Source organism: Triticum urartu, chromosome 1A (genome assembly GCF_056163025.1).
Source record: "Triticum urartu cultivar PI428250 chromosome 1A, HENAU_Tu73, whole genome shotgun sequence".
Lineage (NCBI taxonomy): Eukaryota > Viridiplantae > Streptophyta > Magnoliopsida > Poales > Poaceae > Triticum > Triticum urartu.
In genome coordinates, this window is record NC_141873.1 from 463,420,718 (window position 1) to 463,492,806 (window position 72,089).

At 44.8% G+C, this 72,089-nt stretch overlaps 3 protein-coding genes across 4 annotated transcripts; all 3 read right to left on the reverse strand.

Moving 5' to 3' along the window:
- Positions 1-19,503: 19,503 nt before the first annotated feature.
- Positions 19,504-30,210, reverse strand: LOC125518972 (cytochrome P450 71A1-like). 2 transcript variants are annotated; one of them, XM_087525558.1, is made up of 4 exons: positions 28,639-30,210; positions 28,005-28,118; positions 25,383-25,753; positions 19,504-25,317 (listed from the first exon to the last, which is right to left on the reverse strand). In XM_087525558.1, exons 1-4 carry the CDS (start codon positions 29,578-29,580, stop codon positions 25,056-25,058), a joined length of 1,689 nt encoding a protein of 562 aa, XP_087381684.1. In that variant the 5' UTR covers positions 29,581-30,210; the 3' UTR covers positions 19,504-25,055. The 2 variants fall into 2 exon arrangements, with proteins under 2 accessions (XP_087381684.1, XP_048539824.2); XM_048683867.2 differs by lacking the exon at positions 28,005-28,118.
- Positions 22,563-23,180, reverse strand: LOC147991708 (uncharacterized). Its single transcript, XM_087538774.1, has one exon. It carries the CDS (start codon positions 23,178-23,180, stop codon positions 22,563-22,565), a length of 618 nt encoding a protein of 205 aa, XP_087394900.1.
- Positions 30,211-30,350: 140 nt separating the features above from the next.
- Positions 30,351-34,409, reverse strand: LOC125518983 (putative magnesium transporter NIPA4). Its single transcript, XM_048683874.2, has 9 exons — positions 33,917-34,409; positions 33,116-33,172; positions 32,935-33,025; positions 32,675-32,835; positions 32,441-32,568; positions 32,188-32,325; positions 31,929-32,021; positions 30,958-31,063; positions 30,351-30,853 (listed from the first exon to the last, which is right to left on the reverse strand). The coding sequence occupies exons 1-9, from the start codon at positions 34,080-34,082 to the stop codon at positions 30,645-30,647; spliced, it is 1,149 nt and encodes a 382-aa protein (XP_048539831.1). The 5' UTR covers positions 34,083-34,409; the 3' UTR covers positions 30,351-30,644.
- Positions 34,410-72,089: the final 37,680 nt, after the last annotated feature.

The window sequence follows — 72,089 nt, forward strand, 5'->3', positions numbered from 1 at the left end:
AGACTCAATCCGATAAGATAACTTCAAAGGGGAAACTCAATTCATCACAAGAGAGTAGAGGGGGAGAAGAAAAATAAGATCCAACTACAATAGCAAAGCTCGGGATACATCAAGATCGTGCCATAGATGGAACACGAGAGACAGAGATCAAACACATAGCTACTGGTACATACCCTCAGCCCCGAGGGAGAACTACTCCCTCCTTGTCATGAAAAGCACCGGGATGATGAAGATGGCCACCGGAGAAGGATTGCCCCCTCCGGCAGGGTGCCGGAACGGGTCTAGATTGACTTTCGGTGGCTACGGAGGCTTCTGGCGGCGAAACACCCGATCTAATCTCTGTTTTGGAAGTTTTAGGGTACGACGGTATATATGGGTGAAAGGAGTACGTCGGTGGAGCTACGGGGGCCCCACGAGGCAGGGGGCGCGCCCGGGGGGAGGGCGCGCCCCCCACCCTCGTGAGCACCTCCCGTATCTTCTGACGTGGGGTCCAAGTCCATCAGGTGGGTTTCCTTCCAAAAATAACTTCTCCAGTTGATTTTGTTCCGTTTTGACTCCGTCTGATATTCCTTTTCCTCGAAACACTGAAATAGGCATAAAACAGCAAATCTGGGCTGGGTCTCCGGTTAATAGGTTAGTCCCAAAAATAATATAAAAGTGGAAAATAAAGCCCAATATTGCCTAAAACAGTAGATAATATAGCATGGGGCAATCAAAAAATGTAGATACGTTGGAGACGTATCAAGCATCCCCAAGCTTAATTCCTACTCGTCCTCGAGTAGGTAAATGATAAAAAATGATAATTTTTGATGTGGAATGCTAGTTGGCATAATTTCATTGCAATTCTTCTTACTTGTGATATGAATATTCAGATCCGAAAGATTCAAGACAAAAGTTCATATTGACATAAAAATAATAATACTTCAAGCATACTAACAAAGCAATCATGTCTTCTCAAAATAACATGGCCAAAGAAAGTTGTCCCTACAAAATCATATAGTCTGGCTATGCTCCATCTTCCCCACACAAAATATTTAAATCATGCACAACCCCGATGACAAGCCAAGCAATTGTTTCATACTTTAACATTTTCAAAACTTTTTCAATCTTCACGCAATACATGAGCGTGAGCCATGGATATAACACTATATGTGGAATAGAATGGTGGTTGTAGAGAAGACAAAAAGAGGGAAGATAGTCTCACATCAACTAGGCGTATCAACGGGCTATGAAGATGCCCATCAATAGATATCAATGTGAGTGAGTAGGGATTGACATGCAACGGATGCACTAGAGCTATAAGTATGTGAAAGCTCAACAAAAGAAACTAAGTGGGTGTGCATCCAACTCGCTTGCTCAAGAAGACCTAGGGCATTTTGAGGAAGCCCATCATTGGAATATACAAGCCAAGTTCTATAATAAAAAATTCCCACTAGTATATGAAAGTGACAAAATGAGAGACTCTCTATCATGAAGATCATGGTGCTACTTTGAAGCACAAGTGTGGTAAAAGGATAGTAGCATTGTCCCTTCTCTCTTTTTATCTCAATTTTTTTGTTTTTTTGTTTGGGCCTTTTCTCTCTTTTTTATGGCCTCTTTTTTTCTCTTTTTTTTTATTTTTCGTCCGGAGTCTCATCCCGACTTGTGGGGGAATCATGGTCTCCATCATCCTTTCCTCACTTGGGACAATGCTCTAATAATGATGATCATCACACTTTTATTTTTCTTACAACTCAACAATTACAACTCGATACTTAGAACAAAATATGACTCTATATGAATGCCTCCGGCGGTGTACTGGGATATGCAATGACTCATGAGTGACATGTATGAAAGAATTATGAACGGCGGCTTTGCCACAAATACAATGTCAACTACATGATCATGCTAAGCAATATGACAATGATGGAGCTTGTCATAATAAACAGAACGGTGGAAAGTTGCATGGCAATATATCTCGGAATGGCTATGGAAATGCCATGATAGGTAGGTATAGTGGCTGTTTTGAGGAAGGTATATGGTGGGTTTATGGTACCGGCGAAAGTTGCGCGGTACTAGAGAGGCTAGAAATGATGGAAGGGTGAGAGTGCGTATAATCCATGGACTCAACATTAGTCATAAAGAACTCACATACTTATTGCAAAAATCTATTAGTTATCGAAACAAAGTACTACGCGCATGCTCCTAGGGGGATAGATTGGTAGGAAAAGACCATCGCTCGTCCCCGACCGCCACTCATAAGGAAGGCAATCAATAAATAAATCATGCTCCGACTTCGTCACATAACGGTTCACCATACGTGCATGCTACGGGAATCACAAACTTCAACACAAGTATTTCTCAAATTCACAACTACTCAACTAGCATGACTCTAATATCACCATCTCCATATCTCAAAACAATTATCAAGTATCAAACTTCTCATAGTATTCAACACACTCATAAGAGAATTTTATTATTCTTGAATACCTAGCATATTAGGATTTTAAGCAAATTACCATGCTATTTAAGACTCTCAAAATAATATAAGTGAAGCATGAGAGTTCATCTAATTCTTAAAAATAAAACTACCACCATGCTCTAGATATAAGTGAAGCACTAGAGCAAATGACAAACTACTCCGAAAGATATAAGTGAAGATCAATGAGTAGTCGAATAATTATGCAACTATGTGAAGACTCTCTAACATTTAATAATTTCACATCTTGGCATTCTATTCAAACAGAAAGCAAAGCAAAAGAAAATTACATTCTAAGAATAGCAAACATCATGTGAAGAAGCAAAAACTTAGGATCAACCGAAACTAACCGATAGTTGTTGAAGAAGAAAGGTGGGATGCCAACCGGGGCATCCCCAAGCTTAGACGCTTGAGACTTCTTGAAATATTATCTTGGGGTGCCTCGGGCATCCCCAAGCTTGAGCTTTTGTGTCTCCTTAATTCCTCTCATATCACGGTCTCCCCAAATCTCAAAAGCTTCATCCACACAAAACTCAACAAGGACTCATGAGATAAGTTAGTATAAACCATTGCAAAAACCTTATCATACTCTACTGTAGCAAACCACTAAAATTATTATTCAACATTGCATACTAAATGCCTCTGCATATTTAATAGTCCTATCCTCAAATAGAATCATTAAAGAAGCAAACATATGCAAACAATGCAAACATAACAGCAATCTGCCTAAATAGGATAGTCTGTAAAGAATGCTGCAACATCCATACTTCCCTAGCTCCAAAAATTATGAAAGAAAATTCCCACTGTAGTAAATTTATCATATCTTAATATGCAAAAGGTTTCAACATTTTATCACATTCTGAATTTTCTAGGGAATTATTGCAACAATGGTAAACTTTCTGTTTTCAAACAGCAACACGTGGACTTCTAAAATAGGCATAGTAAAGGCTATCAATGCCACTTTCATTGAAATAAAAGATGCAAAACATTGTTCTAAATAACAGAAAGCAAATCTTAACAAAATAAATTAACGCTCCAAGCAAAACACATATCATGTGGCAAATAAAAATATAGCTCCAAGTAAAGTTACCGATGAACGAAGACGAAAGAGGGGATGCCTTCCAGGGCATCCCCAAGCTTAGGCTCTTGGTTGTCCTTGAATATTACCTTGGGGTGCCTTGGGCATCCCCAAGCTTAGGCTCTTTCCACTCCTTATTCCATAGTCCATCGAATCTTTGCCCAAAACTTGAAAACTTCACAACACAAAACTTAACAGAAAACTCGTAAGCTCCGTTAGTATAAGAAAATAAATCACCACTTCAAGGTACTGTAATGAACTCATTATTTATTTATATTGGTGTTAAACCTACTGTATTCCAACTTCTCTATGGTTTATAAACTATTTTACTAGCCATAGATTCATCAAAATAAGTAAACAACGCATGAAAAACAGAATCTATCAAAAACAGAACAGTCTGTAGTAATATGAATCAGACGTATACTTATGGAACTCATAAAATTCTCAAATAAATTGCTGGACCTGAGTAATTTATCTATTAATCATCTACAAAAATAATTAACTAAATAGCACTCTCCAAATAAAAATGGCAGCAATTCTCGTGAGCGCTAAAGTTTCTGTTTTTTACAGCATGATCAACAAGACTTCCCCCAAGTCTTCCCAAAGGTTCTACTTGGCACAAACACTAATTAAAAGCATAAAACCACATCCAAACAGAGGCTAGATGGATTATTTATTACTAAACAGGAGCAAAAAGCAAGGAACAAAAATAAAATTGGGTTGCCTCCCAACAAGCGCTATCGTTTAACGCCCCTAACTAGGCATGATGATTTCAATGATGCTCACATAAAGGATAAGAATTGAAACATAAAGAGAGCATCATAAAGAATATTACTAGCACATTTAAGTCTAACATACTTCCTATGCATAGGGATTTTGTGAGAAAACAACTTATGGGGACAAGAATCAACTTGCATAGGAAGGTAAAACAAGCATAACTTCAAAACTTTAAGCACATAGAGAGGAAACTTGATATTATTGCAACTCCTACAAGCATATATTCCTCCCTCATAATAATTTTCAGTAGCATCATGAATGAATTCAACAATATAACCAACACCTAAAGCATTCCTTTCATGATCTACAAGCATAGAAATTTTATTACTCTCCACATAAGCAAAATTCTTCTCATGAATAATAGTGGGAGAAAACTCAACAAAATAACTATCATGTGATTGAAAATTAAGATCAAGATGACAAGTTTCATGGTTATCGTTATTCTCTAAAGCATACGTGTCATCACAATAATCATCATAGATAGGAGGCATGCTTTCATCATAATAAATTTGCTCATCAAAACTTGGGGGACAAAAAATATCATCTTCATCAAACATAGCTTCCCCAAGCTTGTGGCTTTGCATATCATTAGCATCATGGATATTCAAGGAATTCATACTAACAACATTGCAATCATGCTCATCATTCAAATATTTAGTGCCAAACATTTTATAGATTTCTTCTTCTAGCACTTGAGCACAATTATCCTTTCCATCATACTCACGAAAGATATTAAAAAGGTGAAGCGTATGAGACAAACTCAATTCCATTTTTTTGTAATTTTCTTTTATAAACTAAACTAGTGATAAAACAAGAAACTAAAAGACTCGATTGCAAGATCTAAAGATATACCTTCAAGCACTCACCTCCCCGGCAACGGCGCCAGAAAAGAGCTTGATGTCTACTACACAACCTTCTTCTTGTAGACGTTGTTGGGCCTTCAAGTGCAGAGGTTTGTAGGACAGTAGCAAATTTCCCTCAAGTGGATGACCTAAGGTTTATCAATCCGTAGGAGGCGTAGGATAAAGATGGTCTCTCTCAAGCAACCCTGCAACCAAATAACAAAGAGTCTCTTGTGTCCCCAACACACCCAATACAATGGTAAATTGTATAGGTGCACTAGTTTGGCGGAGAGATAGTGATACAAGTGGTATATGGATAGTAGATAAAGGTATTTGTAATCTGAAATTATAAAAACAGCAAGGTAACTAATGATAAAAGTGAGCGTAAATGGTATTGCAATGATAGGAAATAAGGCCTAGGGTTCATACTTTCACTAGTGCAAGTTCTCTCAACAATAATAACATAGATAGATCATATAACGAGCCCTCAACATGCAACAAAGAGTCACTCCGAAGCCACTAATAGCGGAGAACAAACGTAGAGATTATGGTAGGGTACGAAACCACCTCAAAGTTATTCTTTCAAATCAATCCGTTGGGCTATTCCTGTAAGTGTCACAAACAACCCTGGAGTTTTTACTAGAATAACACCTTAAGATACAAATCAACCAAAACCCTAATGTCAGCTAGATACTCCATTGTCACCTCAAGTATCCGTGGGCATGATTATATGATATGCATCACACAATCTCATATTTATCCAACCAACATAAAAGTACTTCAAATAGTGCCCCGAAGTTTCTACCGGAGAATCAAGAACGTGTGCCAACCCCTATGCATAGGTTCATGGGCGGAACCCGCAAGTTGGTCACCAAAACATACATCAAGTGGCACGTGATATCCCATTGTCACCACAGATAAGCACGGCAAGACATACATCAAGTGTTCATAAAAGACTCAATCCGATAAGATAACTTCAAAGGGGAAACTCAATTCATCACAAGAGAGTAGAGGGGGAGAAGAAACATAAGATCCAACTACAATAGCAAAGCTCGAGATACATCAAGATCATGCCATAGATGGAACACGAGAGAGAACACGAGAGAGAGAGAGATCAAACACATAGCTACTGGTACATACCCTCAGCCCCGAGGGAGAACTACTCCCTCCTCGTCATGGAGAGCACCGGGATGATGAAGATGGCCACCGGAGAAGGATTGCCCCCTCTGACAGGGTGCCGGAATGGGTCTAGATTGGCTTTCGGTGGCTACGGAGGCTTCTGGCGGCGGAACTCCCGATCTAATCTCTGTTTTGGAAGTTTTAGGGTACGACGGTATATATGGGTGAAAGGAGTACGTCGGTGGAGCTACGAGGGCCCCACGAGGCAGGGGGCGCGCCCAGGGGGAGGGCGCGCCCCCCACCCTCGTGAGCACCTCCCGTATCTTCTGAGGTGGGTTCCAAGTCCATCAGGTGGGTTTCCTTCCAAAAATAACTTCTCCAGTTGATTTCGTTCCGTTTTGACTCCATCTGATATTCCTTTTCCTCGAAACACTAAAATAGGCATAAAACAGCAAATCTGGGCTGGGTCTCCGGTTAATAGGTTAGTCCCAAAAATAATATAAAAGTGGAAAATAGAGCCCAATATTGCCTAAAACAGTAGATAATATAGCATGGAGCAATCAAAAATTATAGATACGTTGGAGACGTATCAGGAGGCTACGCGCGAGTCCCTCGTACCTGCACAAAACAAATAAATCCTCGCAACCAACGCAAATAGGGGTTGTCAATCCCTATAAGGCCACTTACGAGAGTGAGATCTGATAGATATGATAAACATAATATTTTTGGTATTTTTATGATAAAGATGCAAAGTAAAATAAAGTCAAAGTAAATAGCAAAGGAAATAACTAAGTAGTAGGAGATTAATATGATAAAGATAGACCCGGGGGCCATAGGTTTCACTAGTGGCTTCTCTCACTAGTGCAGAACCGGGCAATAGCACCGGTTCGTAAAGCCCTTTAGTGCCGGTTTGGTAACCGGCGCTAAAATGTAGGCACTAAAGTCCCCCCCCCCTTTAGTACCGGTTTAGCACGAACTGGTGCTAAAGGGCAACCACGTGGCACGAGCCAGCTTCGGGGGCTGGGAGCCCTTTAGTACCGGTTGGTGTCACCAACCGGTATTAAAATGTTGGGGGGGTTTTGGGTTTATGATTTCTTTTTCATTTAATTTTGTGTTTTCCATTTAATTATTTTTCGTTTGCTGGTATTTTACGATACTACATATTATACACATTATGCATATATATAAATATAATTTCTAGTAGAACCGGTCATAATATATATATATATCATCGAATGTCTCACAACCACCATTAATTAATTCACACATATATACACACATGTATATATATATACAATTTCTCCTAATTGGTGCCTTCGGAGCCAGTGGCATTAGCCTAGCTAATTGGTGCCTTCGGAGCACGATAACAATTGGAAGTGGTTCATGGGGGCGGTAGCGGGTAATAGTATTCTCCTTTGGGATCTATGACCTGGTCGAGCAAAAATCCCGCTATTTCCTCTTGAATTGCTTCTATGCGGTCCTGTGCTAGGAGCTTGTCCCGCACCTCTTTGAACTGTTAAGAAGGAGATCAATATGCATGTGTATTAGTTGTGTGACTAGATATCGATAATGGTGTAAAAATTGTGAATAGTGTTCTGACAATCGATATCGTACCCACTCCTGTCTTTGAGATTTGCTCCTTTCGGATGCCATCATGCGAATGTTCTCGCAAACGTAGTATGCACATAGATCATTCCCCGGCGCCTGCTTCAGGGCCTTTACGAGAATGGAATTTTGATTAGACAATAATTAATCAAACATGATAATTAAAGAGATGGCAGCTAGCTAGTACTACTTAATTACTTACCTTGGGTCGATACCATTTCAGACTTTGTTTCCATGGGCCTGGAGTGACCCTGATGAACTTTGCCCAAGCCCTGCCCGCCGACAAAGAAAATGAATAAATGGGTTATTAAATAGTTGTTATCAGGAAATGACGAACTAATTAAATAGGCCGAGATATAGTTAATAATGATTGAAATTACCTGCCGACTATCCCCTTCACGATGTTGTAGTCACTTGCTTTCTTAAGTAGCGAGTCTAGTACTTCAACTGTTCCTTCATCAACTTTAATGATTAACAAGATCCAGTGAAATCTACATGCACACACGTTTGCATGTCTTAATTAAGCGGGCATATATAAGTAAGCGAAAACATGTAGCTATAGCTAGTAGGGAAAAACAGAATTTGTAGTACAAGACAGTGTGACTCACTGGAAGTTGTAAGGAAGTAGTATATCTTCATTGTATTTGAATTCCTTGAAGAACTGTAGCATGCTTTCCTCTACACATTTTGTGTGATATGGATCTATTTTCCATGTGTATTCATTAATGGTATTTGGGTCAACGAACCCAATGCCATAGCGTCCACCTTTTTTCATTTCATAAATCTTCATCCTGCATAATACCACAGAAAAGAATATAGTGAGGATAATTACAGGTAATGATTGATCAAAATGATCAGCTAGCTTGAGACTTAAATTGCAGAAAGAAATCACTTACACACAATAGCAACTGACGATAGATTTGTCGAGCGCGTCTTTATTGTATAGCTGAAAAAGTTCTGAATACTCAACGGTCACAGCTTTCTTATGGTAGTAATGCTCCTCGTTGACATTCACCATGAGGGACTCTCGATTGGAAATCTTGGTAATGTCCATGTACCATTGATGCAATGCATACATTCTCGTTGGGAGCTTATTGACCTCCTCTGGCTCGACCAAAGGTTGGCCCCGGGCATATTTCCGTTTTATTTCCTCCTCTCTAGTCGGAGACATGGGCTCGATATCGAGGAGTTGTCCAACAGTGATCCCGATCGATTCAGCCTGCGCAATATGCTCCTCGGTTATTACCACATCGCCCAGCCCGGGAACGTTAACGGTTTGCCCACAATAATATTGGGCGCGCCTACTCTCATGTGTTGTTGGCACAACAAGCGGGGGGATTGATTGCGCCGCCTGTTCTCCCAGCTGGGGAACGGTTTTACCGCATTTTTTGCCAGCTGATTTGCTCGAGCTTGATCTCGCCTCTTTCTGTAGACGTGCTCGATTTAACTTCCTGAGGTGGCACTCATAGTCTGTGTCAACAGGCTTGGGAGCTGGTGGTCTAGCCATACGAATGAAGTGGTCAATCTTTTCCACAGGCACTTTCTCCCTTGGCGGCGGTGGCGGTTTCGGTGCAAAATGGGCTTCCACCTCGGCCTTCGATATGGCTACGTTTTCCTCCTCGGACTTGTCGTAAGGCCTCTGCGGAAGAGGCGCGAGGCTTGGACCATATTGAAATTGCTTGCCTCCGCCTGTACCTGCAGTACTACCTTGACTTGTACCGCTACGCACCATAGCTGAGGCGGCTCTCTTCCGTGATTGCTGAGGCGGCGAAGACGGCTGACGTGGCTGAGTTGGAGGAGGAGGAGTGGCCTGAAGCTGTGTCGGACTTGGAGGAGGAGTGGCCTGAAGCTGTGCTGGACTTGGAGGAGGAGTGGCCTGACGCTTTGCCGGACTTGGAGGAGGAGTGGCCTGAAGCTGTGCCGGACTTGGAGGACGAGTGGCCTGACGCGTTGGTGGACTTGGAGGAGCGGGAGTCTGCTGACTCGGTGGCGTACTGCGACGAGGAGTCGGATGACGCGGTGTCGGTGGCCTTCGAAAGATGATGCAATCCTTTCTCCATAGGATGATACGATGGTTGGCCTCTCCTAGTGTGTGCTCATCCTCACCTCCAGGAATGTCAAGCTCTAGCCCCGAATATTGGTCCACCACCTCATCAACCAAGACACGAACATAGCATGCTGGAATCGGGTTGCAATGGAAGGTTGCCTCGGGGGGATTTGTAAAAGCAAGGGCGTCCGCCACCTTCATGGATATGTTCTTCATTTTGAAGTGTAGCTCGCAGTTAGTGTTCTCCATGATGTCATCCACTGGGTAGCTATCCAGCAATGCGTCGCCCGGGGCGGAACCCACGCTGCTTCTCGGCATGGATGGGACGGTGCTATCCATTGGTCGATCATCCGCTAGCTGCTGAGACCCCCTTTGCTGGCTAAGTGAGTCGATTTGCTCCTGCTGCCGCTGGAATTTGATTGCCAAGTCCGCGTGCGCTGATTCTAGGCCTTGAAGGCGTTCATAGTCTAGCTTCCTCTGCTCCTCCTCCATCTTCCTCTTCTTCTCCGCAATCTTCTTTCTCGCACGGGTTCTGTAGTCGGCGTTCCAGTCCAAAAACCCCTCATACCACGGAATAGCACCCATGCCTCGTGTTCTTCCCGGGTGTTCAGGATTTCCCAGGGCACGTGTAAGCTCATCGTTCTCTCTGTTGGGCTCGAACAACCCGGATTGAGCCTCTTCTATTACAACAAGTAGCTTATCTTCGGCTCCGTCCATACATGCCTTCTTGAAAACTTTGCCTGTCTTCGGCTCCAACTCCCCCCCATGCGCATAGAACCAAGTCCTGCACCTGGGGGGCCAGCTCAATGTTTCTGGAGTGACACCTGCATCCAGCATCTCTTTCTCAGACTTATCCCACTTAGGCATTCCCACCGCATAGCCACCTGGCCCCAGCTTATGGAACTTATCCTTTTTTGTGGCATTGGCCTTGTTTATTCTCGACCGTTCCTTAGATAATTCCGAATCCTTGAATTTCACGAAATCGTCCCAATGAGCACTTTGGTTCTCTAGTGTTCCCTCGAATACTGGAGTCTTCCTTCCTCCGTTGACGTACTTGGCCCATTCACGAATCTTGTGGTTCTTGAATGCAAACGCCATCTTCCTAAGAGCAGCGTCCTTGACTTTCTCCACATCTGCATTTGTGAAATGATCTGGTAGGGTGAAATGTTCCATGAGCGTTTCCCAAAGCAACTGTTTTTGTCTATCATCGACAAAAGTAACTCCTGGACGTGGCTTTGATGGCTCTCTCCATTCTTGAAGGGAGATCGGGAGTTGGTCCTTCACAAGAACTCCGCACTGACGAACGAACTTGTCCGCAATCTTCTTAGGCGCAAATGGTTCGCCATTAGGTCTGATTGCCTCGATATTGTACTTTACGCCCTCCTTCAACTTTTTGTTCGGGCCTCGTTTCGTCCTGTTGCCTGGAGATTTGCTCGATCCGGATGGCTGAAAGAAGAAAGATCGATTCGTTAATATATCTTCAAGTCATTTAAAACATGTGATGATCACCAGATGCCTGCTTATATAAATATATATACCTCGCCGGTCTTTGTTGTTTCAAGATCAACATTTTCTTCGTCATGTTCATAGTTCACGACTTCATCAATTCGGTCGTCGTGATCGAATATCATATCACCCTCCCCGGTGTTGTTTAGATATTTGGAGCCGTCATAATCTTCTTCATTCTGATCATCATCTGGCCCGCGAGGATTGCGTATGATATTGAACAAGGCCTCTTCTCCCTCTCTGCCGGTATTGTCCGCCATAGGTTTTGTTTAACTAATCCAAAAGAAATATATTCAAATTACAATGCATGGATGCAATCAATTAATAAGGAAAAACTGAATCAATCATAGTACATAATAAGCATCATCTAATATAATCTCAAATACGTTGTCTCGAATAATAGATATAATCTCGAATACATTGTCTCGAATAATAGATATAATCTCGAATACATCGTCTCGAATAATAGATATAATCTCGAATACATCGTCTCGAATAATATATAATCTCGAATACATCGTCTCGAATATTATATATCGAGTACATCACTGGCTAGGTAGCTAATAAAGATCGAATACTACAGAAGAATCTAGGACACTCGCGGTTCCTGCGGCGCGGGCGGTGGACACCCAAAGAGAAGGAACCCTCACAGGATCATAGCTGAAGTGAGATCCCTGAAGAAACTGCCAGGTATTGGAGAACCTGCCGCCCTCTAACGCAACCATGTAGCGATGGACATGCTCGTCCTCCTCCCTGACACGGCGACGTACCACCTCCGGCGGGGCCGGCTCCCTCCGCACCGAAACTGGCCCACACGAACGCCACCAAACGAGATCAGGGTCGACGACGGGACCCGGGGCCGGGTTTCTCATCAAGCGGCGCGCCCCTCTAGGCAGCACCTCCCAGTGCCAGCCCGGCGGAGCCCAGTCCCGGACATGGGTCAGCCGGACGTCGTCGCGGACGGGTTGACGGCGAGGATGCGGGTCGGGCATCGTCGAGAACAAATACTAGCTATATGCCCACAAAAAGTAACATTTATTTAATGATTGGATTTTGATAACTAAAATTTCTAACATTTCTATATAACTAACATTCCTATAACATTTCTAACAATGCTATATAACTAACATTTCTATAACATTTCTAATATTTCTATAACTAAAAAACAGAAAAAAAAATTATAACATTTCTATATATATAACTAACATTTGTATAACATTTCTAATATTTCTATAACTAAAAAAAAGAAAATTTTCTAACTTTTTTATAACTATTTCTATAACTAAAAAACAGAAAAATTTCTAACAATTCTAACTATTTTATAACTATTTCTATAACTAAAAAACAGAAAAATTTCTAACAATTCTAACATTTCTATAACATTTCTAACAATGCTATATAACTAACTATTTCTATAACTAAAAAAAGAAAAATTTCTAACAATGCTATATGTGTGTGTGTGTGTGTGCTCACCGACGAGGCGAGAGGCGACGGGGGGCGGCGACGGGGACAGCGACGGGCGCGGCGACGACGGGGATGGCGACGACGGGGACAGGGACAGGGCGGCGACGACGGGGACGGGCCGGGGCGGCGACGACGGGGACGGGGCGGCGATGACGGGGACGGGGACGACGTGGGACGGGCCGGGACGACGTGGGACGGGCCGGGACGGCGCGGCGGTGACGACGGGGACGGGGACGACGGGGACGGGGGCGGCGACGAGGGTTATGGATACGGGGGCGGCGGGCGACGGGGCAGAGGAGAAGAATCAGAGGAGAAACTGGAATTTTTGAAGTGTTTAGTTATATAGGATGGACCTTTAGTACCGGTTGGAGCCACCAACCGATACTAAAGGCCTGTTTTGGCCAGGCCAAGCGGCGGGAACCGCACCCCCTTTAGTGTCGGGTGGTGGCTCCAACCGGTACTAAAGGCCCCCCCTTTAGTACCGGTTGGTGCTACCAGCCGGCACTAAAGGGGGTGCGCTGGCGCAGGTGCGGTGCGAAATGTTTAGTCCCACCTCGCTAGCCGAGGGGCGTCCGCACTGGTTTATAAGCCCCGGTGCGGTAGCTCCCTCGAGCTCCTCTCCAAAGCAGGCCTACTGGGCCTAAATGTTCTGTGCTGCCCTCTGAGCCTACTGGGCCTTTGCGGGCCTGCATCCTAGCCCAACAATAGGTTGGGTTTCTATTCATATGCAGGCCGCTGTGGCGCAGTAGGTGGGCTTTTTTTTCTTATTTATTTTGCTTTATTTATTTTTGTTTGAGTTGTTTTTTTGCTGTATTTAGAGTTTCTTTGTGAATATTTTTGCTTTAGGTACAAAAAAATGAAATGCCTTTTGTAACGGATGAGTTTTCGTCCGAAACCCTGATACTTCGAAAGAGATTGTCCATTTAGTACACGAAGTGCATCCAGTTTTTGCGGTCACCCTCTCTACTTTTTTGCACATGCTATGTGGGTGAAATTATGATACCATGCCAACTTTCAACCTTTTCTGAGTTCATTTGAAATGCTTTTCAATTTCAGGGTCATTTATCTTAAAAAATCAGTAAAGGCATGAAAGAATTTGTTTGCACATAAAATTTCTTCGCGTTTCAAATGTCAAAACACATAACGACCCTAACTATTATAGAGATGCCCTCCTGGGTGTGAAACACAGAAGAAAGTGATGATAGTGAAGCCGATCACATCCCAGATCTTTGGGTGTGAAACTTTTTCTTCGCGTGTGTCCCTTTGCGCCGTAACCATGGAAAATCTTCATCATTTAACGGGATGCTCAGGTCAATATTCACTGTGAATGGAGCAATTTCATCAAACTTTTCATAATCTTCTGACATGTCTGTCTTGTCATCCACTCCCACGATGTTTCTCTTCCCAGAAAGAACTATGTGCCGCTTTGGCTCATCGTACGATGCATTCGCTTTCTTATCTTTTCTTTTTCTTGGCTTGGTAGACATGTCCTTCACATAGAAAACATGTGCCACATCATTGGCTAGGACGAATGGTTCGTCTGCATACGCAAGATTGTTGAGACCCACTGTTGTCATTCCGTACTACGGGTCTTCCGTTACCCCGCCTCGTGTCATATTGACCCATTTGCACCGAAACAAAGGGACCTTCAAACCACGTCGATAGTCAAGTTCCCATATGTCCTGTATATAACCATAATATGTTTCCTTTCCTGTCTTGGTTTCTGCATCAAAGCGGACACCATTGTTTTGGTTGGTGCTCTTCTTATCTTGGGCGATCGTGTAAAATGTATTACCATTTATCTCGTACCCTTTGAAAGTCATTATATTCGAAGATGGTAACTGGGACAGCAAGTACAGGTCATCTTCAATAGAGGTGTCATGCATGGTACGTGTCTGCAACCAGCTGGCGAAACTCCTAGTTTGTTCACGTGTAATCCAGTCATCAGACTGCTCCGGGTGTTTGGAGCGTAGCAAATTCTTGTGTTCATCCATATACGGAGCCACCAAGGCGGAATTCTGTAGAACTGTGTAGTGTGCTTCAGTGAGAGAATGTCCGTCCATACATATTATTTGGTCCCCTCCTAGCGTGCCTTTTCCATCCAGTCTGCCCTTATGCCGCGATTCAGGAACACCAATCGGCTTAAGGTCAGGAATAAAGTCAATACAAAACTCAATGACCTCCTCATTTTCATGGCCCTTGGAGATGCTTCCTTCTGGCCTAGCACGGTTATGAACATATTTCTTTAAGACTCCCATGAACCTCTCAAAGGGGAACATATTGTGTAGAAATACAGGACCCAAAACGTTAATCTCTTCGCATAGGTGAACTAGGACGTGCGTCATGATGTTGAAGAAGGATGGTGGGAACACCAACTCGAAACTGACAAGACATTGCACCAAATCATTCTCTAACCTTGGTATGATTTCTGGATCGATTACCTTCTGAGAGATTGCATTGAGAAATGCACATAGCTTCACAATGGCTAATCGAACGTTTGCCGGTAGAAGCCCCCTCATGCAACCGGAAGCAGTTGCGTCATAATCACGTGGTAGTCATGAGACTTTAGGTTCTGGAACTTTTTCTCTTCCATGTTTATTATTCCCTTTATATTCGACGAGAAGCCAGACGGTACCTTAATACTAAGCAGGCATTCAAAGAAGATTTCCTTCTCTTCTTTGGTAAGAGCGTAGCTTGCATGACCCTGATGTATGCCGTCTTTTCCGTGTATACGTTGCTGGTCCTCCCGTGCCTCAGGTGTATCTTTTGTCTTCCCATACACGTCCAAGAAGCCAAGCAGGGTCACACAAAGATTATTCGTCACGTGCATCACGTCGATTGCGGAGCGGACCTCTAGGTATTTCCAGTAGGGCAGGTCCCAAAATATAGATTTCTTCTTCCACATGGGTGCGCGTCCGTCAGCGTCATTCGGAACAGGTTGTCCACCATGACCCTTTCCAAAGACCACCTTCAAATCCTTGACCATATCATGTACATCAGCACCAGTACGGTGGCGAGACTTCGTCCGGTGATCCGCCTCACCGGAGAAATGCTTGCCTTTCTTTCTTATGGGATGCCTGCTCGGAAGAAATAGACGATGTCCCAGGTACACATTCTTCTTACAATTAGCCAAATATATACTGTCGGTATCGTCCAAACAGTGCGTGCATGCGTGGTATCCCTTGTTTGTCTGTCCTGAAAGGTTACTGAGAGCAGGCCAATCATTGATGGTCACGAACAGCAATGCCTTTAGGTCAAATTCTTCCCCCATGTGCTCATCCCACGCACGTACACCTATTCCATTCCGCAGTTGTAAGAGTTCTTCAACTAATGGCCTTAGGTACACATCAATATCGTTGCCGGGTTGCTTAGGGCCTTGGATGAGCACTGGCATCATAATGAACTTCCGCTTCATGCACAACCAAGGAGGAAGGTTATACAAACATAGAGTCACAGGCCAGGTGCTATGGTTGCTGCTCTGCTCCCCAAAAGGATTAATGCCATCTGCGCTTAGACCAAACCATACGTTCCTTGCGTCATCTGCAAACTCCTTCCCATAATTTCTTTCGATTTTTCTCCACTGCGACCCATCAGCGGGTACTCTCAAATTTCCGTCTTTCTTACGGTCTTCTCTGTGCCATCGCATCGCCTTGGCATGCTCTTTGTTTTGGAACAAACGTTTCAACCATGGTATTATAGGAGCATACCACATCACCTTGGCAGGAATCTTCTTCCTGGGACGCTCTCCCTCGACATCACCAGGATCATCGCGGCTGATCTTATAGCGCAATGCACCGCATACCGGGCAAGCATTCAAATCCTCGTACTCACGGCAGTAGAGGATGCAATCATTAGGGCATGCATGTATCTTCTGCACCTCTAACCCTAGAGGGCAGACAGCCTTCTTTGCTTGGTACGTACTCTCGGGCAATTCGTTGTCCTTTGGAAGCATATCCTTTATCATTACCAGCAACTTTCCAAATCCCTTGTCAGATACACCATTCTCTGCCTTCCATTGCAGCAATTCCAGTGTGGTGCCCAGCTTTTTCTTGTCACCTTCGCAATTCGGGTACAACAATTTTTTGTGATCCTCTAACATGCGCTGCAACTTCTTCTTCTCCAAATCACTTGAGCAGTTTCTCTTTGCATCGGCAATGGCCCGACCTAGATCATCAACGGGCTCATCCGATGCCTCTTCTTCAGCTTCTTCCCGCATTGCCGGCTCAACTTCTTTCCACATTACCGGCTCAGCTTCTTCCCTCATTGTTGTATCATCGTATTCAGGGAACCCATGGCCAGGATAGCTGTCGTCGTCCTCTTCTTCTTCATTGTCTTCCATCATAACCCCTCTTTCTCCATGCTTGGTCCAAACATTATAGTGGGGCATGAAACCGGACTCAAACAGGTGGACGTGAATGGTTCTTGACGTAGAGTAATTGCGACCATTCTTACAGCCAGCACATGGACAATGCATAAAACCATCCGCTCGCTTGTTTGCCTCAGCCGCAAGCAGAAAAGTACGCACGCCATTAATGAACTCGGGAGAGCATCGGTCATCGTACATCCATTGCCGGCTCATCTTCAATACACAGCACCGAAAACATCAAATTAATACAATACATAAAGTTCATACATAAAGTTCATACATAAATAGCATACAACACTTCAATGCAACAAACAAATAACTCTCTAGCTAAAGAATTTCAATGCAACAACAAATGCGATCAAGATCACAACTAAGGTAACAATTGATCCAACAGCATAATGATACCAAGCCTCACTATGAATGGCATATTTTCTAATCTTTCTAATCTTCAAGCGCATTTTATCCATCTTAATCTTGTGATCATCGACGACATCGGCAACATGCAACTCCAATTCCATCTTCTCCCCCTCAATTCTTTTCAATTTTTCCTTCAAATCCTCGTTTTCTCTTTCAACTAAATTTAACCTCTCGACAATAGGGTCGGTTGGAATTTCGGGTTCAACTACCTCCTACATACAAATATCTATGTCAACTTGATGGGCATAATTTGTCATAAACACGAAATGCAATGAATAGTTTTAAAAGAGAATATACCACATCCGAATCATAACCCGGACGAGGGCCGACGGGGATGGATATCAAAACCATGGCACTATGCATAACAAACAACGTATGGGTAAGATAATTATACGAGTAACTATATATCCAAATCACACAAACATCATTTTTTATATAAAACTTCATGAACAAGAGGCTCACCACAAGGTGGTGCCGGCGACGGGACGTTGCGAGCGATCGACGGTGGTTACGACGGAGATTTAGAAGGTACTAAGTAAACCACACCTACATATGCAAAACTAAGTGTTATTTTTGACCTCAAATTGCATATAAATCAAATACTAGCACATATATATAATTCCTCCCAAATTACTAAACTCAAAAATCAATCACTATATAAAGCATTGCACGAGCTAATCTAGCAATGAGAGATGAAATGAGAGAGTTGCTAACCTTTGTGATCATTTGAATGGATGGGGGCCTTCAAATCTTGGGCAAAATGTGTGATGAGCTTGAGAGGAAGAGGGGAAAGCACAGAGAGGAGAGGGGAAAGGGGAAGAACAGAGCGAGCTCGGGTGGACGAAGGGTCTATGTAGGACGACCTTTAGTACCGGTTCGTGATACGACCCGGTACTAAAGGTGCTGGAGGGGCCCCGGACTGACAACATCCTGCCACCACTCACTTTAGTACCGGTTCGTGGCACGAACCGGTGCTAAAGGTTCGCCACGAACCGGTACTAATGAGAGCGGCCCGGCTAGCCGTTGGAACTGGCACTAATGTACACATTAGTGCCGGCTCAAATTCAAACCGGCACTAATGTGCTTCACGTTTGACCCTTTTTCTACTAGTGTCTCGAGAGCATAAGTATTCTACGGTGGGTGAACAAATTAATGTTGAGCAATTGACAGAATTGAGCATAGTTATGAGAATATCTAGGTATGATCATGTATATAGGCATCACGTCTGAGACAAGTAGACCGACTCCTGCCTCCATCTACTACTATTACTCCACTCATCGACCGCTATCCAGCATGCATCTAGAGTATTAAGTTAAAAACAAAGTAACGCCTTAAGCAAGATGACATGATGTAGAGGGATAGACTCATGCAATATGAAGAAAACCTCATCTTGTTATCCTCGATGGCAACAATACAATACGTGCCTTGCTGCCCCTACTGTCACTGGGAAAGGACACCGCAAGATTGAACCCAAAGCTAAGCACTTCTCCCATTGCAAGAAAGATCAATCTAGTAGGCCAAACCAAACTGATAATTCAAAGAGACTTGCAAAGATAACCAATCATACATAAAAGAATTCAGAGAAGATTCAAATATTATTCATAGATAGACTTGATCATAAACCCACAATTCATCGGTCTCAACAGACACACGCAAAAAGAAGATTACATCGAATAGTTATCCACAAGAGAGGGGGAGAACATTGTATTGAGATCCAAAAAGAGAGAAGAAGCCATCTAGCTACTAACTATGGACCTGTAGGTCTGAGATAAACTACTCACACTTCGTCGGAGGGCTATGGTGTTGATGTAGAAGCCCTCCGTGATCGATGCCCCCTCCGGCGGAGCCCCGAAACAGGCCCCAAGATGGGATCTCGTGGATACAGAAAGTTACGACGGTGGAATTAGGGTTTTGGCTTCGTATCTGATCGTTTGGGGGTACGTAGATATATATAGGAGGAAGGAGTACGTCGGTGGAGCAACAGGGGGCCCACGAGGGTGGAGGGCGCGCCTGGGGGGGTAGGCGCGCCCTCCTACCTCGTGGCCTCCTCTTTTCTTTCTTGACGTAGGGTCCAAGTCTCCCGGGTCTTGTTCGTTGAGAAAATCACGTTCCCGAAGGTTTCATTCCGTTTGGACTCCGTTTGATATTCCTTTTCTTCGAAACCCTAAAACAGGCAAAAAACAACAATTCTGGGCTGGGCCTCCGGTTAATAGGTTAGTCCCAAAAATAATATAAAAGTGAATAATAAAGCCCAATAATGTCCAAAACAGTAGATAATATAGCATGGAGCAATCAAAAATTATAGATACGTTGGAGACGTATCAGAGGCCGGATCCATCTAACCCAGCTTCTAGGAACAACCACCGGGCGGGTCATCTCCTTTGGTTTGCAATCTGCCAGTTCTCTGAGATATTTGGTGACAAACATGTGTGTGGCCATTGGACTCTGGAATATATTTTCATGGAGTGCTTGCCGTCGCGCAAACCAGATAGCCCGTAGTGTGACCAAAACTTGAGTGAATACCTCAGCTGGGAGAGCCTCACTCAAAGTGAAAATGCACCTCTTGGCATCCGGTTCCGTTGTCTCTTCCTAGACTTGGAACGTCTCCATAGGTTGAAGCGCCCAAACGGACCTGGCAGCATTGCAGTGGAGCAGTGAGTGCTGCCATGAATCAGCGGCTCCGCAGATACCACAAGTGTCCACCGTTGACATATTCCACTGGTGGAGGAGATCGGCTGTAGGGATGGACTGTTGTGCTAGTCGCCATAGGAAGATTTTAACCTTCGAAGGGACAACAATCTTCCAAAGCTTTGTCCATAGTTTCTGTTCTGCTTCCGAGTTGGAAGTATCTGCTCTTCCTTCCAACCATGCTTCCCGGCTATGTTTCGTCGTGACCAACATTCTGTATGCCGAGTGAACCGAGAAAATCCCGTTTGTCTCGTGTGTCCATGACCAAAAGTCCTCTATATGCCTGGTGCACAAAGGTATGGAGAGGATGGCCGCAGCATCAACTGGTAAGAACACCTCCTGGATAGTAGTCCGATCCCAGCTAGCATCCGGTAAGATCAACTCCCCTACAAGATGTGGAGGGTTTGGGATTCTTCTTGTGATCGGGCGCATGTTGTGAGGCCGAGGGAGCCAGTTGTGTTGCCAAATTTGTGTCGTTTGGCCATCACCAATGCGATGAACCAGGCCCTGTGTCATAGTGTCGCGCCCTTCGAGGATAGCTCGCCACACCTGCGAGGGTGCCGATCCAAGTTCAGCATGCAAAAAGTCACTCGAAGGGAAGTATTTGGCTCGCAGGATCCGTGCACTGAGCGACGTAGAGTCTGTCAAAATTCCCCATGCTTGCCGAGCAAGTAAGGCTAGGTTGAAGAGCTCAATATCGCGAAACCCTAGTCTTCCACAAGCCTTGGGTCTGGTCATGGTGCTCCAAGACACCCAGCTTGGGTTTCTTTTTCCTTCCTTACTCCCCCACCAAAACTTGCGAATCAACGAGTTTAGGTGCTCACAAAGGCCACGAGGAAGCTTGAAACAAGACATGGAGAACACTAGTACTGCTTGTGCAACCGATTTTATAAGTATTTCCTTCCCTCCGACAGACAATATTTTCTCCATCCACCCCTTGATTTTATTCATCACACGGTCTTTGAGGAACTTGAAGGCGCCATTCTTACTGTTACCTACATCAGAGGGCAAACCCAGGTACCGCTCCGATAAGGATTCGTTAGTGATGTTCAAGGCACCCTTCACCTCCTGCTTCAAATTGTTAGGACACCCTTTGCTAAAAAATACTAAGGATTTAGACAAATTCACACGTTGCCCTGATGCCATGCAGTAGCGATCAAGCAAGGATGACAACTCATTTGCTCCATCAACATTGGCCTTAACAAACAGCAGGCTATTATCGGCAAAAAGCAAGTGGCTTACCGGCGGGGCCGTTGGAGCTACTTGTATTCCTCTGAGGTGCGATGATTCATTTGTAATTTTTAAGAGGCACGAAAGGCCCTCCGCTGCTATCAAGAACAAATATGGAGAAATGGGGTCCCCCTGACGGATCCCTCTTGAAGGCATGAATTCCTCAAGCTTTGTACCATTAAAAAGGACAGAAAACTTTACCGAGCTCACCATTCTCATGACCAAAGCTACCCACGTTGGTGCAAACCCCAGCTTGAGCATTATAGCTTCCAAATATTCCCACTCAACTCTGTCATATGCTTTCATCATGTCAAGCTTGACTGCGCAGAATCTGTTCCTTTGAGCCTTGTTTCTCTTCATGAAGTGCAAGCATTCATAAGCAGTAATAATATTAACTGTTATCAGCCTTCTCGGCACAAAAACTGACTGCTCCTCGGATATGATTTCTGGCAGTATAACTTTGAGTCTGTTGGACAGAACCTTGGAAGCAACCTTGTACAGCACATTACAGAGGCTAATTGGCCTGAATTGAGTAAGCTGGGTTGGATCCTTTACCTTGGGTATTAAGACAAGTATGGTTTAATCACCTCCGGGCTTTCCTCACCCCGTAATATGCGCAGCACCACATCCGTCACTTCGGTCCCACACAGAGCCCAGTGCCTTTGGAAAAAGTGTGTCGGGTATCCATCAGGGCCTGGAGCTTTAGTGGGGTACATTTGGAATAATGTGGTTTTCACCTCCTCGGCCGTGTACGGTGCTAGCAGACCCTCATTCATATCTGGAGTCACCTTGGACGGGACAGACTAAAGTACTTCTTCAACCCCAGATGTGCCTTCCGCCGTAAACAGACTCTTATAAAAAGAGTTTGTCAGGCCCGCCATCTCAGAGAGATCATGCATTGTTGATCCATCTCCCCTCGTCAGCATTTTGATTTGGTTCTTTCGGCGTCTCATACTTGCTCTGCGCTAGAAGTACTTGGTGTTTTTGTCCCCGTCCTTGAGCCAGTCGACTCTCGATCTCTGTCGGTGTAAAATTTCCTCCATGTGATACAACTCCACAAGCTTATCAGAAATTTTGACCTCTGCATGTGAAGGCGCCACTCCCTGGGGGTCATTCTGCAAATTTCCCAGGTCTCTTCGCAGCTTTTTGATTTCTTTAGTGACTTGACCGATCGTCGCCCCGCTCCACTGTGTCAAGGAGACCGACAGGTTCTGCAGCTTCTTATTTAAATCAGCGACCGTGCCAGCACCCGGCTCTCCTGTCCACAAATGATCAAGAGCCTCCTTGTACTCTGCATGCTTTTCCCAATACAACTCATATCTGAATATTTTCTTGTTGTTTTGCATGGTGGTCCGGGGCTCCAGCTGCAACCTGATCGACGCGTGATCCGATGTTGCTGCTGTCTCGTGGAAGAGCGTTGCATGGGGGAATAGTGCACTCCAGTCATTATTGGCCACAGCGCGATCGAGGCGAACCCGGCAGTAGGCCCCTCCTGACGTTTTCTTTTCAAAAGTCCAAGGTCTCCCCTGGTAACCCAGATCCTCAAGCGCACACACATCCAGCGCATCTATGAACCCGACCATCTGAGCTTGCCTTCTTTGTCCCGGTCCAACATGCTCATGTGCATATAACACTTCGTTAAAATCACCCAGACACAACCAAGGTAAGGAGCCAAGGATTTTAGAGTATCCCAGGTTTTGTATCTTTCTCCCACTTGAGCTTCGCCATACACACACGTGAGACGCCAATCTGGGCTATTAAGTGAACTAACAGTGGCATCGATGTGGTACTCTGAATAACCTGAAACATTTATTTTTATTGCATCATTCCAAAACAAACCAAGGCCACCACTACGGCCCGAGCTACCAACAGCATAAGAATGAGTGAACAATAATGTATCAGAAAGGTTCTCGACCCGTGCTTTAGAAATTTGAGTCTCCACTATGCATAGCACGGCTGGGGCAAATTGCTTCATTACGTCATGAAGCTCTCGAACTGTCGCGGCTTTGCCCACACCGCGACAGTTCCAGCATAAGATATTCATTGTGCCCAGCGATCCTCCTCGCGGGAGGTCGCCGATCTTGCATCGTTGGGTTTGTCGAGTGCTCCACCTTTCTTCATGGCAACTTTGTCAGAGTTCGTGCGATGTCTCTTCGGGTCTTGCTTTGGCGGAGGGCTTGCAGACACAGCCGAAGACGGAAGAGGAGGGGGGTCCTGCGAGGACTGCAACTGAACTGGCCTAGCATCGCCTTGGGGATCATCTGGAAGTCGTTTGCGATTGCCATCCGCTTCCTACAAAATCCAATCACGATCGTTCATGTCATCCGACTCTTGTGCCTTGTTGTTTTCCCTCTCACCGTGACCAGAGCGGCCTCCACGTCGTCCTCCACGACGGCCCCTTCCACGGCCCCCTCCTGGGCCAGTCCCGACATTCGTGCTCCAGGACGCCCTAAGGTCCTTGAAGTACAGAGCGGAAGGAGGACGGATGCCATCGCCATGCTCTTTGTACACATGCCCTAGGTGCCCGCAGACCGCGCACCAGTCGGGGAGGCGTTCGTATCTCACGCGGTATATCTGCCTTTTCCCGTCTCGGATCATGGACACATCATTTTTTAGGGGCTTGTGTACATTGATCTTTACCCACACACGGTAGAAGTTGCCAGCAAAATCTTGCGTGATTGGCTCCGAGAACAAGACTTCCCCAACCCTTGCTGCAAGTGGATTAACAAGATGTGCATACAGGTCCGGGACATCATGGATCTAAATCCATATATTGATGGTGTCTAGGGCGACTTCAGTGGGTTTTGTGATTCCATCATATGGCTCGATCACCACCGCATTACCTCTGAAATTCCACGGGCCATCCTGCATCACGCGTTCCCAGTCACCTAAACAGAAAAATTGCATAGTATAGAGGTTGTCCTCCAAAGGGCGAAACTTCACATCATGGGCCAAGTCCCAGGCAGCACGCATGTTCTTGAAGAATCAGTATTGACTGTACGGCTTGTCGATGTGAACCCTGGCCACCGCCATCCATCTCACAGCTGCTGGTGGCGCTTGCTTTTCATCAAAGACGACATCGTCGAGGTCCTCCTCACGAAGCCCTAACTCAGCCATCATCTTCTCCACCTCCGATGCGGTGTTTGACCCAGACGCCTTATCCGCCTTGGATCTCATCCCGCAGCCAATCTTGAACCCTAGTCCGAAAAACAGATCGGACCTTGCGAACCAACCCTAACTCTCCTCTCACCCCTAGGTGTCGATCAAGGCCGGGCAGCGATACCAGATCGCCCCGTGATCAGCCCGAACCAACAACCGAGGGGGATCGGAGGAGGGAAGCAAAGATCTCGACGGCGGCGATAAAATCGCCTCCGGGAGGAAAAACCCTAGTGAGAGGGTGTTCTTGATTCATTCATGAACTCTAGTTTTGCACGTTGCTTGCTGGGCCTAGTCCTGTTTCATGATCCCACTCGAACGGGCCTCGCGACGAGCCGGAGGCCCACCCGCCTTGGCGTGGTCAGCCCGGGCGCGTCCGACATGTCGAGCTCCTCCGGCGCCATGCCGTCCGGCAGCTCCCAGTCGAACAGGCGCACCAGGTTGGCGAGCGCGAGCTCCACGGTCGCCAGCCCGAACTGCATCCCGGGGCAGATCCTCCGCCCGGCCCCGAAGGGTATGAACTCGAAGTGCCCGCCCCTGAAGTCCACCTCGCTCTCCAAGAACCTGAACACACGGAACGGCTAAGAAAATTGACACTTCTGACGGAATACAGTGCCGAGGTTGCTCACCTTTCGGGGAGGAATTCTTCGGGCGCGTGCCAGGAGCCTGGGTCGCGGTTGATGGCCCAGGCGTTGACGAACACCCGCGTGCCCTCGGCGACGTGGTAGCCCAGCACGGCGGCGTCCTGCATGCACTCGCGGGGCAGGAGCAGCGGCACCGGCGGGTGGAGGCGGAGCGTCTCCTTCACGACCGCCTTCAGGTAGGGCGCCGTGGCCGCGCCGAGCGCGTCGGCCTTGGCGATGCCGCCGGCCGATGCGGCGGCGGCGGCGCTGCGCACCTCCTGCTGTACCCTCCGCATCGCCGCGGGGTTCCTCATCAGCTCCGACATGGCCCATTCCAGCGCGATGTATGTCGTTTCCGTTCCCGCCGCGAACATGTCCTGCAGCGCGTGAGCGAAATCCATAACCACATCGTAGATGATGTGTGGCACAACCATCCTGAATGTTCCCCACCGCTGGAATATGCAGCTCAGCGGCGTGAAATGCTGCTCTGGACCGGGCTCCGGGCAGCATGTGCTCAAGAGCTCCAAATTCAAGCCAAGGCTAAGGGTGTTTGTTTCCAGAGACTTATTGGTTTAGGGACTTAAAAAGGTCTTTATAAGTTTCATCTAAACCAAACAGGAGAAACTTATAGGGACTTAAAGTGGGTATTTGGAACTTATGAAATAAGACTATTAAGGAAGGACTTATAGTTGTAATATGGTCTTTTAGTTCATGTTAAGTCCAAGGAACCAAATAGATGCGGACTTTTTAGGGACTTGAGATTTATATGTTGGGACTGAAAAAGTGTTAGGACTTATGAACCAAACATGACCTAAATAAAGGTGTCTGAGTTCAGAGTTCTGTCATAGGTTCCAGTTTACCACGGGCTGAATATTTTTCGAAGAAATTGTTAGGGTGCAGGTAACTTTGCTGTTACTGTACTAATTATCAGTTACCTAAAATTTCTTTGGCCATCAGTCAAATATATGACCCTCCATGATCCATCCGTTGCTTTAGGATTCGGCAAGACGGCAACTGTTGCACGGCCTGCACAGGCCCGTCGCATACTGTTGCACGGCGAACACCTAGCATCAATGGTGGCATCTTCTGCTGCAAGAGGCAACCGTTGCCGATGCTTGCGGGTGGAGCTGCGACGAGTCTGTCTACTCGGTCGTCATTGCTGGAGGTGACCGCAACACGATTCATGTTGCAATGAATGACCAAAAGCTCATGTCGCACAAACCAGAGGTGACCACAACATGGCCCGTGTTGTAATGAGTGACCGCAACATGGATCCAGTTGCAACAGTGACCAACAGTCCATGCTGGAGATGATCACAACATGGTCCATGTTACAATAGACGACCGTGACATGGTCCATGTTGCAATGATCCGATAGGCTATACGGAACATATCAAATGGCTGGCGAGTGACACTTAGCGTCATTCTAAATGTAAAGTGCGGAAAGAAACTTACATCTAAGTCTAAATAAGATGAGGCGAAGGCAAATTGGATGAAATTATTGATGGAGCTTGTGAAATTGATCGTGCTAGTGAAACTGTTATGGAATTCCTCCTACACTTGTGAGAGCAAGACTACCATGGGCCTCTAGAATACGTGTGAGATGATCGTCATTACTGTTTTGTATTTGTGGTGGGAAAATGGTGCGGAAGGAGAAGATTCAAGATGCTACCCAAATTTTCATGGGCGCCGCTATGCATCGGCCGGCGAATGTATTGGAAACATCCGCCGCAAAGTGCTTCGTTCGATCAGCGCCCTGACAGCCGTCGGATCTGACCATCGTGCACGCGTGACCACCTCTTACTTCCTGCAACAACCCCTCTGTTTCGGAGACAGATTCCCCTGTCTGTCATCCTAACACAGCTTTGCCCAGCGCGACGCTTCTTTGACGTTTTCCTGCAACCGGAACTGTGTTTCTGAAACAAGCGTCATGTTGCAATGTTTGACCACTCCTTCTCTAACGTCGGGCGCTCCTACGGCGTTGCAACTCAGGCTATGTTACTGAAGCAAGACCCTTGTTACAGAAAAAAAAAACCTTCATGACCGAAACATTTCTTTTCTTTCTGAAATAAAAGACATGTTGCAGAAATCTTTTGAAACAAGTCCCCAGTTGCAGAAAAAAAAACCTTCACCACTGAATCATTTTTTCTTTCTTTCCAAAACTAGTCCCGTGTTGCAGAAATCTACTGAAACAAGACCTTGCAAGAAAAAGAAAAAGACTGGGCGCGCGGGCTCCTGCAACTTTAAGTTTATCATAAGCTATGAGCTTCAGAGAAAATCACAGGGAATCCTAGGGAAACTATGAGCTTCAGAGAAAATCACAGAGAATCCTAGGGAAACAATGAGCTCCGGAAATTCAGAAATAATACAAGGATCATGCAGCTTCAAGTCACTTTGCATGACATTACCAGTGCTGAAATTATGTAAAAAAAATCCTGCAACAGATCCAAATCCTGCAACCTAACTACACCGGCGACCACTCTCCAACAAACCAGCCATCTCCCTCCTAGTCGCACCGTTCTCGTCATCTCGGTGGTATGGATCTAGCCGCCCCGGGGAGAACCGCAATGAACACCTACAGAATCACTAGAAATGCGGGGGAAAGGGAGGGGAGATCTCAAATCCATACCTGCTGGAGTCGACGTCGGCCACCGCGCTGGATAGGCCCCGTCGCCCAACGCCCTGCGCCGCTAGCCCTACCGCCCTCCCAAATCCAGAAGCGTCGCCCTCCCAGTCGATGGAGCTGTTAGTTGCAAGAATGCTGGTTCTGGAACAAGGGTTCTGTTTCATAAAAACCGACGCGCATGACGCGGAAGCAGGGACGCTCTCGTCCAGCCGATCAACAGATGATCCAACGGACAGGGAAACGGCGGACGCGGCGCGCGTGATCGGTCGGGTGAATGTAAGCTTTTCCCAATTTTCATGGGGATTCTTGCTCTCACGGCTAATTATGTTTTTGCTTCCTCTCCAAATGCTTGCATTGGGGGCTAGCGGGTGGATTCGCACACCTTTGGGTTTTATGATGCTTAATTAATGTTGATGCATCTTTTGATCAGGACTTGCGTAAGTCTACCACTGGGGCTGTCTTCAGGGATGAAAAAGAAAATTTCATTGCACACGGAAACTAGAGAGTTTTTTTTTTTTTGAGGGAAGGAAACTAGAGAGTATATTGGTGTGCGGATGTTCTGATCTTTGGCGCTCAGATTCGCAATGTCCCTTGCGCAAAGTATGAGGTGCAGTCGACTCTGATAAGAACAACTTACCGCCAATAGCGACTTGATGATGTCCCTGCTCAGCTCGAACCCGTCCTGCCCGTGCCCGTGCCCGTCCTCCCGCAGTGCCAGCAGCACGTCCACGAAGTCCTCCTCCTCCTCCATGCCGGCACCGCTCCTCGCCCCCTCGTGTTCAACGACCACCTTTTCCAGCAGCTCGTCCCACCGCCTGAAGTTCCTCCACGCCCTCGCGCCGCCGCCGGACAGCAGCGCGTCCGCCCACGCCAGCGCCGGGAAGTAGTCGCCGACGCAGAACCCGCCCAGCAGCGACGTGTTCTCCTCGATCAGCTCCCTGAACAGCTCGCTCCTCCCTCCTCCTCCCTCCTCCTCTCTCGACAGCCTAGCCCCTGAGACCACCCGGCAGATCACGTCGTTCGCGAACCGGTACAGCGCCCCGCTCACGTCGACCACGGCGGCGGCGGAAGAAGAAGAAGAAGCGGCGCGGTCGGCGACGGCCTGGACGAGGGCGGCCACCTCCCGCTCTCGCATGGCGCTGTGGCGGCGCGACCGGGCGGCGCTGAGGACGTGCTCGGAGCAGAGCCGGCGGACGTGGCGCCAGTGCTCGCCGTGGGGCGCGAAGACGAGGTCCCGGAAGCCGTAGGTGAGGATCTCGGCGGTGCGGAAGTAGGGGCGCGTGGCGAAGGCGTGGTCGTGCGCCCGCATGAGCTCGGCGGCCGCGGTCGGGGAGGAGGCGACCAGCGCGGGGACCTGGCCAAGGCGGAGCCGCAGGAGGTCGGGCGCGCCGTGGGCGGCGGCGAGCGCGCGCAGGGCGCGGTGTGGGAGCGCGCCCACCTGGTGCAGGTTGCCGATGACGGGCAGGCCGCAAGGAGCCGGAGGGAGGCGCCGCGCATCGGCCCCGCCGTCCTTCTTCCCGAGGCAGAGGAGGCCGGCGAGGAGGAAGGGGAGGAGCAGGAGCAGCGCGGCGAGCTCCATGGATGGTGTTTGACCCTTTCGACGAGCTCTGGAAGCTGACTGTTAATGGCGGTGGCGGTGACGGGCCGGCGGCAGTCAACGTCGCCTTCGCTTGCTCCTAGTCCTAGGTTTGCAGTGACCTTGGATTGGAATCCCATTTGTATATGCGTCTTCTTTTGGAGCTCTGGCACAGAGGATAGACAATGGAGTATGGACATTGTCGCCATTCGGAGGTCACTGAGAGTGGACTGGCATCTACTGCTTTGTAATGGATTACAAAATGTGCCAGATTAATCGATTGTTTAACGTCAAGGTGCGTCATCTGATGATGATAGGCCGACTAGGTTGACGAGAACGAAAAGAAAAGCCGCCGGTAGGTCAAGTTCTGAGCATGTGCTCATGAGAAGTCCTTTGGAATTATTGTGGGTTACGTCAAGATCTAGCAATCCCATTTGGATCTGCAATGATGCAGCTGCATGGTTCTAGTTATATGTGCTCCCTCAGTCCCGAAATACTTGTTGGAGAAATGGATGTATCTAGATGAATTTTAGTTCTAGATACATCCATTTTATCTATTTCTACGTCAAATAATTCCAGATGAATTTTAGTTCGAGATACATTCATTTTATCCATTTCTGCGACAAGTAATTCCGGACGGAGGGAGTATTTTGCTCTTCCATTTAGTCATGTTTCTGAACGAACTACTGTATGTGAAAGAATACAGCAGTTCCAGAGAACGACCTCTGTGGCTCACTGCTTTATGTTCAAAAAAAGGAAAGAAGGAAAATGTATGTTCAAAACTTGGGTCCTTGGCCATTCTAATTATCTTGCCCAGAGACGTATATATAGTATTAACCGATGTAAGCCCCAAACTTCTTCTGTACCAAAGTCTCAACAATTACAAGGGGCGCCCAGCCGTTTTACCTTCCCAGTCCTACAGTCAAAACCTAAGGAATTCTATCCGACGAAAGAATGGAGATTCTTCCCTTCCCTTCCCAGGTATAAAGCATCGAGGCACCATGACTTGACCAATGTTGCCTTCAAGCGTCTCATGGGGCTTGAACCCAGCTGCAACCATCACCAGGTCATGATGTCGAGCGGAACGATTCTGCGCCCCTCGATGATGACCTGAGCGGAATGCCATCGGCGGCAGACCTGAGAGGAATTCCTTCGGCGCCCCGGGGTGACCTGAGAGGAATCCCATCAGCAGCAGACCTGAGAGGAATTCCTTCAGATTCATACGCATCCTCGTCCGCGTGTTTCGGAATTCGGATAGGTAAATTCTGTTGGAGACCTGTCATGCCAACAAGGGATAATGAGAAATTACACATAGGTGTCATTTCAAGTGAAAGAAGAGGATGCTTAAAAAGGTCAGAAAGGGAGGAAATGTAGTCATACCATCCACCATGTCTTTTGTCTTGTGAAGCAGAAACGTCCCAGAAAGGATAGTAACAAAACCACACATTTCCGTGACAATTTGAGTCGGATTTTGACGATCCCAGTCCTGCATGCAGTTATAGTGAAACTAATAAATGATCCCCAGCATTTTCAGTGGAATCAAATAAATGATCGACTGATGCACCACTTGACAATCAGCTTAGCGGATAGAAGATGTGAGGTGTTATTATAATTCAGAAAATCATCATCGTTTAATAGATATTTCTAAATCATGTTGTCAGACATTCATACTTTATCCTATTTTGTCCTGTTGACATAACCACCTCATCCTCACAATGAAGGCAGGATTCCATGAGCATTGCAACTATAGTCCTGGCTCTTGACAACATAAGCTTACTAATTTGAGAATTTTCAAACACAATGATAGGCCGTCTAACCCTTACTATGAGTGGATCTGGTTCAAAGCCCTTACTATAACTGAATTTGGATATCAATCAGCCAGGCAACACCACAGCTAACAGGTTTACTGTAAAACAATCAGCCAAGTAAACTTGAGTGATTGTTGTAGTGATGGCTGCAAGGTTTACTGTGACAAGGCCAAAACCTGAGTGTTCTACGAAACACAAAGATTGCAAGGTTATGGATAGAATATTTTGACACGTGGTACAAAGAATAACTCAGAATTACTTCAATGCATACTAGTGCTAGAAGCTAACTCACTAAAGTACAGATTGACATCTACTCCCTCTGTTCCTAAATATAATAAGTATGTTTTAGCATTTTTCTGATTCGCATGTATCTAGACCCATTTTAATGTGTATGTTCACCCACTACATTGAAATTATCTAAAACATTCCCAAAATAACTAAGATCCCTGGATCGATTTATTTAGTCAATATCGTTGTTTAAGACGGAGAGTAAATCAAAGCTTGCTGACAATTACATAAGTATATGGAGCTCCAAAGCATTACCTTGAACATTATTACACTAGCCAAAATGGTCAACGAAGTAAACATTGTATAATAAATGGGCGAAACAACTGCAGTATTGAATGTGTCAAGGGCCTGCAGAAGTAAACAATACCAAGCTGAACATAATGTATAACATAATACACACATATAAGATATCAAGTTATCAACATAGCAACAATGCTCTTCAGTCTATGCTACCTGTGGAAATTATTCTCTTAGAACACCCATAACTGCCAACGAACATAAACATCGATCATACCTTGTTCAGATAGTTCATCTGTGTTACTATGCATGCAACCACAACAAGTGTGAAGAACCATGTTTGTGGATAGACTAGCTGATTCATCCCTGAAAACGTCAGCTTCAAGGCTATCCCAAGAGCTTTGACACTCATGACCTGCCAAACCAAACAGAATAGACAGAAACATTAGAATCATGACGGAGTTTTTTTCTACCAACTATCTAAGGATTAAGTGAATACAAAACAAAAATTCATGAGGTGAAAAGCATACCGACAGAGACCCAAAAAGAGAACAGATACCAATATACACCATAATATGTGTCTGACCATACTGTGGGACAAAATGGAATATGAGCACGAAAGCTGCTGTGAGCACAATGGCTGCATAAAGTAGAAATCCTGCAACATAGAAGTTTAAGCCTTAGTATTGTTGATAAATAGTACTCCCTCCGATCCAAATAATGATTCACAGTACTATGCAAGCATATAGAATGCAGAATAAAACCTGGTTCGGTAGCAAGATCCCATACTTCTGCCACAGACTCAATTTCACGTTCCGCAGGGGCATGTAGCACAATTGTTGTCGAACCCACAACACAAAGAATACACCCGAGTACACCAAACATGTGCAGCTTCTCCCGCAAAATGATACGTGCAAGAACAGCACTGTAAGAGAACGTGCCAAAAGTATCAGAACTACTGAAATATAAGCAATACAAGATTTCAGTGTATCAAGTTGTAAATCATATCAAATTTAGTCCGTACCTAATAATTATGCTAAGTGCGCCAAGTGGAGTGACCAAGATAGCAGGGGCAAAAGCGTACGCAGCAAAGTTAGCGATTTCCCCAACAACCACTGGAAATTGTACATCGTTAGTACCACCACATACAGTAATGGAAGCAAAAGACTATAATGTCTCTCCACTGTTTCAAAGGAAATACCTACTTGTTATCAGTCCTATCCACCACAGTGGCTCAAGCAGGTAAGAGTAGCCACCAACACCTGTTCAAATCAACAAAGTAAGCATAGACACTGGAAAAGGTTGAAATGTAGCTGGATGACAGAAGCAACATTTTCAGCACGACATTTGCACGATACGCCACAGATGAAACAAGGAAAATTTAACCTAGGACAGGGCATATGATCATCAACATATGCTGAATTTTATCATTGTTATTTTTGAAGAGAAAAGATATACACTGAAGGTTTAAGGGATTCAAGCTAACAGAAGGGAGTCTATTGCACACATTTTCCCGTTGCTTGCAACAAATAACATGAGTGAGTGAGAATTCATCTCCCTTGTACAGTCAATGACTGTCATATTTCCGAGACACCGATGCTGAACGTGACATTAAAGGTGCAGGAGCAAGGAAGAAATGCAAGGTACATCAAGCCATCAGCCCATCACCACCGTGTCATCTGTTGTGCTAATCATTGATATTGGTGGAACAACATCAAGCAAAGCTCAGGAACCGTCTCAATCGGAGCTCAACAACCAGCCCGATCCCCAATGCGCCTACTGCCCCAAAGTCCTACCTATCCAGGGTCCAGCACAGGCCCCCACCGACAGCGAAAGCGAGATCCGAATCTCGCGCGGCTCCGCGCGGATCTAGGCTAGAGACCCGGCCGGCAGCGCGGCGAGGCGGCGGCGGCGGCACGGGGAAGGCACCGCGCTGCTCGCCAGGCAGCGTGAAAGGAGGCGGGAGCGTGCGGGGCGGAGAGAGAGGGGAGAGGGAAGAGGGGCACCTGCGCGGACGCCGGAGGCGCCGGCCTTCTTGAGGCCCTTCTTCTTGACGATGAAGCTGGCCCCGATGAAGAGGCTGGAGGAGACCGCGAGCAGCAGGCCCTTGATGTTGTCGGCCGACATCCCGGTGTAGGACACCACCCAGCTCCCCAGCCGCTCCCCGCGCATCTCGGAAACGCCGGCGACACCCTAGCCCGTCCTCCTCCTCCTCCCCCTCCTGCGGCGGCCGCGCATGCGAGATCTGGAGAGGCCGCTGCCCGGTCGGTGGGACTGGACTGGGATGGCTTGGCTTGGCTTTCCGCCGCTGTGCTGCTGCTCGGCTGCTTCTGGCCTATGTGAGCTCTACGCGGGGCGGGGGAGTGGGGAGGAGAGGGGAAGGTATCGCGCGCGGGCGGCAGAGGCCGCGGGACAAAAACCACCAAAAGACTGCGGCGACGACGTCGTCGAGAAGGAAGCGGGGGCGAGGGGGAGGGGAACGGGCGGGCGGTCAGTCAGCCAGTCCAGGAGGCGGGCGGGCGTGCGTGGCTCGTGCCGTGCGAGCGAGCTACTCGGTTTTTTGTCCGGAGCGTTGCTATACACACGATCCTTTTCAGCCGATGTTCGCACGATGTGGCAAATCCAACCATCCATGGGTATAACAAAGCAAAGCTTGCCCATCAGATTGTCCATCGTCTCAACGTCGGGCATTTAGTATCGTGCGTCCAGTAGTTCCGTTTTGTCCGCTGCGGGTGCTGCCGTGCTGTGCTGCGGTGTGGCTGGCAGCGGCCGACGGATGTGCGCCGCACGGCGTTTCTTGGGAGCCAAAACGCGACGGATTTCGCAGCTTCTGCTGCCCGGACGGACGGACGGACGGACACGCGGTCCAGTTCGCTGCACGATTGATTTGCAAAGTAGACGTAAGGTTGGTTTGTGACGGCCCTAATGCGATTTGCTTTTCCGAGGAAAACACTTTCTTTGGCGCAACGGCGTACCGCAAATAGTTTGGTCACACGCGCCCTGTCATCTTGATTTGATCTGACACGTGTGTTAGAGCACCACTACAGGGACAACGTTTTGGGCTAGTGATTTTTCTTTAAAAGACTAGTGTTCCACTGTCTTCTTCAATACTATGCGTACAAAAAAATGTTGCAGCACGCTTGCTCTTGCTCCTTTGAAACTGCGCCATGCATCTTGGTGACTAACTTCACTGATTTGATTTTCCAATTTATAGTACAACGGTTTGGCTCCATTGTTTAATCTTTTCACCTCCTGCCAATAGATCTTGGACTTTAATACATCCATTATAATTTCCTTTTATTTCCCTAATCGGCGCACACTTCTTTGCAGGTAAGTAAATCATCTTTACTGGAGATCAAGCTATTAGGCTATAGAGGAGAACAAATGTCATTCCCTCAAAAAAAAAAGAGAACAAATGTCATACATGCCATATTGTAACATCAAGTTTGTATAAGTTTGAAAAGTCAAAGTTCCTTTAAAAATTAAAGTATTTATGTGGTTTGTACATAAACAAGTCATTTTAACTAAAGACAATTTGGCAAAACGCGACTGGACACGATCTACAAGATGTAGTTTTTGTGCTCAGGATGAATCCATCAAACGCCTCTTTCTTGACTGCTCTTTGGCAAAAAAATTGTGGCGGACGGTTCACATAGCCTTTAATATTACTCATCCGAATACTATCAGCACGTTATTTGGGACGCTGCTTGACGAGATAGATTCTCAAACAACAAGACACATTCCTGTAGGAGTATGTGCTTTATTATGGCCAGTCTGGAACTGCAAAAATGATTTGGTGTTTAACAGAACAACAAACATTCATTTTTTGCAGGTTATTTTCCGAGCCACTGCGTTGATCCGTATGTGGTCGCTACTCACTCCGACGGAGGCCAGGGAGCGTATGGTTACTGGATCTATTTGATGGGAGATGGTAGCATGAGATATTTTCAATCGGTTTGTATGACGGTTATGTAATAGAATAGACAATTAATTTTCCTATCTTTCTTATGCCAGCCGGTTGTGGCTTTATTTTTCTTTCTCTGCTCTTTGTGAGCATTTTTCTTTCTTTTGTTTCAGACATGATGACTTGTGTTGAACCTTTTTGCTTATCAATAAGTATGGTTGATACGTCTCCAACGTATCTACTTTTTCAAATATTTTTGTCCTTGTTTCGGACTCTAACTTGCATGATTTGAATGAAACTAACCCGGACTGACGCTATTTTCAGCAGAATTGCCATGGTGTTATTTTTGTGCAGAAATAAAAAAAATTGGAATGACCTGAAAATCAACGAAGAATATTTTTGGAATATATAAAAAATACCGATGAAAGAATCAAGGCCAGGGGGCCACACCCTGTCCACGAGGGTGGGGGTGCGCCTACCCCCTGGGCGCGCCCCCTGCCTCATGGGCCCCCTGGTGCTCCACCGACCTTAACTCCAACTCTATATATTCACGTTCAGGGAGAAAAAAATCAGAGAGAAGGATTCATCGTGTTTTACGATACGGAGCCGCCGCCAAGCCCTAATCTCTCTCGGGAGGGCTGATCTGGAGTCCGTCCGGGCTCCAGAGAGGGGAATCCGTCGCCATCGTCACCATCAACCTTCATCCATCACCAATTTCATGATGCTCACCGTCGTGCGTGAGTAATATCATTGTAGGCTTGCTGGACGGTGATGGGTTGGATTAGATTTATCATGTAATCGAGTTAGTTTTGTTAGGATTTGATCCCTAGTATCTACTATGTTCTGAGATTGATGTTGCTATGACTTTGCTATGCTTAATGCTTGTCACTAGGGCCCGAGTAACATGATTTCAGATCTGAACCTATTATGCTTTCATGAATATATGTGAGTTCTTGATCCTATCTTGCAAGTCTATAGTCACCTATTATGTGTTATGATCCATTAACCCCGAAGTGACAATAATCGGGATACTTACCGGTGATGTCCGTAGTTTGAGGAGTTCATGTATTCACTAAGTGTTAATGCTTTGTTTCGGTACTCTATTAAAAGTAGGCCTTAATATCCCTTAGTTTCCGATAGGACCCTGCTGCCATGGGAGGGTAGGACAAAAGATGTCATGCGTGTTCTTTTTCATAAGCACGTATGACTATATTCGGAATACATGCCTACATTACATTGATGAACTGGAGCTAGTTCTGTGTCATCCTATGTTATAACCATTGCATGAGGAATCGCATCCGACATAATTATCCATCACTAATCCATTGCCTACGAGCTTTTCACATATTGATCTTTGCTTAATTAGTTTTCCATTGCCACTGTTACAATCACTACAAAACTATTACCGTTATTTTTGCCACTGTTACCGCTACTATCATATTACTTTGCTACTAAATACTTTGCTGCAGATATTAAGTCTTTCAGGTGCGGTTGAATTGACAACTCAACTGTTAATACTTGAGAATATTTTTTGGCTCCCCTTGTGTCGAATCAATAAATTTGGGTTGAATACTCTATCCTCGAAAACTGTTGCGATCCCCTATACTTGTGGGTTATCAAGACTATTTTCAAGCGCCGTTGCTGGGGAGCATAGCTCTATTCTTTGCGTCACTTGGGATTTATATCTGCTGATCATTATGAAGAACTTGAAAGACAAAAGAACCAAGATTTTTCCCTCAACTACGAGGGGAGGTAAGGAACTGGCATCTAGCTCCGCACTTGATTCACCTTCTGTTTTGAGTAAACTTGCGACACCTACTCCTGCTATTCATTCCGATATGTCGCATGTTATTGATGATGCCACTTCTGCTTTGCATGATACTTATGATGAAACTAGTTCTATGCTTGATAATACTGTGGCACTAGGTGAATTTCTTGATGAATAACTTGCTAGGGTTAGAGAGAATGAAATTATTGAAACTGATAATATTGATGAAAGTGATGATGAAGATTCTCCCCCTAGATATGAATTGCATGTTGTTCCTGAGGGTTATGTTATGGATGAAGAAACTGCTAAAGACTTCTTAGCTTGCAATGATAGATATGATCTTAAGAAATTATTAGCTAAGCTTAAAGAAAAGTCTTTGAATGCTAGAATGAAATATGACCCTGCTTTTGCTACTTCACCTATCTTTATTTCCGATAAGGATTATGATTTCTCTGTTGACCCTAAGTTAATTACTTTGATTGAATCTAATCCTTTTTATGGCTATGAGTCTGAAACTATTGTGGCACATCTTACTAAATTAAATGATATAGCCACCCTATTCACTAATGATGAGAAAACTCGCTCTTAATTTATCCTTAAGTTGTTTCCGTTCTCATTAAAGTGTGATGCTAAAACATGGTTTAATTCTCTTGATCCTGATTGTGTGCATAGTCCCCAGGATATGATTTATTACTTCTCTGCTAAATATTTCCCTGCTCATAAGAAACAAGCTGCCTTAAGGGAAATATATAATTTTGTGCAAATTGAAGAAGAGAGTCTCCCACAAGCTTGGGGGAGGCTTCTCCAGTTACTTAATGCTTTGCCTGATCATCTTCTCAAGAAAAATAAAATACTTGATATCTTTTATAATGGACTAACCGATGCTTCCAGAGACCACCTGGATAGTTTTGCTGGTTGTGTTTTCAGGGAAAGAATTGTTGATAAAGCTGAATTGCTATTGACTAATATGTTGAGTAATGAAATGATTGGACACTTCCTGAACCAACTCCGAAGAAAAGGGGTATTCTGTTTCTCAGTCCTGAAGATATGCAAGAGGCAAAGAAATCTATGAAAGAAAAAGGTATTAAAGCTGAATATGTTAAGAATTTACCACCCATTGAAGAAATACATGGTCTTGATAACCCGACACGGATAGTAAAGGTAAATTCTCTCTATAGATTTGATAAATGTGAAATCCCATCTACTAAGTTTGCTAGCCAATGCTTGGATGAGTTTGATAATTTTATGGTTAAATAAGAAGACTTCAATGCTTATGTTGGTAGACAATTGAAACGTAATGCTTATATGATTGAACACTTGAGTGATTATATGTCTAGAGTTAAAGGTGAACTTAAACTTATTAGTAAACATGCTTCTATGGTTACCACTCAAGTAGAACAAGTACTTAAAGCTCAGAATGATTTGCTCAATTAATTGAATAATAAGAAAAATGATAATGCTGTTAGAGTTATGACTAGAGGGGGTAAAATGACTCAGAAACCTTTGTATCCTGAGGGCCACCCTAAGAGAATTGAGCAAGATTCTCAAAGAACTAATGTTGATGCACCTAATTCTTCTAAGAAAAAGAAAAAGAAAAATGATAGAACCTTGCATGCTTCTAGTGAACCTGCTGTTGACACACCTGAGAATCCCAATGATATTTCTATTTCTGATGCCGAAACACAATCTGGCAATGAGACTAGGAGTACCAACTATACCATGCTCCATTAAAAGAAACTATGTTAAAACTGCCTTATGTGATCTTGGAGCCGGTGTTAGTGTTATACCTCTCTCTTTATATCGTAGACTTGATTTGAATAAGTTGACACCTACTGAAATATCTTTGCAAATGGCTGATAAATCGACTGCTATACCTGTCGGTATTTGTGAGGATGTGCCTGTTGTGGTTGCAAACATTACTATTTTAATAGACTTTGTTATTCATGATATTCCCGAGGACGATAATATGTCTATTATTCTTGGTAGACCCTTTTTAAATACTGCAGGGGCTGTTATTGATTGCAACAAAGGCAATGCCACTTTTCATGTTAATGGTAAAGAGCATGCGGTACACTTTCCAAGGAAACAACCTCAAGTCCACAGTATCAATTCTATTGGAAAAATTTCAACAATTACTATTGGAGGTTTTGAATTTCCTCTTCCTACTGTCAAGAAGAAAATATGATATTCTTATTGTTGGGGATGTGCATATTCCGTTGAGGTAACCTAGTGTTATTCGAAAATTCTCCGGTTTCATATTATTCGAAATGAGTTTGTTAACAAGACTTGATCAACCTTGTTAGTGGATTCCTTTTCATGAGCATGAGATGGATGAAGTTAGAAAGCACAACTCTCTGTACCCTCCATTTACTTTCTGTTATTTAGTTTAAATAAAGCAAAAATAGTATTTTCTGTCTATTTTCTGAATTATCCTTACAATAAAAAATACTCCGAAAATAAAAGTTCTCCAAATGTCCTGAAAATTTAATATGATTTTTTTTTGAAATATTTAAGAATTATTGGCACTGAGAACACACCAGGGGACCTCACCATGTGCCCACGAGGGTGGAGGGCGCGCCCTACCCCCCAGGGCGCGCCCCTGCCTCATGGACCCCACGTGGGCCCCCTCCACTTATTCTCGCACCCAAACACTTCGTCTTCCTCCAGAAAAAATCATCCACCAGCTCAAACCCGAGTTCTAGCTCATCTTGCTGCCATTTTCGATCTCCTTGCTTAAAGCTCCATTCACAAAACTTCTTTGGGGGATTGTTCTTCGGTATGTGACTCCTCCAATGATCCAATTAGTTTTTGTTCTAGTGCTTTATTTGCTGTAAATTTTTGCTGCTTAGGTGACCCTGTTCTTGAGCTTGCATGTCAAATTTATGTGGTCAAAAGCAGTTTTAATGCATGATATGGCCTCTAGGCACTTGTGGGAGTAGTTGCTATCAATTTTGTTGAGTTTGGTTCACTTTTATTTTGAGTCACTAAAAATCTTAGAAATTTTTTAGAGGAAGAAATATGTTTAGGAAAATGTACCAAGGTGGTTCCTCAAGGAAGCAAGGACCCAGGCCTGCGATACGTGAGCCGGACTAAGAACTACCAAGAGAAGCTCAAGTGCGGCCTTGTGAATGGTCGTCAGAAGATTTTATTGTCCAAGCAGGAATTAAGGAGGAATTTGACGCGTATGTGCGTAACGCTGAACATGAGGGCTTCGTGTCAGATAAGTGCCCCCAATATTATCACTTAACTGATTCTTTTGTGAGAAGATTTAAATTTACATTATCACGCAATTCTCACACTGTCCTATTTGATCTCTATGATAAATCTTATACCATGGACTTAGAAGATTTTAATACTACATGTAAACTCCCGCAGTGGGGTAGTGTTAGTGAACCTCACAAATTTGAATTTAAAGAATTTCTTGCTAGTATCATTATGGGGGAATCTAGAGAAATAACACAAGCTACCACAGGGAGCATTCATTTTCCTGCCATACATTATTTTGCTCTCTTCGTGAGAAGATGCATTAACGTTAAAGATGAGGCTTGCCACATGTGCGTTCCAGATCTTAGTGTCCTCAAGAGTGCGGTATTGGGTGATAGACAATACAACTTGGGGGCTATTGTTGCACGTAGGTTGCATCTTAATAGTTTAACTAGAGACTTTTTTGGCGGAATTTATGCAACTCGTGTAGCTAATTTTCTTGAGATGCCCATACATGAGAATGATATTGACACTACAAAAAAATACACTTCCGTGATGATACGTGTTTGTCACAGTAGGTCGCATTTTTTGTCATGCATGTACATTCAGGATAAATTTATGACAGAATCAAGATAGTCATACATGTGCTGTCATAGAAGTGTTTCATGACATTACCAAAATTATCATCACGGAAGTGTCCACTTCCATGACAATAAATCGCGTATCACAGAAGTGCTTTTGTCAAGGGTGACCGACACATGGCATCCACCGTAACGGAACGCCGTTAAGCTATCGGGGCGGGTTTTGGATCCGATAACCCGTTAACAGCCCCGACCAATGGGGATTTTCCACGTGTAAAATCATCATTGGCTGGAGGAAACACGTGTCGGCTCACCATTGGGACATATGTCATCCGCTCATTGGACCGAAGGCGCCTATGATACGGTGACACATGGCACGGCCCAACAGAGGCCCATTCATGTGAAAATGCCGGCCCGTTTAACTTGGTCAAAAGGTGGCGGGCGGCCCACGGAAAGCCTGTTAACGGCATGTTCGCATATAGCCCATTTACGACCCGCTAACCCAGGGCCCGTTACGCCCTTTCCAAATTAGGCCCAGTAGCGTCATTTGGGCCGTCCAATATGATTCAGCCCGTTTTAACTTCCGGCCCATGTGTGGCCCATGACTTCTTTCGGCCCATATGAGGACCTTTGTAACTCTTGGCCCATTACCGGCCCGTGGTGAAACTGGCCCGTAATGAACAGTGTATCACTTTATACCCATTAACGGCCCGTTATTCCATTGGGCCGTTTCCAGCCCAAGTTATCTTTCGGCCTTCTCAGGGCCCATTGATTCTTGGGCTCATTTGCAGCATTCGGTTACATACGGCCCGTTACTGTCATTTTCTGCTTGTGGGCCAAATTCAGCCCGTCGCTATAGTCGGCCCGTTTGCGGACCGTTAATACATTGGGCCGTTTTCATGTAAAAAAACCCGTTGGGCTGTTTTCATAGAGTTATCAAATACGGCCTATTAATGACCCGTTATGGTCCACGAATAGTACAACACATGATTGGCGAAATGATGATACGCCCCGTAGAAGGCCCATGGATCCTACGGCCCGTAGAAGGCCCATGGATCGTACGACCCGTAGAAGGCCCATGGACCCTATGGCCCGTAGAAGGCCCATGGACCCTAGGCCCGTATAGAAGGCCGATGGATCCTACGGCCGGACGAAGGCCCATGGATCATACGGCCTGTAGAAGGCCCATGATTATTTTGGCCTAGTTACCAAAAATAGGCTATTGTGGCCACTAGAAAAAAACAGAAAAAGAACTGCAGTGACTACAAGCAAACAACTAAACAAGACAATAAGGAAATAAATAAGCAAGCAATTAATGCTAGCCTATTACCGATACTACACATATTACATCCACTGGGCATCAAAGTTCGTCACCAGTGCAAATATAGGGAACAAAGCAGCACATTACATACACTAGCCGTCAAAATTGGCCACCAGTGCAAATAAACGCGGCAGCAAAACAAGAGCATAACTGAAACAACTTCAGAAGAGCTCAAGAAACGTTATCCTGGGTATCCACCATGCTGGCAATAAGCTTAGCAAGCTAATTAGCTTTGTCTTGTTTGGCGCTAAAATCCTCCAACGCTTGCTGTTGCACCAGAAAGTATGCATCTGAATGCTCCAGGGACTTCTGCAGTCCTTCCGCTTCTTGTCGCAGCACAACTGATCGATGTCTTTCAGCTTGTAGTTGAGACTCAAGAAACCGAACTGATTCAGACAGTGAGTTTGAATAGCTTGTGCAAGCGGTAGTGGCCAGTAACTTGAACACTAAACCAAAACAGGACTTTGGGGTTGTCTCGTTGTCTTCAAGATAGTCTTCCTTAGCTGTTTTATCAGCTTTGTTGGAGACCAACAAGGATGTGTCACTATCCTGAACCTTATCTGCATTACTTCCTTTACCATTGCTTAATAAGGCACTCTTCCCCAATATTCTGTCAGCATTCTAAAAGAAGAAACAAGCAGACATATGACAAGTTTAGCATGTACTAGTATATGAAACTCATTTCGACGAACCAGTTCATTAGTAAGGTGGACAGGATTAAACTATCAAGTCTTCTATTGCCAAGTACTAGTACATAATAAAAGCATCAAACAAACAATATCTATGTCCTATGGTCACTGCATTGTCTTGCCAAATCAAAATAGAGACACGGTTCAAATCATATCAGTTCAAGACAAAGCAGCAGTGAAAGAATACAAAGCGTGGGAAACTACACGGCACAACAAGATTTCAGATGGGTGCCACGGGTCTACATGTACAACAACACTATTGGCTCTATTGTGATACTAGTAATATGCATGATATGAAAGTCAACTGTATACACAATTGAAATTGAAATCAACAGAGCTATTGATAATAGCAAACCTGTTAAAGAGACATGCGTGAACATACCTGCTGTACCATTGGAGTTTCGATTGGATCCTTCAATTTAAAAATAAGTTTGTATGAGTAAATACAGTGATACAAGAGCAAAGCAATCATAGTTAAAAAAGGCGCGCATAAGCGAGCGCTTAAGCGCACCTAGGCTCTAGGCGTTGGCAAAACGCATTGCGCATAACTACGCATAATCTGTGCATAACTGCGCATAAGCATGCACTTTGGTCAGTAAAGCGCAATGTGGTGGCAAAACGCACAATTAACGCCTAGCGCTTTTTTGAACTATGATAGCAATGTAATCTTAAATTAGAATATTTTTTCTTCAGGTTTAGGCACTTGTTCTATATGAACAGAGTACAGTAAGACGGAAGAATATAATACTTAAAAATAGAAAATGAGCTCATAGACCTTACCACATTCTTGGTTCGGGACCAGTACAGAACAAGGCGTTCCCAGTCATCGTCCAGTAAATGTGTCTCAAGAGAACGTAAGGGAATTTGATGAGTTTGTTTGCTAGTGAAGTACGTTTTCTTCAGGTAATTCCGATACTGCCACCAAGCATTCTTGAAGATAGCAGAGGTATTAGCACAGGTTACCTCATCTTGAGTTTCCAAATTGGTCTTTCTCTATAGAGAAAAATGGGAAAATTTGCTGTATTATAACCATCATGGAGGTAGGATGTATGGGACGAAGCAAAGTAATTGCCATGAATAACATTACTTACACATAACTCCTGGACAAACACCTGCAACTGGCATGTTCCTTCATCTTCAGTATAATATTTCCAAGATGGGAAGATACGCACATACGATTTAACAACATCAAATGCGATAGATGCTAAACTACGACTAGCTGGTTGTGCTTCCTCCATAGAAATAGGCGTACTAACTGGTGGAGTTGGGGTTCGCCGTGATAGTACTGGCCCTTTGGGCACTGGAGTTGCCTTACTAACTGCTCTTGTTTGGGAGCTCTGTAGTGGAGATGGTGTTGTGTCAACAGAAACTGGGTTACTATCGGCTGGGGTTGGGGTTAGATTGGGTGAAGCTGGTTCTCTGTCCATCGCAGTAGGGGTACAATCTGCGAGAGTTTGGATATTGTGTGGTAGGGCTGGTTCTTGTGCATGTACAACCGGGGTGCTATCTCCACCAAGAGGTAGCACTGTTTTATTTGAAGACCGTGTTTTTAGTCCGCTAGATACTGGCATCACCCGCTCCAATTCAAATGGCCGATAAACAGGAAACATAGTTGAATGTACAAACATTGTATGAGAGACAGATGCAATAGATAGTGTGGAAAAAAGAGAGCATGAAATAGTTGACATGTATATTGTTTAACTAAAACGGATAGCATGACATAATTTCACATATATGATGTCTATCTAAACTGGATAGCATAGCATAACATAATTCAAAGATATGATGAATAACTAAACAGGATCGCATGACATAATTCACCTACATGTTATCTAAGTAATCAGGATCACATCATTTAATTCACATATGTGATTTATATGCTAAACAGAGAGCATTCGATATGATGTCTGAACTAAGAACATGGTGTTGAATATTGTGTATATGATGTCTAAACCATGCAATGCAAGACACTGTATGCATGATATGAGCAGTATAACCGTGCCAAGTTAGAGCATACACCTCAGTGGGGGAATATGACTGGTCATCTGTCTCTGAATCCATCTCTAAGGAGCTATCGGGACCCAACAAGAGATTTGCTTCGATAGGTAGCACTGTCTGCTCTGAAGGCCTTGTTTTCACTCCAGATTTTTCAATCTCCCACCCAAATGGCTGATTCACAGGAAGAGTAGTTTAATGTACAAACATTGTTGACAAATGGAAATGTAATGAAGAAAAGGATGGGCAAGATATCATTCAAATATATGATGCCTGGTTAAACAGGATGGCATTGCACATTTCACATATATTATGGCTGGCTAAAAGACATGAGACTGCATAATTCCCATATATGATATAGAAACTAAACAAGTGAGAACATGTCTAAACTAAGCAGATGACATATATGATGTCAAAAGTAGGCACTGCAAGGCAACATATGCATGATATGACTAACATCATCATGCCAAGGTAGAGCAAACACCTTGGGGATAAATAGGAGTGGTCAACGGCGTCTAAATCTACCTCAGAACAGATATCTTCCTCTGGATTACAATCTGGAGAGGGGTGGGGAGGGTTTGCCATTGAACCCACCATGGAGCGATGTCTGCATGACATTGTATTACTGCGCAAAACTCTTCTCTTTTTCTCTACATATTCAGCATGACTGTGTACAATATCTGACATGCATACGAAAAAAATATGGTGAGATTACGTAAGGAGAGCATGCAGAAATTTAGAGTGATGGTAACAACCAGTGGATCGACGTTTTTCCGTTGAACCAAAATAGCCCTAATGGATCAACGTGAATGTATAGTAATAAGTGATGCAACAAGTGTAGAACCTCTTTGCCGTAGCCGTGTCGACCTCAGCATCATTGGGTTGGTCGCTGAAGTAGTTGAGGCAGAGGTGGCTGTCGGAGGTGTGGAGGAAGATCTCAGGAATCTGTAGACGGCGTCCAGGGCACTGCTCTGTTGTGATGGATCATTCTGTCGTTGGAGCAGCTCCGGTGAGCCGTAAGACGTCAAGGCTAAAGCAGCACAAGACAGACATCGTCAATCTCAAGTGGGATTCTAATAGCATCTCCAATAGATGATGTAAAATGGATGTAAAATTAACATCACCAAAAACCACCTGACTACAATAGATGAGGTAAAAACCGTTGACTCTGAACTTAACTGTCGAAACTGAAATTTATTGTGGAATCTGAATGCTACTGTCGAAACTGAACGCAATGGTAGCAGAGAGGCACTTGACATGTAGTTTAGGGAGGGCCTGCAGTTCATCTTCAACCTGCACCCCCCTGAGCCGCCAGCCACCACCGGCCGAACCGCCGGCCCCAGCGCCGCCTCGCCGCCCCGAAACAACTTGCCACCGCCGCCCCGGCCAGCCCTCTAGGCCCCCCGCCCCCACCCTGAACCCTAAGATAGATAGTGGGGTAACTCTCCGGCGAGCCCCCGTCCCCGCTGCGGGTGGTTCTTCCTTAACTCCGACGAGCCCCCCCAACCACTGAAAATTGACTGACCCAAAAGTCGATTCAGTCGACTGAAGTGTGGTTTAATCGGAGCAAAGTAGCAGCACGAGCGAGGGGGAGAGCAGCAGCAGCAGCTGGGCGAGTGAGCGATCGAGCGAGAGCCGGAGCAGCAGCAGTAGCGCGAGCGAGCGAGCGAGAGCCGCAACAGCAGCAGATCCGGCTAGTATGGACACCACCGCCGAAGGGGCCTCGCACTGGGGGAGAGCCGCCATGGAGATGTCGCCCGCGGCGCCAGCTTCAAGGTAGCCGCTCCATGGGGGTGCGGGATGGAGCACTGTCGGCGCCGGGAGGTCGAGTTAAGGAGAAGGTGCGATGCGATGAGTGTACAACCTCTTTGGTGGCGCCGAGGAGGCCTCGGCTACATCCGAGGAGTTGGTGAGGATGCTGCGGTTCCGGTGGAGCAGGTTAAGGCGACGCTGTGGGGATGGAGCAGCCGCGATAGATGAGGCGATCGTCGGAGCAGCTCCTTGGAGGTGGAGGACGGGGCGGCTGAACCGGCGGGACGGCGAGATGGACGATGGATCCTCATCCGGGGAGGTGGACGAGGGACGTCGAGCTGTTGCGGTGGACGACGTCGTCGGGGAAGAGGCTCCAGCTAGGCAGCGGTGACGTGGCGGACGAAGGAGGGTGGGGTTTTGCGGCTGGAGCGGAGAGGTTATGGCGGCCTGGGATTTCGAATGGCGAAAAGGGGGCGATGGGAGGGGGTGAAGCATGACATAGGGACGCGCTTGTCCAAAATGTAGGGTGTGTTACAAAAGTACCCCACCGATTTAAACTAGCGGCCCTTTCGGCTCAGGGTTAGAAGGGGGATTTCGCGTGTCGGGATTTGGCAGCTGGAGGGAGTTTTCGCGCGTGTTGTAATTTCGGGATAGCAAGGCGCGGGTTGTGAAGGCGCCAGTTTTGGGAGCACGATATCTGAATTTTCGGGATATAACAAGACACGGGTTGAATTTTAGGGACAAGCCTAACGTGTAGTAATATTGTACTTGTATGTACCAAATCAATTCGCACTTCCCTCAACCAAAAAGAAAACGAAAAAAATAAAACTATTCACACCACACAAAGAGAGAGTGTTGCCCTGTTTTACTATACAAATGCTATTCAAAGCTACTCCCTCGTTCCATCTATATAGGGCCTAATGCGTTTTTTGATGCTAACTTTGACCAAATATTAGAGCAATGATATATGACATGCAACTTACACAAAACACACCGTTAAATTTATCTGTGAAATGTTCTTTCAATGATATAATTTTCACATTGTGCATGCCATGTACTATTAATCTTGTCAATAGTCAAAGGCGGTCTTAAAAATCTCATTATGCCCTATATAGATGGAAGGAGGGAGTATGAATCCATGTTATGTTCGATTAAATTTTTTCACTTGCTGTATAATGCATGTAACCTACTCATACCAACATTTCAGTGCATTCCAAATGTCTATACTACCACTGCAATTCGAACTAAATTTGAATTCGTTTCTCTATTTCCATAAGGGCCTCTTTGATTCGTAGGATTTCCAAAACGCGGGAATAGTAAAAATATGGGATTAGAGTGGAATGTCGTCTTTAATCCTACAAGATTGTACGAGTGTTTGATTGTTCATAGAAAAAACGTAGGATTCTTTCAAAAAGGTTTGAGTGGATGGAAAGTTTCCCATGAAATCTAGTGCAAATGAATCCTATGGAAAAATTCCTATGGTTTACAATCCTACGAATCAAACAACCAAAATAGGAAAAATTCCTAAGGATTAGAATCCTCCTAAATTCCTTTGAGAATCCTTTGAATCAAAGAAACCCTAAGAATCTACAATCATGATTGTTGCCAACTTTAACCATCGTAGTTTCCTTGCTACCCGCCAGATATAAATCGGACGGCCTATAATGCAGGATAGCAGGCACACCATCATCAACAACTCTGTTTTTATAAGAGTAGAGATAAAATATATTAAATGTAGTATAACATGTTCATAACCACACCATGTGTATCACCGTTATATATATTCACACATGCGTCAGTTTGAAACACTATGATAAATTCTTCAAATATCCGAATTCGCTTTTTATAATGAAGTATATATGATCTCTATTCGTCTTTTACGCCCACACAACCCTCTTATCTTTGTAGCTAGCGCTAACTTTCTCTTGTGCATGCACACACCTGCATCCCTCTCACCCTCCCTCAGCATTCTCTAGCTCCATCGCGCAAATTCGTCTTTTCACTTTAGGTCGTTCACCTACGGTGTGTGTAGGCCCCCCAGCTCCTTCTTTACGGCACACATCGATCGATATGCCTCTCTAGCCAGGTGTGCCTAGCACAAACACAAGCTTCCCCTCTTCTCTTGTCACCGTCCATGCCTCACTCCCACCACTCTATTCATCGTTCTCGTACTCGCACACTCCTCCCCCTCGATATAGTATGCCTCTCGTACCACCTCCTACATGCATCCCTCTCTCTCTCTATCCTTCTCCTCGTGCCTCATTTGCTTCTAACACACACATGCATGTATACCGACCGATCTCCCAACATATACCTAGATCGACTTTAACTACCCCCCCATCGATCGACGTACCTCACAAGTTATGTCTCTCCTTTCTCTAACAAAGGGCGATTGATCTTCCTATGTAGTTACGTCTGCTTACCACAGCCACATCGTCCCCCCTCATCATTCGTGCATGCCTCCTGACCCGTCTCTCACATGCACGTGCACAGACAACAAGCAACCATCTCCTCTCTTATTGATATTGTGGGCGTGCCCTCCGTTTGTCTAGCAAGCCTATCCCACCATTTGTTAGAAGCAACTCCACTACCACCCCCTCCAACACTCTAGCTCTGTCTCTCTCCCAACCTTATTCCTCTCCTGCACATATGAATGGATGCCGATCGATCTCCCTTAATACATGAGGCAGATCGATCTCCTTAATACATGAGGTAGGCCTCTCTCCTCCTCCACACATATACCAGCCATTGTACCTCTATAGTTAATTGGGTCTCCCTCTTCCCCCACCACACACCGATAGTCGAGCGCTGCAGGTAGGTATCCATGCCACAGAGACAAACTGCACATGTCCCATCTCATGTTCCAGTAGGCCAGCCACTCTATATCTTTGACGTGGGCACACACAAATTCGATGGCACTCTTTATCGATCGCGCGCGCGCACACACACACACATCATCCCTCTCTTCGATTCTATGGACACCTCAAGATGCATTTGTATGAGTAGTTTATCTTGTGAGAGAAAAGATTGAACGAGGGAAGGCCTTATTTGCGAACATGGAGAGATGTGTGGGTATATTTTTGCAAAATTGCCATAGTTTCTTTCCTATCCGTTAGATATAAATCCGACAGCCTATATTGCAGGATGGCACGCACACCATCATCACCAACTCTGTTTTCTACTCCATCCGTCCGAAAATAATTGTCATCAAAATGGATAAAAAGAGATGTATCTAAAACTAAAATACGTCTAGATACATTTCCTTTTATCCATTTTGATGACAAGTATTTCCGGACGGAGGGAGTATTTATCTTTTTAGAGATTTCAACAAGTGACTATGACCGGACCTTACCAACATACTCAAAAAAGTAGTCCATAATTTTGATGTTACCCTCTTTTCTTGGCGGTGCAGTGCCATCTGGATACCTCATAAATAAATAAAGTACTACATGATACTAATATATGATACATGGCGCAGGAGTACTAAGTATTATTAATACAGTTTTGCTAGAACTCATGTAGATGAGATATAATTTGGTCTCATTCATCTTTTATAGCCATTGGATGTGATGCTATATAAGATGCGTGTGTGCTGACATGGGTTGTATTTGTTCTTGTGCAACGAACTGACCACTGCATGTCATGTTTGATAGTCTCAAGTCATTAAAAGCATACAAGCCCCACATCTCTTCTTGGTTGATTCCTTTATTTATGTCAAAAAATAAGAAACAACGTGAGAGTTAATGCACCACGCCTATGTGTTTACTATTTGGTTTTCGTAAGATGACTTAATACTCACATAGACGGAGGGAGTATTCGATTTGATAGCGGGCGGCGCAGTTCCCGATGCGGCTTTAATGCAGACGAGGGAGGGAGTAGCGGTTCCTGATATGTTGAACGACCAATGCATCCACCTTCAATTAATGCATGAGGGAAGTAATGGGAGGAGGTCCGGGAAAAGAGGCTGCATGATGTGAATGCAACACAGTTTGCCCTCATTGCCCTCATATAAAGGCGCCCCTCCATTCCAATGCATCTACCACATCGTACGCACCTAAGCATTTGCCTAAGCACCTACACTAAGCGCAAAAGAGATCACTCCAGACCCATGGCGGCGATGCTCGTGAGAGGCCAGCGGCTGCGCCAGATGGTCCACGACGCCGGCCTGTGGCATGGCGCCGAGGATCGTCTCCAGACGGTGTTGGAGACCGGCTGGTGGATGGCCGCCTTCGACGCCAACTACGACTCTCAGTTGGACCAAATGATCGTTGCCACTAGCAACAAGTTCACCATCCTCAAGAAGCTTGCGGACGACATCGCCGTACTCCTCCAGCCCGCGCGCCCGGGCTCCTCATTGCCTGCCACCGTAATCAGCCTCCATGGCCGGAACCTCTTTCAAGCACTGGTGGCCCTGCGACTGCCCGCCGACGCCATGAAGAATGTCCACCTGGAGGTCACGCTTGCCGTGAGGCGCCTCGCCCTGCAAGAATTCGTCGACCTACACATCCACATGTACGAGGAAATCATGTACATAGGTATCTACACGGCCAGTGAGGACGCTACGCCGTTGGCCTTCCTCAACCGGTTGGAAGCCTTGGATGCCTTTGCTGAGAAGCACCTCAACCTCGCCACAAAAGCCGCCGCTCCTTAGCCGCCGGTTGGTGGCCCAGCGCACTAAGTTGAGGAGGAGGAGGTCGTACGTTCGTGGATCCATCTTTCTTCTTGCCTTCTGTAACCACCATTGTGATCGCATCATCGTGGCCTTAATTCTTATTGTGCTGTTCATTCTCGTTCCAGTCAATACCGACATGTGCGATCCCTTTGCTTAATTATATGCATCACTGTAACTAGTACTCCATCTGTCAATTTATAAGTTGCGCTTACCTTCTCCATCAACTTCGTGCAACGCACGGGCATCTTGCTAGAAACACTAGAATATGTCTATATAATCCGTATGTGATAGTCCATTTGAAATCTCAAAAAAGACAAATATTTAGGTACAGAGGGAGTAATATGTTAGGAGTATATGAAAACAATAGTGAATTCTTTCAAGTTTGTGAACAAATACTACTATTCTACTACTTTGGATCCGTCGCAACGCATGGGCACATTGCTGGTAAAAGGAAAAGGCATGTCGCGTTCGCGTCGCACCCCCACACGCCCTGGAATCGGGAGTACAACACGGCCCGTCCGGCACGACACATAGCTTAGGGAAGCGTGTTGCCTAGCATTTTCACTTTCATGTGGGACCGCCGTTGAGCAAACCGACACCTCGTTCACCGCCGGGTTGGAAAACAGAAACGAGGGGAAGATCTAGCTATAGCACGGAAGCCAAGAAATTTGGTGTCAGACGGGGCTCGTTGATAGAGTAGGAGCATTCCGTACTAGTACTACTCCTACTAGTACCAAGTTTGTACTCCTAATACTATATTACTAGTACTACCACTATACAACTAGTAGGTACGTGCACGGCACAACATCGTAGGAACAAAAAACGGGAAGATCTTGTTTTGGGTGATTTATCTTTTTTTCAATCAACGTAGTATGAATAATATGATGTGGGGGGCACCCATGAAGCTTATGTGGCTTGGTTGCATGGCTACAGAAGGTTAGAGAAAAATAAATAGATAATGTGTTTAGAGTGCACTCCACTAAATAGATATATATATACTTTGGATCCATTGCAATGGACCGGCACTCTATATCTATACCCCCTATATAGTGTGTGAAAAACATTGAAAGTTGGTCGTTGGATGAAGCCAATCCGACGGTACAAAGATGGTAAATCCGAGCACTACTGGCCGCTGGATATCATCCACCAGATTCCGCCACATGTATAATCTAGAAGACTCCATGGTTGAACTTAATTCATGAATAAGGGCCTCTTTGATTCATAGGATTGCAGAAACACAGGATTAGGAAAAAAGTAGGATTGGAATGGCATGTTCATTGGATCCCTATAGGATTTGAGTTTGTTTGATTGTGTCACATGAAAAACAAAGGATTTCTTTCAAGAGGTTGGAGTGCATGTTAGAATTCCTGTGAAACGTAGTACAAATGAATCCTCAGGAAAATATTCTGCATGATTCAACCCTACGAATCAAACGACCAACGTAGGAAAAATTCCTAAGGATTCTAATCCTTCAAAGATCCTATGAAAATCCTTTGAATCAAACATACCTTAACTTTGCCACAACTAAGCTTAGGCAAAGTTATTAGTTCTTCAAGACAAGAGAAACAAGTTGGCAAGCCTAAGGGAATCTTGCCACATTTTTTGTGTGTATGTCATGTGGGGCCTTTATGTGGCTTGCCTAAGGTGTGGCTTGAACCAAACACTCACCCAAGTTAATCAAACTTGCCTAACCTTACATTCCACTAGATTTTGCCACATGTTAGAATCCAGAAAGCTCCACATGTAGAAGCATAATGCACAAACCACCAGAATCTCATGCGTGCAATGCACGTGTACCTTACTAGTACTAGTAGTTGGTAGTAGTAAGAAACAAATTCCAGTTTTGGCACGAGCTCGTACTGCGGGAGCACCACAAGGCCTGCCGCAGGAGTTACATTTCCCTCTCGGGGCCCACGGGACTGAACTTCAGTGGCTTAGTGCCCGGCCTATGAGTCAATGACATGCGGACCTTAAATGTGGCTGGCCCACATGTCATTCTCATGGTGGTGGCGTGGTTCGTGACTCACTCGTTTGAGATGAACCGGCCGGTGGTGGCGTGGCCGTGGCGAGGGTGCCACAGCTGGGCGTAGGGGCGTTACGAGGCGTAGATGGCCACACCAGCGGGTACTAGCGGCATCGTGGGAATCGCGGGTGGCTGTGGTAGAAACTTGATGCTCGCCGCATTTTAGGTGGCCCACATGTCATGCACACAAGCTGTCATGTCTACGGACACATGCACCGCATACCGATCACTGGAAGGAGTAGTAGAGAAAGCTATATATCCGGATAAATAGTTCCTTATAGTCAAGCAGACCCACGCTACTACTCTATTCCAAAGACATGCACACCATCGAAATAGTCCATCTATATCAATATACACCGAGAGGGAATAATTTTTTTTACAAGAGAGGAAATATTTCATCCATCCATAATGCCCTCCTGCTGGTGCAGCCTCTTCTTCTTCTTCTTCTTCTTCTTCTCATTCTCTGTGGGAGACGGCTTCGCAACAAGCTCTTTGGACCTTGTAGCTATCTCGAAACTCACACGGGCATCGAGGGCAGCATATTTTATCCGCTCGTACGTCAAGGGATAATTCTCCCATCCAGACGACCTTAATGCCACCGTCTCGTCACCCTTCTGAAGATTTGTACTGAGCACAAAATTTGCTACGTCGAATAGGGATGGTGTCTGTTTATCACAATCTTCTACAGGAATTTTGATTCTGGTTTGTAGGTCAGTGATGCTTTTCAAATCAAGGTTGTACGGCTTCAGCTTCTGTTTGTCCCCTTCGATGGCTGCCCCACAGAAGTATACGTCCTCCTGAGACAAGAAATCGTGAAGCTCATGTGGTATGGAGGGCGAGTGTATGATGTGGTACACCAAAACATCATCTTCGTGGCACAGCTGAAGGATGGCGGCGCACTGGATCTTCCCAGGGGCACGCTCCATGTACTGTGCGTCGAGACCGATGACCCTCGTCTCTACCTTTTCGAGGGAGTTGGATACATTGTTGATCCACTGCCAAACAACCCTTGGGTGGACGGTGACGGTGGCAACTATGCGCATCGAGCCTTCGATGAGGACATGTTGGACGCTAAAAACCTGCATGTCGATCTCTTCCGCCATTTGGAACCGCTGGAACGGAGGGCTATGGTTTGGAGAATTAGGATTAGATGGCTAGTCTAACTGAAGTAGTATATGATTATTTAAAGAGGTTAAAACAATGTGAACGCAGTGGGGTTTGGATGTAAATGAAGACGAAGGGGAGGTGAAGAAGCCAGGAGAATCGGTTCCCGATGGAGAAGTAAATGGGAGAAGTGGCGTGCAGGCAGTTGATTAGACGGCTAGGTAGGCTAAACGAAAAGGCTATGCGGGTAGACTGATGAGTCGTACCTATTCGTGTACGTGCCCATCCTTCCTGATAGGTGGGACCTATGCATGCAAACATATAAAAAAATGTCCTGGATACATAACATGGGTAACACTGTATATTTAGTGTAGAATCTTTTTAGTACTTTGAATTTTGGCCACTACTTCTGCTGTTTAGTAACTTTTTTGAATTTTGGCCACTACTACAGTAAGTTCAAGTGAGTAACTATAGTAACTTCAAGTGAGTAACTCCATTTCTGATTTTTTTACATAACACTAACCATGATATTTGTTCCTCTGTTCTGGTCATAATTATAATCTAATTGTTGAACCCTTAATCATTCTCATAATGTTTACATGATGCACAATTATACTGCCGTCAAAACTACTCCATACACACACTGTCGAAACTGACAAGATGGTGGTGGAGGTGGGAATAAATGTTCAGTATTGGTGCATTTTCTATGCTTACAAAATTCAGATTGAATTTCACTACCAAAAGAAAAGAAGTGGAGATTAAATGTTGCTTTCCACTTACTTCACCTGTGTGTAACTCTTTTGGTGCATTTTCTGCAGAACCTATGTGTAGCTGCAGCATACAGGCCAGTTCATCAACTGCTCGAAGAATAAAAGGTGGCATTTCCTTGCCTTTAGCATACATGCCAGTTCACTTAATGTCCTCTGGTGCTATATTTTTGAGAACATCCAAGTTTTTACTTATCACTTTGCTAGCATTCACAAGTCTATTGAAGCGTGCATGTCTATGTGAATCTTGCTGTCTACTCCAAGTAGATAGTGTGTGGCCTGGCAAAGGATATTAGTACTTGGTGCATTCTAAGTTTAAAACCACTCTAGATTTACAAGTGTTTACTGAAGATGACAAGTGTTTATTGAGTTCTAAATTTGAAGTAACTAGTAGACGAACAATATTCATCTTTTTCTGTATATGAAGAAGAATAAACCTAGCTAATTCAAATAATTCCAATTTTAGGGACATGTTTTTATCAACTCTTAGTTAAGGGGTTGTGGCAGTTTTCAGTTTTCAGTTTTGTGCTGCTTGAATTGATTCTACATGAATATTTAGGGAAGAGTCATGGCTATGCTTAGCTCTCTGTAAAATGAATGACTGAAATTGGACAATTGGAAACTTTAGGTATGTTTGCAATTGGACAAATGGTGTATAAATCCAAATAAAGCAAATAAATTCAAATGATTCAAATAAATCCAAATAAACATGGTTGATCTTCATTTTGCATAAACCTGGTTGAGTATTACAGAGTAATTGACAACAAATTGACCTGGTTGGAATTCATACAGCAACAGTAACAGTTAACTGAACTTCTTTTGCGTGCATTTATCACTCCAGAAAACTTTCAGTAACAAGTGAGCAGCCTCTGCATTTTCTCAGTGAACTTTTGAGTGCATTTATCACTTGTTGAAGTATGCTACAACTTCTGCAAATCACAAACTCCTTTAGTTTACATCTAAATTTTAGCAAACACTACAGTTTCAGTAAAAGAGTCATAACTGAATTACAGGCACTGTAGTTTCTCTACAGTATTGGAACATTGAACATTTTCAGTTAACTGTAGCAAGAAAAACTTCCAAAAACTAGCAGATCTCCAAGAATGCCAAGATTATTACTCAATGAATTTGATGGCATCAAACTAAATTTTCACTATAATCTGTTCATCATTTAGCAGTAGTGTACATCCTTTGTCCTGGATTATTTCTCTAGCTTTGTATCCCCTGACTGAATTTTCTCCACCTGTACTGAGAACAGCAAATTCAGACTCACAACAACAAATTGAACAACATCAGTAGCAGAGGTGGGCGGGGCAGACTCACCAGCATAGGCAGGAGTGGCAGCAGAGGTGAGGCAGGGGAAAAGGCAAAAGCAGCATCAGGTCCACGGCACCGGCGTCGTCCACCAGTAGCATCATGAGAGGCGGGAGTGGCCGGAATTGTCCACGGCGCCGGCGGCCGAAGCGGATGAAATTGGAGGCACAGGTGGGCGGCAAAGGTGGGCGAACGTGGGCGGCGACCTTCAACGGGGCCGGCGGCGTAGCTCGAGGAGGGCGCCGGCGCAGGTCGCCTTCACGGCGGGCGGTGCAGGTGGTAAGCCGCGACACAGGTGCAAGCGGGCGGCGGCGCTGTTGTTGGTCACGGGCTGGGCCACAGTTCTGGTGTTGGTCGCGGCGCAGATCCAGGCGGGCGGCGGCACAGGTGGGTAGCCGACGATGGCTGCAAGGCACGGGCGACGGGGGAGGAGGAAGGAAGGAGATGGACTTCTTTGTGACGTGTTTAAAACTCTATGGGTTTTTTTGCAAAAAAATAAATACACTGCCCTGTGGACAACTTTTCCCGGATGGAGGGAGTACTAGTTAAATCCGAGCTATGGGTGTGAAGCACTGATATGCCAGTACATTTGATTGTGACCTGTTCTAATTTTGTACATGAACTTTTTTAGAAAGGGCTGTACGTCAACTTAATGTGCTAGCAAAACTTATTGTGTTGTCTGTCTGTTTCCTTTGCACAACATTCAAGATATTTCCTCGTCATTGATAAAAACTATGAACCGTTATGTACGACTTTGTTGGTTTCAACATAGCCCTTCCCGTAGCGATCCACTGCTTCCATCCTGATTGTGCCGCCTGGGTGAAATTTTTGTATGCAAGTTCAGTGTGCTATGATGTTCTATATGATTGTGTCAACTATATAAGTTTTTACTGAGCATCAGCAATGCATATGGCTGAAAGATGTATTTACGAGCATCGACCGATGGGTCTCTCTCTCTCTCTCTCACACACACACACACGCACACACACACACGCAGACGCACAAGTGGGACCCGTTGAATTATTTATTTGCTCGTGACAGCTTTTAATTAGGTTCCACTGTAATCTAACTTTTTTCTTAAGTTATTAATTGAGCTCACTGACTTCAAAAAGTTGTACATAAGCCTTTTTTGGGCCTTTCCAGCGTCGCTGAATGTGGGCTGAGTAACCATGTTAGGTTGTACTGTACTACACAAGCCTTTGTTTTTCAACATCAGCAATGCAACTGGGCCGACAGTTGTACACAATATCCGGGTCAACTTGTTATTCTCCGCCCCGCTGGGCTGCAAACTTTCCTAGGAGGTATGCATTAGGCTTAACAAGAAAATGGACTTTAAGAAATAATAAATGGGATGTAATTATAATAACTGGACAGTTACTATGCACCAAACACGTAATTAGTTTGAAAAATATATTATTTTTGGAATTTGAAAATTTTAATTTCATTACTTGTTGCACGCGCAATATTTCATTGGAAACGTAATACAACTTTATTTTGAAATTATATTTGACATGACTAGAAATTTCGGATAAAAATATTTCGGATCCCATCAAATTGTGGGAATTTTATTTGAATTCTGTTTTGAGCGGTTGTTTGAAATTATTAATCGTTATCCTAGCTAGAAGTTGGGCTGTACTTTTAACAAACTGTAAATGGGATATAGTAAATTCCATTAGAATTAAAAAAATGGGCTGTACATTCTTACAAATCGCAAATGGGCTATATGTTCTCTGCCAAATCCGAGCTGTGGGCCTACTAAGTTGACGCGTACCAAGGGCTTTGTCAACTTAGTCAATATAAACGATTCTAGCTGCAGTTATCGTACGATGTCCATCCAACGGCCGTAGTGCTTCTTCAACCTCTGGTCTTCTTGCTCCAGCTGCCCAAAGCAGCGCCGGTCGTGTCGCGTGCTCCTGCCTCCCGTGGCCGGCTGTGATGCCGCGGAGGCCTCACCGCCCCGTACTACTCCCACCGCTGGCCAGGCCATCCCTCTACTCACCCACACCCCCTGTTATTCTACGGCGACGGCAGCCTCACACCGCAGCCGAACCAGTGAACCCTCGTACTCCTCTCCGCGCGGGCTTCCACTGTTGTGTCTTCCCCGGCTCCGTGTCGTCCCCTTCCTAGGCCTCGCCGCCGTCCAGACCACCGCCCCAGTGCTCTCAGCGCGGCGTGGTCAACGTGGTCAACGACCGACTTCCATCGGAAGAGTACTGTACGTGGAGAGGCTGACAGCTGGGTCCAGGCGGCTGCAAGGAAGTGCCTCCTTATTACGCGCAAAATAATTATTCCTCCACCTGACAGCAGGGACCCACCGGACGGGCCACCTTATTTCGCAAAAAATATGTTTCCCCCCTAATTGCTGGGACCCACCGGACGGGCCAGCATATTTCGTGAAAAAACGTTGCCCCCGTTGTCAGCTTGGACCCACCGGAAGTGCCTCCTTATTACGCACAAAAAAATGAATACCCCCTGCTAGCTAGGACCCACCATGGTGGGAGGCTGACTTGTGGGCCTACTAAGTTGACTGGTACGGGGGCCTTTGTCAACTTTAGTCAATATGAATGATTCTAGCTCCAGTGACCGTAAAATGTCCATCCAACGGCCGTAGTGCTTCTTCAACCTCTGGTATTCTTGCTCTAGCCGCCCAAAGCAGCGCCGGTCGTGCCGCATGCTCCTGCCTCCCGTGGCCGGCTGTGCTGCCGCGGAGGCCTCACCACCCCTACTATTCCCACCGCTGGACAGGCCCTGCGATGACGGCAGCCTCAGTAAAAGGAAAACAATATTAAAGTGATGGAGATTGATATGATGAGAATAGACCCGGGGGCCATAGGTTTCACTAGTGGCTTCTCTCAAGAGCAGAAGTATTCTACGGTGGGTGAACAAATTACTGTTGAGCAATTGACAGAATTGAGCATAGTTATGAGAATATCTAGGCATGATCATGTATATAGGCATCACGTCCGTGACAAGTAGATCGAAATGATTCTGCATCTACTACTATTACTCCACTCATTGACCGCTATCCAACATGCATCTAGAGTATTAAGTTAAAAACAGAGTAACGTCTTAAGCAAGATGACATGATGTAGAGAGATAAATTCATGCAATATGAAATAAACCCCATCTTGTTATCCTCGATGGCAACGATACAATACGTGCCTTGCTGCCCCTTCTATCACTGGGTAAGGACGCCGCAAGATCGAACCCAAAGCTAAGCACTTCTCCCATGGCAAGAACTACCAATCTAGTTGGCCAAACCAAACGGATAATTCGAAGAGACTTGCAAAGATAACCAATCATACATAAAAGAATTCAGAGAAGATTCAAATATTATTCATAGATAGACTTGATCATAAACCCACAATTCATCGGTCTCAACAAACACACCGCAAAAAGAAGATTACATCGAATAGATCTCCACAAGAGAGGGGGAGAACTTTGTATTGAGATTCAAAGAGAGAGAAGAAGCCATCTAGCTACTAACTATGGACCCGAAGGTCTGAGGTAAACTACTCACACTTCATCGGAGGGGCTAGGATGATGTAGAAGCCCTCCGTGCTGACGGCCCTCTTCCGGCGGAGCTCCGGAACAGGCCCCAAGATGGGATCTCGTGGATACAGAAAGTTGCGGCGGTGGAATTAGGTTTTTGGCTCCTCTTCTGATCGTTTGGGGGTACGTGTGTATATATAGGAGGAAGAAGTACGTCGGAGGAGCAACGAGGGGCCCACGAGGCAGGGGGCGCGCCCTAGGGGGGGCGCCCCCCATCCTCATGACCGCCTCTTTTGTTCCTTGGAGCAGGGTCCAAGTCTCCTGGATCACGTTCGGTGAGAAAATCACATTCCCGAAGATTTTATTCCGTTTGGACTCCGTTTTATATTCCGTTTATCCGAAACACTGAAATAGGCAAAAAACAACAATTCTGGGCTGGGCCTCCGGTTAATAGGTTAGTCCCAAAAATAATATAAAAGTGGAAAATAAAGCCCAATATAGTCCAAAACAGTAGATAATATAGCATGGAGCAATAAAAAATTATAGATACGTTGGAGACGTATCACATCTTCGCAGGCAAGAAAGTGCTTGACAGTCGGGACCCACCTGGTCGAAGCGTACGTAGCGTTGTCATTCTGGTCGCGAATGTGTACATACATATATACTGGTGGATGTAGATGCGCGCACGTGTCGTAGTAGAGGCGCGTACGTGTCGTAGTAGAGGCGCGCACGTAGCATGTACACGTACGTACAACGGCCAGGGTGCAAGAAAGAAAATACGGCCACGTATGTGTACATACGGGCGGGGTCTCGAACGCCTACTCACGCATACGTACGGCCAGGGCTCATGTACATGGCTGGGTCGGAACGGAGAAACAACATCGTCGTCGTGTTCACAGGGAGGCAGCGTCATCGTCGTGTTCATGGGAGGCAACCAAATGCGTCGTGTTCATGGGAAGGCAACGGAATGCATCGTGTTCATCGGGAGGCAACGGAATGCGTCGTGTTCATCGGGAGGCAACGGAACGCGTGGGAGCCAACTGGCTGGGTCGGAACAGAATGCGTGGTCATGTTCATCAGGAGGGCTTGGACGGAACAGGCGATGGAAATGAGGCCTGAACGGGGTCCTGTTGATCGGGAGGGGTCCGGCATACCGCAAAACGGAGGAAACGGACTTCCTACGGTCGAAACGGGGGTCCTGTTGATCGGGAGGGGTGTGGCGTACCGCAAAACGGACGAAACAGACCTCCTATGCTCGAAACGGGGGTCCTGTTGATCGGGAGGGGTGTGGCGTACCGTAAAACGGACGAAACAGACCTCCTACGGTCAAAACGGGGGTCCTGTTCATCGGGAGGGGTGTGGTGTACCGCAAAAGGGGACTCCACGGGATACTGTTCATCTCCACCGTCGACCTCCTCCAGCCTCCACGGGCTACCGTCGACCTCCTCCAGCCTCCACGGGCTCCTGTTCATCCAACCTCCACGGCGCGCTACTCCACTGGCTACTGTTCAACCACCCCTCCACGGGCACCCCTCCACTGTCTACTGTTCATCCAGCCCTCCACACCACGGGGTCCTGTTCAACCGCCCCTCCACAGGCACCCCTCCACCGTCTACTGTTCATCCAGCCCTCCACCACACCATGGGGTACTGTTCATCCAGAGACAACGCCACCACTCACTGTTCACCCAAACCCCCCGCAACGCTCACTGTTCATCCCAGAGGCAGCATCGATCGGCTTCAGTTAGTAGCAGTAGCGAAGGAATCGCTCGATCAGGTTCAGTTAACATCCATCGATCGATCGCTCGGGTTCAGTAATGCGTAGCCTGCCGTGCAATCACTCGGGTTCAGTTAGGCAATGCCTTGCTCGGGTTCAGTTAGAGCCAACGCCTCACACATACGCGCGTACGTGTACGAGAGAAACGCGCATCGCTCGGCCCCCGACCTCCCACCGTAACCGGGAACTCCCCAAATTTTCCTCCCCCTCGCTTCTACCATGGTTTTTTTCCGTCATGGACGACCCAAAGAATGTCATGCAGCTACGTCTCCGGCCCGCCCAGGACGAAAAGCCCATTTTCTGTCATGATTTTTTGTCATAGAAGTAGGAGCCCGCCACATCTATGATGATACCAGGTTTTGTCACAATTATCGTCATAGAAGTGTCATATGTATGACAGAAAACTTTTTCGTTTGGCCCAAAATGTCACGGATGTGTCTTTTTTTGTAGTGTGAATTGCCTCCTACTTATCTAGATTATAATGCTATGGTTCGTCATCAGTTTGTTGAGAGGAACGATCAGTTCCTCCAGTACCAACTAATTTTTGATAGGCGTCGCACTGTCCATGTTGCTCTTCCTGCTCCTGCTTTCTTTGACTTTCAGACAAAAGGGAGATATGTTATAACCAGGGAGGAGGCGAACGAGTACGAGAGGAGGACGGAGGCAGCCCGCCTCCAAGCTGCAGCTCGTGAGGCAATAGCTGCTGCATCTCAGTATGACCCCAGTTACAACTTTGGATTTCCACCAGGCCATCTGTGGGCATAGACCAACTTAGGACAAAAGCCTAAGCTTGGGGGAGTACGTATTTCTCACCGACATTACATTCATGTTCACGCACTCATGCCAGTTGTCGGCGCTCATACTTTTTCATTGTAATATCCATGCTGGTTTATTTTCTTTTTAAGCTTTCTTCTTGTCTATTTGAAAACCCTTAATAAAAACCAAAAAAATCAGTTGTAGCTTTTAGCTAGTTTAGTTTCCATGCCTGTAGTAGTAGTAATTAAAAAGAAAACCCAAAAAGATTTCTCGTTCTTCTTTTGCTTGTTGGGAGCTTTCCTGTGTAAATAGTTTCATTTCTTTTTCTTTGGGGGTCGAGAGGAGAAGACTACGATGAAAATGTGGAGTGGCTCTCTTATGCATTATTGTTGATCTAACAAAGAGCCCATATTAACTTGTCTTCTCCCTTGAATTGAATGCTTGCAGATTCTAGCTTAGTCCAATGCACGTGCACTATTATTATTATCCACACTATTCGGTTGTGCAAGTGAAAGGCAATAATGACGATATATGATGGACTGATTGAGATGAGAGAAGCTGGTATGAACTCGACCTCTCTTGTTTTTGTAAATATGATTAGTTCATCGTTCCTGATTCAGCCTATTATGAATGAAACATGTTTGCAATGACAATTAGAGATTATAGTTGCTCATGCCATGCTTAATTTTCTAGGAGTTTATAATGGTTTACCTTGCGTGCCAACATGCTATTAAAATGGTTGTGATGTGGTATGATAGGGTGGTATCCTCCTTTGAACGATTCGAGTGGCTTGACTTGGCACATGTTCACGCATGTAGTTGAAACAAAATCAACATAGCCTCCACGATATTTATGTTCATGGTGAATTATATCCTACTCATGCTTGCATTCAGTGTTGATTAATTTTAATGCATGTTATGACTGTTGTCGCTCTCTAGCTGGTTGCTTCCTAGTCTCTTTCTAGCCTTCACTTGTACTAAGCGTGAATACTTCTTGTGCATCCAATTCCATAAACCCCAAAAGTTATTCCATATGAGTCCACCATACCTTCCTATATGCGCTATCTACCTGCCGTTCCAAGTAAATTTGTATGTGCCAAACTCTAAATCTTCAAATGAAATTCCATTTTGTATGCTCGAATAGCTCATGTATCAACTAGGGTTGTCTGTATCTTCCATGCTAGGCGGGTTATTCTCAAGAGGAGTGGACTCCGCTCCTCACTCACGAGAAAATGCCTGGTCACTCGGTTGTTATGTTGACAATGAAAGTATACCGCTCAAAATATTATTCATCTCTATTTCAAAACCGAGCTCTGGCACCTCTACAAATCCCTGCTTCCCTCTGCGAAGGTCCTATCTATTTACTTTTATGTTGAATCATCACCCTCTTATTAAAAAGCACCAGTTGGAGAGCACCGCTCTCATTTGCATGCATTACTATTAGTTTACATTGAGTATGACTGGATCTCTTTTACCATGAATTACAATTTCCAGTCAGCCCTTGATCTTCAGGGGTGCTCTGCATTTATGTTTTGCGGTCTCAGAAAGGGCTAGTGAGATACCATCTTGTTATATCATATTATGATTGTTTTGAGAAAGTGTTGTCATCCGAGATTTATTATTATTGCTCGCTAGTTGATTATGCCATTGATATGAGTAAACATGAGACCTAAATGTTATTGGGAATATGGTTAGTTCATAATCTTTGCCGAAAACTTGAATGCTGGCTTTACATATTTACAACAATAAGAGCAAACAGAGTTTGTAAAAGTTTTTCTTTATCACTTTTAGTTTGCAACTGAATTGCTTGAGGACAAGCAAAGGTTTAAGCTTGAGGGAGTTGATACGTCTCCAACTTATCTACTTTTCCAAACACTTTTGCCCTTGTTTTGGACTCTAACTTGCCTGATTTGAATGGAACTAACCCGGACTGATGTTGTTTTCAGCAGAATTGCCATGGTGTTATTTTTGTGCAGAAATAAAAGTTCTTGGAATGACCTGAAAATCAGCGGAGAATATTTTTGGAATATATAAAAAATACTGGTGAAAGAATCATGGCCAGGGGGCCCACACCTTGTCCACGAGGGTGGGGGTGCGCCCCTGCCTCGTGGGCCCCCTGATGCTCCACCGACCTCAACTCCAACTCTATATATTCACGTTCGGGGAGAAAAAAAATCAGAGAGAAGGATTCATCACGTTTTACGATACGGAGCCGCTGCCAAGCCCTAATCTCTCTCGGGAGGGTTGATCTGGAGTCCGTTCGGGCTCCAGAGGGGGGAATCCATCGCCATCGTCATCATCAACCTTCCTCCATCACCAATTTCATGATGCTCACTGTCGTGCGTGAGTAATTCCATCGTAGTCTTGCTGGACGATGATGGGTTGGATGAGATTTATCATTTAATCGAGTTAGTTTTGTTAGGGTTTGATCCCTAGTATCCACTATGTTCTGAGATTGATGTTGCTATGACTTTGCTATGCTTAATGCTTGTCACTAGGGCCCGAGTGCCATGATTTCAGATCTGAACCTGTTATGTTTTCATGAATATATGTGAGTTCTTGATCCTATCTTGCAAGTCTATAGTCACCTATTATGTGTTATGATCCGTTAACCCTGAAGTGACAATAATCGGGATACTTACCGGTGATGACCGTAGTTTGAGGAGTTCGTGTATTCACTAAGTGTTAATGCTTTGTTCTGGTACTCTATTAAAAGGAGGCCTTAATATCCCTTAGTTTCCGATAGGACCCCGCTGCCACGGGAGGGTAGGACAAAAGATGTCATGCGTGTTCTTTTTCATAAGCACATATGACTATATTCGGAATACATGCCTACATTACATTGATGAACTGGAGCTAGTTCTGTCTCATCCTATGTTATAACCATTGCATGAGGAATCGCATCCGACATAATTATCCATCACTGATCCATTGCCTATGAGCTTTTTACATATTGATCTTTGCTTAGTTACTTTTCCGTTGCCATTGTTACAATCACTACAAATCTGCTACCGTTACTTTTGCTATCGTTACCGCTACTATCATATTACTTTGCTACTAAATACTTTGCTGCAGATATTAAGTCTTTTAGGTGCGGTTGAATTGACAACTCAACTGTTAGTACTTGAGAATATTTTTTGGCTCCCCTTGTGTCGAATCAATAAATTTGGGTTGAATACTCTAGCCTCGAAAACTGTTGCGATCCCCTATACTTGTGGGTTATCAATGGCCTTATGCATTGTTCTGATGCAGAGGCCGGGGAGCTCCCCCTTTTCAATAAATAAATAAATTTTGTATAGGTTGGAGAACTAACTAAATGCTTCATTTGGTTTTGCATATTATTAAGTTGGGCTGTGCGGGTTTTTTCTCCCGTCGCAACGCACGGGCATGTTTGCTAGTCAGTTACAAAACTAAAATGGATTCTATTTTAATAATTATTATGATTTAATTGGGTTCATCGCTTTAAATAAGGAACTGAGCAAAGAATTAAATCGACAAGAAAAAAGATAATAAAAATGAATTAAGTAGATAAGCTGTAAAAATAAATTATATCCACTTTAATAATAATTGGGTTTGTAACTTTAAATAAGGAATTGAGCAACGAATTTCGACAAAGGCGCAACATGATTAAAATTTTGGTATCACTAATATCTCCTTTGATTTAGAAAATGTGTAATATATTTTTAATTAACTATAAAAATAATCTAGTGGATAAAAATGTGTACTTTGATTAACTTTGCACTATATATTTATCTCTAATTTTAATGTATATAATCAACATTATAATTTTATTAGGGTTTTTTTTACATCTGTGCCCTTGGTTCCTTAGCTCTACTCATTCATCCCCGCGCTATTAACTTTTGCTCAATTTTCCCCACTCCCTTGCCAGAAACCCTCATAACTGGTCACAACGGACATTGCCGTTGGGTCAAAGGCTTGACCGTTAACTCTGATGAGTGGAGCCGCACTAGACTATGTCATCCGTTGGACCTGACAAGTGGGGTCGCGTTGGGTGGAGTTGTTGTTCGACCGTTGGGCCGAGGTTTTGTTGGGTCGTCCCTTGTATTAAACGCCCGGGCATGCCGCCAGGAGAGAAACCTACTATGCATGCACCCAACAAAGCCTGCCTGCATGCATCGATCGAGCCTGCATGCACCGATGCCATGATGCCATGATGCGCCGACCAAGCCTGCATGCGCCGATGCGTCCGCCACGATAGACTGACCGAGCAACTTTCTAGCATGCCAGCCGCCACGGATGCAGCGACGGTCACAGCCGCTGGTTCCTCTCTTCTAGCTAGGTGGCTACATATTCATCCCTACTAACAAAGCTTGTGTAAAAAAAGAGCCACTCCCTTGCTTAGCTCTACTCATTCATCTCTACTAACAAAGCTTGCTTGCATGCACTAGGTGGTTACTAACAAGGCAACCCTACTAACAAACCGAGCTCTCTAAGAAAACAATCAACAAATATGTAGTCCCAATATGTAGATAGTGTTGGGGAATGTAATAATTTCAAAAAAAATCCTACGCACACAGAAGATCATGGTGATGCAAAACAACGAGAGGGGAGAGTATCGTCTACGTACCCTCGTAGACCGTAAGCGGAAGCGTTATGAGAACGCGGTTGATGTAGTCGAACGTCTTCACGATCCGACCGATCCAAGTACCGAATGCACGGCACCTCCGAGTTCAGCACACGTTCAGCTCAATGACGTCCCACGAACTCCGATCTAGCAGAGCTTCACGGGAGAGTTCCGTCAGCATGACGGTGTGATGACAGTGATGATGTTTCTACCGACGCAGGGCTTTGCCTAAGCACCGCTACTATATGATCGAGGTGGATTATGGTGGAGGGGGGCACTGCACACGGCTTGGAACAATCAACTTGTGTGTTCTAGGGTACCCTCCTGCCCCTGTATATAAAGGAGCAAGGGGGGAGGACGGCCGGCCCTTACAGGGCGCGCCAGGAGGAGGAGTCCTCCTCCTAGTAGGAGTAGGACTCATCTTTCCTACTCCTACTAGGAGGGGGAAAGGATGGAGGAGAGGGAGAAGGAAGGAGAGGAAGGAAAGGAGGAAAGGGGGGCTGCCCCCCTAGTCCAATTCGGTTTGGGATAGGGGGGCCGCGCGCCATGCCTCCTCTCTCCCACCACTTGGCCCATGAGGCCCAATACTTCTTCCCCGTATTCCAGTAACTCCCGGGTACTCCGAAAAATACCCGAATCACTCGGAACCTTTCCGATGTCCGAATATAGTCGTCCAATATATCAATATTTACGTCTCGACCATTTCGAGACTCCTCGTCATGTCCCCGATCTCATCCGGGACTCCGAACTACCTTCGGTACATCAAAATCACATAAACTCATAATACCGATCGTCACCGAACGTTAAGCGTGTGGACCCTACGGGTTCGAGAACTATGTATACATGACCGAGACACGTCTCCGGTCACTAAACAATAGCGGAACCTGGATGTTCATATTGGCTCCTACATATTCTATGAAGATCTTTATCGGTTAAACCGCATAACAACATACATTGTTCCCTTTGTCATCGGTATATTACTTGCCAGAGATTCGATCGTCGGTATCTCAATACCTAGTTCAATCTTGTTACTGGCAAGTCTCTTTACTCGTTTCCGTAATACATCATCCTGCAACTAACTCATAAGTTACAATGCTTGCAAGGCTTATAGTGATGTGCATTACCGAGAGGGCCCGGAGATACCTTTCCGACAATCGGAGTGACAAATCCTAATCTCGATCTATGCCAACTCAACAAGTACCATCGGAGACACATGTAGAGCACCTTTATAATCACCCAGTTATGTTGTGACGTTTGGTAGCACACAAAGTGTTCCTTCGGTAATCGGGAGTTGCATAATCTCATAGTCATAGGAACGTGTATAAGTCATGAAGAAAGCAATAGCAGTAAACTAAAACGATCAACTACTAAGCTAACGGAATGGGTCAAGTCAATCACAACATTCTATAATGATGTGATCCCGTTACTCAAATGACAACTCATGTCTATGGCTAGGAAACTTAACCATCTTTGATTCAATGAGCTAGTCAAGTAGAGGCATACTAGTGACACTTTGTTTGTCTATGTATTCACACATGTACTAAGTTTCCGGTTAATACAATTCTAGCATGAATAATAAACATTTATCATGATATAAGGAAATAAAGAATAACTTTATTATTGCCTCTAGGGCATATTTCCTTCAGTCTCCCACTTGCACTAGAGTCAATAATCTAGTTCACATCTTTATGTGATTAGTTCACATCTCCATGTGACTAATACCCAAAAGGTTTACTAGAGTCAATAATCTAGTTCACATCGCTATGTGATTAACACCCAAGGAGTGATCATGTTTTGCTTGTGAGAGAAATTTAGTCTACGGGTCTGCAACATTCAGATCCGTATGTATTTCACAAATTTCTATGTCTACAATGCTCTGCACGGAGCTACTCTAACTAATTGCCCCCACTTTCAATATGTATCCAGATCGAGACTTAGAGTCATCTAGATCGATGTAAAAAGCTTGCATCGACGTAACTCTTTACGACGAACTCTTTTATCACCTCCATAACCGAGAAATATTTCCTTAGTCCTCTAAGGATAATTTTGACCGTTGTCCAGTGATCTACTCCTAGATCACTATTGTACTCCCTTGCCAGAATCATGATAAGGTATACAATAGGACTGGTAAACAACATAGCATACTTTATAGCACCTATGACCGAGGCATAGGGAACGATTTTTCATTCTCTTTCTATTTTCTGCTGTGGTCGGGTTTTGAGTCTTTACTCAACTTCACACCTTGCAACACAGGCAAGAACTCCTTCTTTGACTATTCCATTTTGAACTACTTCAAAATCTTGTCAAGGTATGTACTCATTGAAAAAAATTATCAAGCATTTTGATCTATCTCTATAGATCTTGATGCTCAATGTGTAAGCAGCTTCATCGAGGTTTTTCTTTGAAAAAACTCTTTTCAAACACTCCTTTATGCTTTCCAGAAAATTCTACATTATTTCCGATGAACAATATGTCATTCACATATACTTATCAGAAATGTTGTAGTGCTCCCACTCACTTTCTTGTAAATACAGGCTTCACCGCAAGTCTGTATAAAACCATATGTTTTGATCACTTTATCAAAGCATATATTCCAACTCCGAGATGCTTGCACCAGTCCATAGATGGATCGCTGGAGCTTGCTCACTTTGTTAGCACCTTTAGGATCAAAAAAACCTTCTGGTTGCATCATATAGAACTCTTCTTTAAGAAATCCATTAAGGAATGCAGTTTTGACATCCATTTACCAGATTTCATAAAATGCAGCAACTGCTAACATGATTCGTACATACTCTTAAGCATCGATACGAGTGAGAAAATGTCATCGTAGTCAACACCTTGAACTTGTCGAAAACATTTTGCGACAATTCGAGCTTTGTAGATAGTAACACTACTATCAGCATCCGTCTTCCTCTTGAAGATCCATTTATTCTTAATGACTCACCGATCATCGGGCAAGTCAATCAAAGTCCATACTTTGTTCTCATACATGGATCCCATCTCAGATTTCATGGCCTCAAGCCATTTCGTGAAATCTGGGCTCATCATCGCTTCCTCATAGTTCGTAGGTTCGTCATGGTCTAGTAACATGAATTTCCAGAAAGGATTACCATACCACTCTGGTGTGGACCATACTCTGGTTATCTTACGAGGTTCGGTAGTAATTTGATCTGAAGTTTCATGATCATCATCATTAGCTTCCCCACTAATTGGTGTAGAAATCACTAGAACTGATTTATGTGATGAAAACTTTCCACTTCGGGAGAAGGTACAATTACCTCATCAAGTTCTACATTCCTCCCACTCACTTTTTTTGAGAGAAACTTCTTCTCTTAGAAAGGATCCACTCTTAGCAACAAAGATATTGCCTTTCGGATCTCTGATAGAAGGTGTACACAACAGTTTCTTTTGGGTATCCTATGAAGACACACTTTTCCGATTTAGGTTCGTGCTTATCAGGCTGAAACTTTTTCACATAAGCATGACAACCCCAAACTTTAAGAAATGACAACTTAGGTTTCTAACCAAACCATAGTTCATACGGTGTCGTCTCAACGGATTAGATGGTGCCCTATTTAATGTGAATGTAGCTGTCTCTAATGCATAACCCCAAAATGATAGTGGCAAATCGGTAAGAGACATCATAGATTGCACTATATCTAATAAAGTACAGTTATGACGTTCAGACACACCATTATGATGTGGTGTTCCAGGTGGCATGAATTTGTGAAACTATTCCACATTGTTTTAGTTGAAGACCAAACTCGTAACTCAAATATTTGTCTCCGTGATCAAATCGTAGAAACTTTATTTTCTTATTATGATGATTTTCCACTTCACTCTGAATTTCTTTGAACTTTTCAAATGTTTCAGACTTATGTTTCATCAAGTAGATATACCCATATCTTCTCAAATCATCTATGAAGGTCAGAAAATAATGATACCCGCCGTGAGCCTCAACACTCATCAGACCGCATACATCAGTATGTATTATTTCCAATAAGTCAGTTGCTCGCTCCATTGTTTCGGAGAACGGAGTCTTAGTCATCTTGCCTATGAGGCATGGTTCGCAAGTATCAAGTGATTCATAATCTAGTGATTCCAAAAACCCATCAGCATGGAGTTTCTTCATGCGCTTTACACCAATATGACCTAAACGGCAGTGCCACAAATAAGTTGCACTATCATTATTAACTTTGCATCTTTTGGCTTCAATATTATGAATATGTGTATCACTATGATTGAGATTCAATAAACTATTCACCTTGAGTGTATGACCATTGAAGGTTTTATTCATGTAAACAGAACAACAATTATTCTTTGACTTCAAATGAATAACCGTATTGTGATAAACATGATCAAATCATATTTATGCTTAATGCAAACACCAAATAACATTTTTTAGGTTCAACACTAATCTCAAAAGTATAGGGAGTGTGCGATGATGATCATATCAATCTTGGAACCACTTCCAACA

Coding starts and splice junctions, on each gene's coding strand:
- LOC147991708 (XM_087538774.1), bottom strand. CDS start 23,180: ATGGTCGGGTTCATAGATGCGCTGGATGTGTGTGCGCTTGAGGATCTG.
- LOC125518972 (XM_087525558.1), bottom strand. CDS start 29,580: ATGGAGCTCGCCGCGCTGCTCCTGCTCCTCCCCTTCCTCCTCGCCGGC. Junction 25,754..28,004: donor GCCGACGTCGACTCCAGCAG/GTATGGATTTGA, acceptor CACGCGCTGCAG/GACATGTTCGCGGCGGGAAC. Junction 25,318..25,382: donor GAAGAATTCCTCCCCGAAAG/GTGAGCAACCTC, acceptor CCGTGTGTTCAG/GTTCTTGGAGAGCGAGGTGG.
- LOC125518983 (XM_048683874.2), bottom strand. CDS start 34,082: ATGCGCGGGGAGCGGCTGGGGAGCTGGGTGGTGTCCTACACCGGGATG. Junction 32,022..32,187: donor AGATGAACTATCTGAACAAG/GTATGATCGATG, acceptor TTACTTCTGCAG/GCCCTTGACACATTCAATAC. Junction 30,854..30,957: donor GACAAAAGACATGGTGGATG/GTATGACTACAT, acceptor TTGGCATGACAG/GTCTCCAACAGAATTTACCT.